The sequence below is a fragment of the Pezoporus flaviventris genome, unplaced genomic scaffold (assembly GCF_033815535.1).
Source record: "Pezoporus flaviventris isolate CSIRO_AGI_PZ_B2104156 unplaced genomic scaffold, CSIRO_AGI_Pfla_v1 ptg000023l, whole genome shotgun sequence".
In the NCBI taxonomy this organism is placed as follows: Eukaryota; Metazoa; Chordata; class Aves; order Psittaciformes; family Psittacidae; genus Pezoporus; species Pezoporus flaviventris.
Window position 1 is genome coordinate 11530065 of NW_026892571.1, and position 68689 is coordinate 11598753.

A 68689-nucleotide genomic window follows, 5' to 3' on the forward strand; every position below is an offset into this window, starting at 1 on the left:
CAAAGTCACCAGTTTGGTCCTGGTTAGCTCTTTTGGTGGATGTGAAAGTTTTCTGCCTTTGAGCTACGATGAAACAAGTAAATTCTTGAATGTTATTTATGCAGCCTGGGAATGATGAATATCAGATAGTAAAAATGTTCTATGATGATTTCTGCTCGCTGATTCCAGCTAAAATCATGTGCAGGGACAGCTACATGATTTTATCAAAGCAGTGCACAATTTGCGGCTAAATTCTTGCAAATGAAAATCAGCGTACTCAAAGGCTATTATGTTTTGTAGTGATTTCAAGCATTTAAGTTTTGAAATAATCACTCATAAACCCTGCGTTACCGTGCTCCAAAAGCAATGAGCTGATGAAGAAGGTTCCTCACTAGCCTTTTGTACCAGTATTTGATCACCTTCTGAGTTTCTCCTGCTGCCAGCAGAAATTATCTTCCACAAAAATCACAGCTGGTGATAAGGGATCATTAATCAGATTCCAAACCTGTCTGCTGAGGTGGTGCAGGACCCTGATTACCTAAAACCGCTGTTGTTCATGGCTCTACTAGAGGTAACAATGCTGACTCCTTCCTGCTCTCAGCAGCCTGCCTGATCAGTCCCTTCTTGCTTCCAACCTCCTTTTGCAGATGGCTCTAAGGGCTCACCAATAATGTCTGTCCTGAGCAGCACTGTGTGCGGTGGAGCAATGCGTGAGTGATGCCGCATGTTATTTCTATGAGGTTCCTGGGGAGGAGGAGGCAAAAGCTCAAGGTGTGTTGGGGATTTATTCCCTTTTCTTTTCCGTTTGCTCTTGGTTACCCTTTGTGTTGCCTTCTAATACAATGATGAGGCCAAAACAGTCCTCTACAAAACTGGAAAGGTACCAACACTCTGGGGATTCTTTAGTTTGCTGTAAATTATGCTTTATTAAGGGCGTCTTTTGCCAGTAACTACAGACCCCATGCGGCTCACAGAAGTTTCTGAGGTTTTGCAGAACTGGCATTATGACTCAAGAGCTTTGGTCTCCAGGCCTCTCTGCATGCTTGGGTTTTGAACTAAATTGTTCTCTGCAGGGACCTTGAGTCTCCTGCCTTTGATTTTTGCTTACTTTTCTCTCTCCCATAAAAAGTGTTGGCTATTTATGCAATTCTTCAGGACGTGCAAATGCTGCTTATGGTGTATAGGGAAGGTTGTTGACTCTGGCAGGTGCCTCAGCAGACCTTGAACTCACTGTGGTGTTTCTCAGTCCTCTGCAGCCCTGTCGATTTGGAGCCTTGTGATTCTGCCCACCACATCCCTGCTGGTCTAACAGCCAAGGTGGAGGGAGAGCCTGTGAGTGGCAGCACGGTGTGCTCTGGCCAGGGGAGCTCTTGTGATCTGCTATAGTACACAGTGCCAGGCATCCTGCAGTTGGGAGGCATTTGCTTTAAGAACTGAGCTGTGACATGAGAGCCTGATGGCATTTGCTCTGTAAAGCAACTCTGGGACTGCTGCAGAGCTCTTTTCTGGCTCTCCCTACATCCCTATGATGTTCAATCCCACTAAATAATTGCTGTGTAAGAGTACCTGGGGGTTTTAGCATTATTTGCCTTGATTATCACAACTTCTGCTCTATGGCCCATCTGCTTTTACCCTGGGGACCAGTGAATGGGTGTCTCTCTCTCCTCTATGGCTCCTGTTTGGCATCTGTTAGCACCTCTGTCTTTTCCTGCAAGGCTGTTCCTGCTACAGGAAGCTTGTGTCCGGTCCCTTTCCTTGGGATCTTCCTGCTCCAGTCTGCTGGCAGGAGCCCTCCCATTGCACAGCCCTTCCACTGCTACTGCAACAAAACAGTGTTCAATGCTTTCCACTGCACAATGGTATGAGCAACTCCACTCAAATTATCCACTGCAAATAGACATAAATGTAACTACTTGGAAGTTACAAATCCTGATCCTTGATATTGAAGGTCCCTAAACAGACAGTTTAGTGTTAGGGCTAGTAACAAAAACACACTTGGTTTGAGGATGGGAAGCATGGACAATTTCTGCATATATTCCTGAGAACCCAGGTGAGTTGGCTTTACCACCTTCTGGCCTCGAAGGGGTCGCTCCCTTTCTTGGCCAGTGCCAGTAAAATCCTGCAGAAATAGTGACAGATGATTCACTAGAGGGTACCAGAGGTAACCTGGAGAGGCAGCAGAAGAAGGGAGCAGAGTGCTCGTGCCCAGGGCTGCTTGGCCAGATGATAGGCTTTGCAGAGCCTCCTTCTCCTGGCATGGCTGGTGAGGGGTAAATAGGTAGATGTTAACACAGCGTGACTGCAGGAGGGGTTGCACAAACACAAAGGTGTAAACATATGGGGACAACCAAAGGTGTTCCTCTCCTGCAGCTCCCTGTCCTGCCTGGGAGGGACATGCTGCACCTTGTGCTCTGGTCCCGAAAGGCTCTGTCCTGATGGATAAACAGCTGGTGGGGAAAACTGCTGAATTGCTGTTTGTGAAGCAGGTGACTTGCTTGTAGGGTCACAGCATTGATCTTCCTTGTGCACAGGGCAGAAGCCCAAAACTGAGCCTTGGCTGACATGGAGGACAGCAGGCACATTCTATAGCTGTGGTGATATAGTCTAGATCCCAGTTCTCACTCTAGATCCTTGATAGGTGTTTGCTCTTCCGTCCCTTTAATCTGTCTTCTATTGCAAACTATTCCCCAAATTTAATAACATAGCCGGAAGAGAATGACTTTGATCTTGACAGAACATACTGAGTCGATCTATTTTAACTGCAGATTTGGTTTGCAAATAACATCTCCTTTCTGATAAGGTTCAGGTGTCATCTCTGTGGACACTGGCAGGAATTTGCTTGACCATGACAGCTTTTACAGAGTTTGGCAATTAAGTTGTCAAGATACATTTTCCTCAGCCAGGAAGCATTAATGGATGGTAGTCTTGGCAGGAATAAGTCCTTAGAGATGGATATTGTAATCAGGATGAAAAGAGGTCTTTATAGGTGAGGCCTGCATTGGTCCAAAAGTCTGGAGTCCTTGACACTTGGTGGAAATGAAATAAGGGACAGGGCAGGAGGCACTGGGGCTGAATATCAGGGAGAAGAAATGAAAACAAGATAGATGAAGAGAGATCTTTGTAATGTCACTAGAGATTAACATAGCTGGAAATGTTGGTATATGGGGATACTTCAGTTTTGCAGATGCACACTGCAAATTACTAATATTAGCAGAGCTCCTGGGTATGAAAGCAAATCAAATTTTCCACTAGGTAATCCCCAAAATCATGTTATTGTGGATTTATTTTTCAAGTAAGAAAGATGTTGGAAATGCCTTTCTCCTAGAAAATAAAACTGGGATGATTCAACATGAACTGACTGTGTTTAAGTTATGTCAAAAATAGACCTGTAAGTAAGGATTTTGATTAGCAAGTACAGAATTTGAAAGGTTAAAAGTTAGTGAGAAATTTGGAGAATTTAGGATTTGGATTAAGAAGCCTGGGATTGAGACCAATCCAAAGAATTGTCAAAAATCTCCTTAAATAAAGGCCAAAAAAAAAATAAGTGTCAAGGACCAATCTAAGTTCCATTACTTTAATAGTGGGCAAACCTTCAGGAGAAGTTTGAAGAAAACTGAAGATGTAAAGCATAAAGGGATAATGTACACAATGAATTTTCACGAAGGAAACCATGCGTGGGCTAATATCAATCCTTGCAAAGCTGGCTGACTTCCTAGATAAAGGAAATACAGTACATCTAGTCTATGCAAACATCAAAAGCATTTGGCCTGCTGCCCTGTGGGATGGCGTCACTTAAGCTTGGCAAGGTGGGTCAGGAACTGGCCATGGGGGAGATGGCAGTAGATGAGCAGAGGGTACCATGACAATTAGCAGGGAACAGCCAAAAAAGATGGATTTTAGAAGCAAACTTAGTATTCTTGCTCCTTGCTGTATTACAGAGAAAGCTGGCAGAGCACTGCTGAGATTTTTAAAACAGGAGAAGAGCAGGATTTCTCCCACAGAGCACAGGGTGACCTTCTGGGCTGAAATTGCCTGGGCTCAAACTGGGATGAAATACTGCAACGAAGAGTACAAAATCATGCTCTGAGGTTAAGTAATGAGGGGTTTGGCTATTGGCTGGCAGCTCAGTTGAAAACTATAGAGGAGGAGAATTGCATTTACCCAGTTGCAGGTTTGATGTGAGCTTGCCATGTGCTGCAGCTGTGCAAGGGGCAGCCTAGGGATGGGGCAGACCTGTTCAGGAGGAGAGGCATCCTGGCACGTTCCACACTCCCCTCAAGTCACACAAAAGGCCCCTTCCTGGTATATGTGCTTGTGTCAATCATTAGCTAGAAATCTAGGGCTGGGTAAATATATTTTTTGGCTTTGACTGATGATGACAGGCTTGGAGCATTACCTAATAAGGTGGGACCACTTGGTATCGTGGCATGCTATATATTCCTGTTCCTACCTGCAATCTTCCTCTCCCACACAAAGAGCTAGCAGGCTGCAGTGGAGAGGTATCTCTGTCTGCCATGAAGATATCAGGGGTTTTCGTGAAGGCTGCTTTAGCCCTTTGTTGCTGCTTAGGTGAGTATTTGCTGGGATATTGCAGAGATCGATATAGCTGAATCAGAGCTGAATTTTAATTTCTGTAAAAGCATTTGGGGCTTGTAATGTGGAGGAGAACCTTTATTTCATGGAGAAATATTCTTCCTGAGAGACTGTAGCAAAAAGTTAGACTTCAAGAATGAGGTTTCAGCAAACTTCATACAGATGACTGTTCATCTTCTTGGTTTGCAGGAGCAAATTGCTGATAAGCAGTCCTAGTGCAGGGCAGCAGCTTGTACATGGGAGTACTGCGTATAAGGGCAAAGTAAAACTGTTAAAAATGGCATTGTTATCCAATACAAATGCAAACTGTAATCTCTAGGATTGCTCTCTAAGTTTACTATGCCCACTCCTGGCAACTGAGAAGGATGTGTTTGGAGATGAACAGTGCCAGTGGTCAGCAGTCATCTTAAATACAAATGCCCAAACTTTTTGAAGTTAAATATAAAAAAATCCCTTAGAAAGGATTAAAAATCCAAGAGTACTGAACTTAGAGTACCTGTATAGCTTTCCGGTAGCATCTTGGGGATGGATTAATATGTGTGCTTTCCCCTGTTTTTTTTTCCCTTTGAAAGTACAATGGAACTTTATTTAGTAACTCTTAAAGCATGCTGTGACTGTTTAGTGGCATAATGTAAACCTTCATATTTTACTAAACCCAATAAATTAGACAGAAACAGTCACTGAATTTAGCAGTTTAATTAAAAGATTTGCATAGACCTTCTCTGCATATCAATAACTTGATTATTTTTTTTCCCATTATTTTCATTCAGAGATTGCCTTTGGAGTTCAGGTGAGCTACAGATTTATTTATTCTCTTCTATTGCAGGTTTCTGGCAAAACAGAAACAGTATGTAAATACCTGATGAGCAAGTGGATTAAATCTAATGCAAATTTGATTGTTCAAATAATATTTGCCATGATTGGATGCTATTGGCAATTTCATGAGAAAAATTCCCTCCTTTCTTTTTTTTTTTCCCCAGTGTTTTCAGTTCATTAAATAAAATGAAGAAAGTGGGAAGTAATTATACAATCCTATTATATTAACTCTTAGACATAATGTAATTACTCCAAGCCAAAGGCGGTAGGTTACCTCCTCATGAGGAATACTGCCTTAAGATGATGTGCTTGAAAGCATCAAACACTGATTCTGATCATTTTTTCTATACAGTAAGACCTGCAGAACTGTATTCCCTGCATAGGTTTCCTGTACCTGCGTCACAGAGAGGAAAACAGCAGGGTCTGTGCGATGGATTTATCTGTAGGTTCTTCCCACGCAGTTACAAGGCTCCTGTAACTCACCAGGGAGTGCAGCAAGATTTGAAGTGATCAGAGTCTGAGCTGAGGGGCTCTGGCATACAGCTGGGCTCCCAGTTATCACCTGCCTTCGTTAGGCACTGTCTCACGCACAGCAATCCTTCCTCCATGTCCAGACCTGGCAGGAAAGCTTAATCAGAAACTTCCTTAGATTCACTCCTCCTGACTGCCTGAGCACTTTCAAAATAACATCTCTTACTTACCCTGTGTCAGGAGCTGCGGGTGCTGTGGCTGCGGGGTGGGAGGCTGAGGGAGTCAGCACTGGGGCTGATTCTGTGCTGCTTCCCCAGGTTGATTGCAGCCAGTTTCCTAATGGCGTTGGTGAGGATGGGACAGTCTGGGTAGCTTGCCCAAGGAACATAAACCCAGTCTGTGGCACTGATGATACCACATACAGCAACGAGTGTGGGATCTGCTTCCACAACCAGTGAGTATTGCTGGAAACCTAGCAGAAGCCTCAGGGCAAGGGGCTCATGGTAAAGATGGCAGCTTCACCCACCACAGGGGGACTGGGCAGAGAGTGTGAGTTAGAAGCTGGGTGGCTGACACTACCAGCCTCAAGATGATGCTCGGTAATCCCTGACACAGGTCTGCTTTCTTCTAGTAAACACAATGACAGTGTGGAGAAGGCATATGATGGAGAATGTGAGCAGAAACCTATTACGGTAAGATAAAGTCCATGGAAGTCTTCAGCTGGTTGTAAAAGGGGACATTTCAAACATGACACAAAAGGAAAACAGAACATGCACACCTAGTCTGTATAGCCCAACAGGAATCTGATGATCAAAGCTGAGAGGGTTTTTTATGGGGTATCTGGTACCGTGTCTCTGTGCTTTTCTAACTCGGACTTCTAGCCTCTGTAACTGGGAATGAAACAAAAATGTGTTGTCTGAAGGCTGGATCTCACCACCTGAATAGCTCTAGCAGTATCTTATGTAGGGCCTCACAAAACCCAAATCACAGTGCTTGCTGTGCCTTTTTTTTTTTTGTCAGCAGGATAGCATTCCTGACTTCTGCTTCCATGCATCCATGACTCTGGCTTCTGCTTTTGTTAGTGGAATTAGTTTGATGCTGGATTGGTTCCCAAAGGCAGAGGGAGAGTAAGCAGACTTTGTAGGAGTGTTATATCTTTATATCAAAAATGTGTACTTGTTTTTTCTCTATTCCTGCTCTTTTTACAGATTGATTGCAGTAAGTACCAAAGCAGTGTAGTTGATGGTCAAGTCCTGATAGCATGCTCAAGGATACTGACACCAGTCTGTGGCTCAGATAGCCTCACTTATGACAACGAATGTGGGATCTGCGCCTATAATGCGTAAGTTTTGTGCATAGAATGTCCTTGTGGATAATCAGTGATAGTTAAGGCTCTCAGAAACAGTTCTGTAAGACACTGGCCTGTCTTAAGGCAAGTGTCTCTGTAGGTTTCCTTGGAGCTGGCTGCTTGTAATTCTCCAGCCAGCCTGAGTTTTCTTCTACATTTGCTGTCTGTGCTCATGAGGGGAATCACAAAAGAAGCAGAGAACAGCCAGCAAAGCTAGGAACAGATCAAAGTGTTACTTGTAACACCTAATTACTCCTAGCACTTGATTACTGTGTGATATGGAAATACTGTGCATTTACTGATACCATCTGTGCGGTGCATTCAGACAAGTCAAGCAGTTGTAGTGACCCACAAGGCAGGTGGGACCTTCCTTTCTTGTCCCAGTGCCTAGAGTGTTATGGGGAAAGTTATTCTCAAGGCTTCCTAACCAAAGCATTCCTTTCTTTCAGAGAGCATCAGACCAACCTTACCAAACTGTATGATGGAGAATGCAAGCCTCAGATTGTAAGTGCAATAGAAGTCATCTCTTAAGGCTGCTGATAGAATTCTGATAACCCCACAGATTTCCCTAGGAAGAAAGAGGACCATACGACAAGGCTTACGAGGGTCCCAATCCAAGCTTTTGTTTTCTGCACAGTGAGGGTGGATTTTGCACCCTCCCTGCTCCAAGGAGAGCATCACCCCATATATATCAGCCCCAAAATGATGGAGGATAAAGGAGATGGGTATGAAATGAGAAGCTGCAGTGCTGCAGAACACACTTCCTTTTTACTAAACTGGCTTTTGTGCCCAGCAGAAGGGGAGGCCCAAGATTTCACTTGCCAAAATGCTGTGCAGGTTGTCAGTTTTCTCTCTGGAGATTACAGGAATTGCAACAGGGAATCAGAACTCCCATGCTGGGTGCTTTCACAGCCATAATGAGACTCACAAGAGCACTAAGTATACATATTTATAGAGTATAGTTTATTGTATATTCATACGAGACCCACAGTCTGGTACCTCAGGAAGAGAAGCTTCTATATCAGCACCAAAATTCTGGGATGTAGAAAGTTCACTCTCCAACTTAGAAATAATCATATTTTATATATACTTCCAAACTTTGTGCTTAACTACAAGGAATCCAAAATAATAAGTAATTCTAGAGCTGGAGAACTGGGGAGAAACCCAGCACAAACCAAAACAGTATTAGTAAAATTTCCAGCTGGTGAAAAACATTTCCCTCTAAATCCAAGACAGCTTTTTTTTTTTTTCATGAGAATGGGCCTGAAATTTTGTACATGTTTGTCTCCCTGAAGGATCCTTTCTCCAACTTAGTCCTTCTTCTTGGCTGCTAGAGAACTAGGGTAACATAGAATGCTCCTTTCTGATTGAAGATTTAGCTTCACTGTATCAGGGCTTTGTCCTGTTGCAGAAACAATGGTGGCTATGATATGGAATGAAAAGGTCAAAGGTTAAAGTTTAGCATCAACTTTTCTTGCATAGTAAGGGCTCAAGCAGAGCTAATTCTCCTTATTTTGACAGGTTGATTGCAGTAAGTACCCAACAATAATCAGTGAAGATGGCAGTGTATTAGTATCCTGCCCAAAGATCCTGAGTCCAGTCTGTGGCACAGATGGTGTTACATATGATAATGAATGTGGAATCTGTGCCCACAATGGGTAAGTGCAATATGCAGAGCACTCCTCCTAAGTAGCCAGCAATGCCTTGCAGTCCTGAGACCATTCATCTGTATTTCTGCTTATCCCTATTTCTTCAGGTCTTTTAGAAACTGGATTGGGTCTGGATTTACCTTTAGTTTCCTTATGGTACCTTCTTTGCTCTCATGAGGGGAAACCTTCAAGAGTCAGACAGCAGCTCCTTGGATTAGTCTTTGGGCTTGGCAGTGACTGAGTTGAGGAAGGAATAATTCAGTATATTGCTTTAAATTGCATGTTATGAGAAGATGTGATAAGCTTGTTAATGATTAAAGTAATGAAGCTATTACGATACACTCCTAAAGAGCTAGAAGCTGTGGTTTGCTTCATTTTGTACATGACTTTGAACAAGAGGTTAAGTATTTAGCTCCTCAACTTTATTGCTTCCCTCTTCCAGAGAACACAGCACCAATGTTAGCAAGAAGCATAATGGAAAATGCAGACAGGAGACTTCTGAGGTAAGTATTCAATATAAAGCATATTTCTCCTTTTGGCTCTATCAACTGAAAGGTTCCCTGAGGCTACATCTACTCTGAAAGTGAGCTGGCCTGAAGTCTGGCTTTCTCCCTTTATATTAAATCTTGTCAGCACCTTGTGTTGAGGATGCCTACAGATCCCATCTGTCCTGGGGCAGGTGTCCTTTGGGCCCTCCTTGTCTGCACAGCCCTGGCAAATGAGCTGCATGGGAGCTATGCACAGAGTTTTCATTACAAGTTCATATCTACAACCTTTGGGGTGGGGATATATTCTGGTACATGGAGCACACCTGAAGTTTTGATCCGAGTGTATATAACAGAGAAGTTCCAGAGCTGGTGTCTAGAACATGGCACCACATACATGTGGAAGTTGGTCACTCTGGGCTTAGATCTTCCTTTGAGGATGCTCTTCAATTGCATTGTCAGCAAAGTTCAAATTCCTTCACTATTTTGGTGTTTTGTTTCTATCTATAGTGTGGAATGAAAAGGGGACTTTTTCTCTTTGCTTTTCTGGCACATCTTGCATGTGGGATTGACTGAGATACCCACTCTAGTGATTTCACATCTCCCGAACTATGCAGTGCTGTGTGGTCCCCTCTGTGCATGAGAGGATTCATGCAGAACTGACTCAGCCTGCGTTTGAGAGAACTGAGTTGTAGCACTAGTGTTGTCTCAGCATCCCAGCTTGAAAGACCTGGCAGGAGGTTACGTGGTGGTTTTTCTCAGAGAACAAAGACTTCCCTGGGTTTGACACTCCTGCTTGTTGTAGATCAATTGCAGTCAGTACCCATCAAGAATATATGAGGATGGTAAAGCCCGGATACGCTGTCCAAGGATCCTGCTCCCAGTCTGCGGCACAGACGGATTCACTTATGACAATGAATGTGGCGTCTGTGCCCATAACCTGTGAGTACTGTACATAGGACTCTATTTTGGAGTCACTAGGCATGATTAGGGCTCAGGTGGCTTTTCTTTTGATACCAACATAGCTATATGTATGTTTCTGTTTCTCTTTCACCTCATGAAGACCCTGTCACCCTGGTTTTTTTCCCCTGATGCTGTTTGTGCTCCTTGTGAAAGCTGTGGGCTAGCCATCTCTCAGTCTGGGTACACTATGAAGGCTGTGGTATTTGGGTGGAGAAAAGAGTGGATGGGGCTACTACATAGCACACAGTGAGAAGACCGCTTCGGATTGTGCATACTAATGAGCGGGAGAGGTTGCTTCATTAGGCAATCAGATGCTTCCTTTATCATATATATTTGATCATGAGTTTGGTTTGCTTTCTGTGGCACAAGGCTTAGCTGATGAGCGCACTAACGTCAACTTCTCCCTTTCAGAGAACATGGGACTAACATTAAGAAAAGCCATGAGGGAAGGTGCACGGCAGAAGGTACTCCTGTAAGTGTAACTGCTGTAAAATACACATCATCTCCCACTCCCTCTCCAGCCTGCGAAAGACCCTGGCTGGGCTCAGGGCAGCCGCAGAGCTCCTGGATGCACCTAACGATGATGCACAGGGCTCATGATGGCGCTGCGGCTCTCCCGGACCACTCACAGTGCCTGCTGCCAATGCGCTGCACATGAGGGGAAGAGAGAATGGGAACAGGCCAGGACTTCAGAAACAAAATGTCCCAGTGCTGCAGATCCCTGCACTGAAATCATCAGAGGCAGCCCTTTTTAGCACAGTAAGAAAGGAAGACAGAAGGTTGTGCTGGATGTCAGTGTATTCATTTGGTGCTAGGATTCCCATTGCACTAGACAGGCAGGTTAAAATATTCCTCTTGCCCTGGTTGGCCAGGAAAAATCTGCTCTCAGGTATGGATGCAAAAATAGCTTTATTATCCTGCACAGTAACAATATGTGCTGATAATATCTCAACACACTTATTCTGCTTATGCAGAGCAGCTCTAAAGCACCAAAAATAATTTCATGCATCCTGAGGGACTGCAATATATTTTCTATACTAAAGACACATTTTTAAGATGCTGTCTTTAATTTGCTCTTGGACCACATGGGAAATATGGGTAATAAAAGACACTGCACTGGAGAAACTAGGCAAAATGACAGTGAAGTGTCATTGATGCTTAGCTCATGTAGACTGACTTCCAATGAGTTTGTCTGTTTATCCTCAGATATTTAAAACGTTAGACTTTATATACCATAAATTAGATATTTCAGCAGGTGCTGGTGAAAGAGTTCTTGCTGCTGCTATGAAAAAGCTGAAACAAAATCTCAGATTTAGTTAACTGTGACTTAATGTCAAACATTTTAAATCAGATTCTTTGGGTTAAATGATTGTTTTAAAACTTGCATGTGAACTACTGGAGGGAAAAGAATCTTTTTGGCCAGCTGTTCCTTTCCTCCCTCTGCTAGCAGACAATACCAACCCCAGCTACAATTACTTAACTCATTTATAATGGAAGACTGAACTTAAAACCCCTCTGATTTTCTGGCAGAAGCCTTTAAAATCTGGATGAGCAGGGTGGACAGACTGCAGATGAGGAACTCTTCCATCTCCCAGCATTGTTACTTTCTCTCTCCAGGTTGATTGCAGCACATACCTGCGCAGTGCCGAAAGCGGGGGAGCCATTGCAGCCTGCCCCTTAATCCTGCGTGAGATCTGTGGGACAGACGGTGTCACCTACACCAATGACTGTTTGCTGTGTGCCCACAATGCGTAAGCCTGGAGGTCACCCCTGAGATCTCAACAGAGTGACTTGCTGAGCATTTCTAACTCTGCTTTCTTTTCCAGCGCATTTTCAGCTAATGTTGCAAAGAAGCATGATGGAAGGTGCTTAGAAGAAGTTCCCCAAGTAAGTAAAATGTAAAGAAAGCCAAGAATAACACAATGATTTGAGTTGGAAGGGACCTTAAAGATCATCAAATTCCAACCCGTTCCACTAGACCAGGTTGCTCCAAGCCCCATCCAGCCTGGCCTTGAACACTGCCAGTGTTGGGGCAGCCACAGCTTCTCTGGGCACCCTCTGCCACTGCCTTACCACCCTCATAGTGAAAATTTCTTCCTAATATCTAATATAAATCTCCCCTCTTTCAATTTAAAGCTGTTCCCCCTGTGTCCTGTCACTACATGCCCTTGTCAAAAGTCCCTCTCCATATTTCTTGAGGCCCCTTTTAGGCATTTATGTACCCGCGTACCCCTTTAGATACTTCAGGTGTAGCCCTTTAGGTACTAAGAGCTTGAGTGGAGGCTGATTGCATAACTTCAATAAATGCTTGCTGGTTTTGGTGGTGTAGCCTTCACCCAGCGTCGCAGCTTCTGCTGTCCTTCCTTCTGAGGGTGAATATCACTCTCCCAGCAGTAGGAACATTGTGTGCTTCCTACACGCAGTCAAGAACAGAAAGGGGAGAGGACAGGTGAGGAATGACTTATGAGACAGGTAGCATAAATGATTTAAGGCTTTACAAGAAGAAATCCTTCTCCCACAGCAGTCATAGCTGCCGCTGGGACTGAGCAGTCTGTTTTGGCAATACAGGAGGGGGATGCAGAGGGCCCAGGGTAGCTGGTGCCTTCTGGAAGCTTGCGTTTTACAAAAGGATGTTCTGCAAAGATTAGAAAATTGCCTGTGTTTTGCATGCTGATACCTAATGTACCAGGGCATTCAAACCACTTTCTGGTTTTTTATTGTAAATGCAATGTAATCTAATGTATACCAACAATGAATCTTGTAAAAATACCAGTTTAGCTATATTTGGCCAGCTCTAAACTATCTACGCTCTCTGGGGAACTGAAGAACAAAGCCATCTCATTAGCATGTGTTTGAAAGAGTCAACAGCCCGAGTCAGATATTTCATTTCTATACAAACAAACTATGAAATGTCGTTCCTTTGTTTCCTGAGTGTGCTCTGTGCTCAGACTGGGTGAGATACATAAATCAGGGAGGAAGAGCTCACACTGGAGAAACTGGGAGTGCTAAATACAAGGCCAGTTCTGCAACTGGTGTAAATCAGCTTCTGCTGCTGTCAGTTCTGTTGGCAGATTTCAGCACTCGGAGCCATCCTGTTGCAACAAAAGGCCTGTCAGCACATCTGATCCATTCTTGTGGGCCATGAAAAACACCTTGGTCACAGTCGGCCCTCTTGCAGGATGTACATAAATCATGCCATTTTGATTTGCAGATTATTTTTGAGCTGCATTTTGCAATATCCTATTATGTCTGTTCAGCAAAGTATAGGGACATCGAGATAAATACAAAGCTGAATGAGTAATGTCTACCTCCAAGCCTTGATTCAGTCTTCTCCAGCATAAGACTATGAAAGGAAATTGCTAGTTTTCCATGAAGAACGACTTAATGTATAACCATAATTTGTCCTGTGGCAGACACCAAAGGGCAGAAGCATGAGCATGGGGGTTACGCAGAGCTGAGCCTGTGTCTTTGTTCCCCAGCCTGACTGCAGCCAGTACCCAGTTTCCACGCTGGATGATGGCAGACAGCTGATGGCCTGCACCATGATCTATGATCCCATCTGTGGCACTGATGGTGTCACTTACGCCAGCGAGTGTACACTGTGTGCCAACAACCTGTAAGTAGTCATTCTCCCTGGGGGATTCACAGCGGTGGTGCTTGGATCTGTAATGTCAAGTAGTGTGCAAGGGCTCCCCCTAAAGCCCTGTGCTGAATTGGTCCTGCCTGTCTACCCCCATTTTCCTGCTCCCCCGGTTGGTGTTTGACATGGGTGTTCAACCCCAGAGCCCCGCAAAGGGAGACACGTCAGCTGGGAAGAATGTTATTCCAGAAGACACATGCCTGGTCCATAAGCGCATATTCTTGTTAGTGATGTGTGGGCAGTGCCAAGCAAATTTATCTGAAAATCTCCTGTGTGCACTGTGTAGGAGTGAGGTTTGTTCTTGCACTGTGGTTGTAATGGGGAGGGTTGTGGCAACAATGGTTTCTCTTTCCTCCAGGGAGCGTCAGGCCATTGTTGGCAAAAGAAAGAATGGACGCTGTGAAGAGGATATTACGAAAGTGAGTGGGAAAGGATGGGAACTAAGAGTGAGGTCCAGTGCCTGCTACACTCATGGGGGACTGTCCTCTGCTCTGGGTTAGGAATTGGGATAGCGGTGGTGTGCTTACTGGTCATAATCAATATCTATCCCATTGCTCTGTAACAGTGCAGAAAAAGATGTGGCACTGAGAAGGAATAGTAAAAGATCGCATCTGCCACCAGGAGGAAACTGAGTTTGCTATTATGATGTTACAATTTAATTTCTCAGTGGGGTGTCATTCCTTATGCTGGGGGGGACGGGATGGGATGTGGTTTCCTCGCAGGTAGACTCACGTCTATTTTCTGTGTGCAGGAGCATTGCAAGGACTTCCAACAGCCCTCTGCTCTGTGTACCATGGAATATATGGCCCACTGTGGCTCTGATGGCAAAACATATAGCAACAGATGTTTCTTCTGCAATGCCTACCTGTATGTACAAGAGTAAAACTCTTCCTCCCATGATCAATTCCTATATCTGCTATGAGCGCAGGGCTGTTTTCATAATGGGTTTTTGACTAACTGCTTATGGGCATATACTGAATATTTCTGATGCACCATGACTTGTTCAAGGACGTGGGTGTTTTTGCATTTTAAGGGAAAACACAAAGGGCCCATTTCTGTGATCTGTATGTGGCTTCCCGTTTGTTAACTTGAAAGATATTTTACTCATTTTCATCAGCATGTAATCTTCCCCACAAGCTTATCAGGGCATGTGGAAAGTACTTCACCAAACCAATTGGATTGTATCAAATGTGTGAAACTATTCATCTTTCCTTTAATGATAATAATGAAAAGGCTTTTGAGACTGTTCTTTATCTACAGTCAATGCTAAGCTAACACTTGAGGCAGCGAGTGAGGAACAGGGTTTCTTCACTGAATATCCTCTGTCTAATCCTTCTCTTTCCTTTTCTCACCAGGGAAAGCAACAGGACTCTGAACCTCATGAGTATGACTGAATGCTAAGTGTGTGCTGAAGTCCAGCCCAGGAAGACAAACTCCCTTACATGTGGCTTCCTACAGGCTGATCTTCCCCAACAGCTTTCCTTCAGTTTGTCTCGTTTCCTTAGCTCCTGAAACACTTCTTCAATAAACTCACTTTGCAACATTTCTCCATGTTAATTCCATGTCTCATTCCTTTTGCCCCTTTGCTTCCCTGACATGGTACTTCTAGAGGTGCGTATGTATTTTTCTATTGATATCCTGCTCTATCAAACATTGTGGGTAAATATTTTCCTGCCATGTGACAGTGTAATCCCTGCTCTGGATAAGGCCTGACCTTTCTTGGAGCTCCCAGGCACTTCTTTACTCTTCAGAGTCTCTTTGTCAGTATTAGTTTTATCCAGACATTAATATTTCTCCCTGACCTGATCATGGACTTCACAGTGCAAGGAGGTGTTTAACTCAAGGGCATGGTCCACATTCTCCACAGGGCAATGTCTAGGATGCAGGTGGTGGTTTGCTCTCAAGAAAAGCCCTTTCTTGCTGCGGGCTAGAAAGGGAACCTGGCTGGTCCTGGCTTCCACTGCTTGTGGAGCCTGTCTCATGGAAGAGGCAGCAGCCTCTCTCCACTGAATTTGTCCTCAGTGTCAAGTGCTGTTATAGGATATAAACTACAGGAGGGGAATGTCAAGATTCCTCCAGGGTCACAGACAGAAGTGTCTACTCACAAAATGTCTTGATTTATTAATGCAACGGAATACCTTCAGGACTGGTGGGCAGAAAACACACCTGGAGTGGGGGACAGCCCTGGTACATCACTGCAGCTGCCTGACTTCTAAAGCCATTCAGGAAGGAAAAAGGTGCAGAGGTTCACTGGTGACCAGTTTTAAATCAATATATAACAAGTCATAGGAAAGTGGTTCTGCCTGATAGTCATGTTTTGTCTACTTTTTTAAGGCCAAGGAGCTCAGGACCTGGTGATATAATTGATGTCACTTTGGTGTCTGTATTGATGTCAGGGAGTTAGGGGGAATATATGGGCTGCCCTTCATCTGTTGGCAGCATAGCTACATCTACTACCAGTAGCTTTACACCAGGTCATCAAAGCTATTACAAATCCAGTATTTCAGGATTAAAAGATTTCTTCTGGACTACAGCTAATGGTTTCCTGATTCAATGTCCATTGTAGTTTACTAGAGAATAACACAATTATTTGGATTGGTTTGGAAAGGCACTCTTTGAATTGTCGGGCTAGAAGAATAGGCTGAAGGCAAGTGTTCCTGAGTTGGAGATACTGTGGGTACTGTACCAGGGAATGAGGCCATAGTACCTCTGTGCCATTAGTGTCTGTGGCTGGCATGTACTTTTTGAGACGATTTGCAGCTAACAATGGCTTATTGTACTTCTCTTGGGTCTATGTCCTAATGCAAACACTCCTTTGGTTTATATAACCTTTTTGCCATTTTCAGTCAAGTTGTTTTTGCAGAACATGCTGCTTTAGTCTTGTTTGAGTGTTACTTGGTTACCCTCAGGGATAAGACCTGAGTAATTTTTTTTCTTGTGGACTTTGGCAGACTTTCACTTGGACTTAGTGCTGACTGCTGGCTTTTGCAAGCCTTTGCAGTAAAGCTGTCAAGATCCAACTGAATAACATTAGCTGGGCACAGCCATGGCAAAGCCTCCTCTGTGGAGCTCATTGTCTGATGACACCAAAGGCAAACACGGACTCAGGGAGGTATAATGTTGAGACCAAGTCAGAGCAACCCAGGGAAGAGGCCAAAGTAGTCATTAGACAGAGGTTTCCATGCAGTACTCACCAGTAGGTTTCGGGTAAAAGTACATAATGGAATAATCACTAAAACTGGGCCAGAAAATGAGAAAAGCCTGACACTGGAGTTTAAATATCCCTCAGGCTCAGGGGGTGTTTTATGAAGCAACATAACTCTAGAAAAGTAGAGCAGTCTTCTTCTCAGGGACAGAGCTGTTTTCTGTGCCTTGGAGTTGTTTTTCAGCTGTTGCAGGGTTACTTACTGCGTGTGTGCTAATTACATGATTTCTTTCTTCTTTGTGTTGGAACTGGCCTCAAGTTGCACCAAGGGAGGTTTAGATTGTATATTAGGAAAAATTTCTTCACTGAAAGGGGTGTCAACCATCGGAACAGACTGCCCAGGGAAGTGGTTGAGTCCCCACCCCTGGAGGTATTTAAAAGACTTGTAGATGTGGCACTTGGGAACACAATTTAGTGGTGGACTTGGCAGTGCTGGGTTAATGGTTGAACTCAATGATCTTAAAGGTCTTTTCCAATGAAATGGATTCTGTGACAAAGAAGCAAGGGTCAGGCAAAGACAAGCACATTCAAGAGGAAGCGCTGAATTTTTGTGGTTTAGGAGACAGGTAGGACAATGCCAGGTTCAAAGTGCCACTAGGAGACTTGAAAGGTGCTTTTGAGGTATGGTTGAGTGAGTTGGATGCCTGTTTGTTCATAGCTAGAGGAATGGCTGGATAGATGGACAAATAGAGCACCAAGAGATCATCTCATGAGTTCAGTGCTTGCCAGACTGCAAATATATTCAGTAACTGTCTCCACTACAATGCCGACAGATGCTTTGGTGCTGCTTAGCCTATTGCTCCGTTGCTTCTTGGGTGCACAGTGCTGCAAAATGCCAAGGCTGACTTTCTTAGTCACCTCACACAAAAGCCTGAGCAGCTTCGAAATGGTCAGGTTACTCTCAAAACTCATTCACTTCTCATGATAAGAAAGCCTGTATTTTAACTTGGAAAGAGGCACTAAAAGGATCAGACACAAGCATGGATTTAGTCCTGCTTCAGTGAACTCTTCTTTCTGCACTCTTTTCATGAACAGAACTAGCTGTAGGTGCAGCCTTATATCCTCAGTCAAGGCTGCAGGGAAGGATCCAGCCCCACACACTGCCTTGCAGCCGCTACTGCAGCTCTGGATATCAGTGACCAAGCTCCTAAGCCATGTCAAGGGCTGATGAACTTTGCTGTATTTTCATCCAAGGTCTGACCTCAGGATTCGTGACCTGTGAATGCACTGGTACATATTACAAAGGCAATACTTTAAAAATATAAATGTTCTCTCTCCTTCCTTGTTTGTCTTGGTTACCTTTATAGCCTTATCAATGTCTTTTTGAATCTGCAGTCATTTTTCTTGCAGCACAAAGAGGAGGAAGAATGAGGTGAATCACTGAAATCTTGATTGATAAGTGGGATTTAGAAAACAATACTTAGTCTTTTCATATGGAGCCAAACATTTTTTTCCATTATTTATCAGCACTCACCTATCTGTGACTTGAAAAAGAACCCAACAGACAACAACTTTTTCTTGATAGTGTCTGTACCTAAACTTCAGTCAAACACTTTAGCAAAAATTCTATGCCTTTCAAAACTATGTCTGCTGATTTACCTTGTTTTAGCTTTTTTTTTTAGTATGCTGCTTTTTCTAGCGAGGCATGCAGATGGGCCTGGATACTCTGTCAATCTCTCTTGAGTGGTGCTTGAGAGTGACAAGGCTCATCCCACTGATTTTTTAATGTTCTTTTTTTTCAGAAGAATATCTAAATGGGATGGTTTTTACGACTTTTAGAACTCCATGTTCCTCAAAACAAAAGAAATACAGAAATAATTATACGAACTCACTGTGTCAGTTGCACAGGTCTATTTAACTGTCTGATAGCAAAGAAAATACTCTGGGAACTGGAAAGATTTCCCCAGACCTCTATATTTAAAGAAATATAATCCTGGTATCCACTTGTTTCATCCGTCAATACATTCACACTCAGAAATGTCCATTCTCTTGCTGTAATTTAATGTTTGATACAATTTTATTTGATTCTTTGCCATGCTCTGGGTTCCGGTTGTGTGCTCTCTGCTGATCAATGAGTAGATACAAGAAAAGCAGACAGCAGCCGTGGAAAGCAGCCTGTCTCCAACTGGCAGACATCCACTCTGCTTAGGAGGGTTTTCCAGAATCTCACCAGCTGAGGTGCAGCCCCATAAGTTTAAATATACTGTGAATTTGCAAACAAAGAGCATTCGCATAGCGTGGTGCTTCCTGCCTATTTTTCTTTCATAGAAGTAAAACCTGAATTTCATTCAAGCCCCCTGAATAATGAGGAACGTTTGGAAATGTATTGCTTTAAGCTCTTCTACTCTGCTCCCTTTAAAGCGCAGCCCCGGGGGCACTGCTGAGGATGGCCGGCTTGGGCCCCCTGGCCAGGCGCTGGAGCAGATCTGTGGCACAGATGGTCTCACTTACACCAGTGAATGTGGGATATGTGCCCATAATGTGTCAGTCTGATGGAAAGAACGTGCTTTCCGAGTGACAGTCCCCTAGCCCCTGGCCTCTCCCTGTTCTTTTCCAATTTATCCTCTTTTTCTCCCTTTTCACTCGCTGTTTGTGCTTGGAGGGAAATCATGAAGATTTAGTGGAGAAAACAGTCAAAGAAAATAGCTGGAGTGGAAATCCAGATGATGCAGTATATTCAGATGGCACAGGTTTGTTGACTGGTAGGAATATAATAGCCAGAGACAGTATAACCACTTCATTGCTGGTGGTTAACTCAGATGAACTCTCCTTCACTTGCACTATTTGGGAGTTTTATTTACATTCCCAGCACCCAACCCCCTTTGGGAAAATGGTCATACTGTCTCTAATATCAGACTTTTCCTTCTTCAGGGAAGATGGTACACCCAGAGTCTCAGGAACAGCAGTCATCCCAGTGACTAAGAAGGCAGGCAAACTAAGAAGCAGTCTGATCTCCCATTGCTCTCTGTGGCATCATCCCAAATAATGTCAGTCGGATGCTGAGCAGGCAGCATACGATTGGACGTAAGTGATGCATATACCTTCTGTTGACATTTTCTTTGGCAGGGATTTAACGCTAGCTTTCTAATAATGCCATTCTCCACAGGCTTCATTCAAATGTATGAAGAGAAGGATGGCAAAAAAGACACAAAATATGAGTCAAGTAGGAGAAATATTTCTTTGCTATGCAAGCATGCACAAGCAACCTTCACTGACAGCATCAGGACAGTGCAGCATAACCTGTTTCAAGACCAGAAAAGGAGATACACAAAACATTTGCAGGTATCAGTGCGTTCTGCTCTCCTGAGATAAGAATTTTTGTCAGGTTGCAAATGGGGCATGGTGCACAAGCCAGGGGATGTAGAAGCCATATGATCATGTATTAAGTAAATAACTGCATTACTTTGCTAGTGTAATAGTTCACAGGTGGTAGAAGTCCTGCTATTTACCTCAATTTCTCTGAAATAGTAAAATCCTGTAATTTGGCAGCATGCTGCTTTCTGTCAGAACCAACTCTGCTTCACCCATGTCCAGCTGCAAAGAATCAGCCAGTGGTCTCATTAAAGCTCAACTCTGCAAAATAAATGAAACTTTTGCCCTTTATTTTGATGTTAATAATGAAGGAAAAAGTGCTCAGTGGTTATGATGCTAATAGTCCTTCAGCTGTAGAAACTCTTTCCATCCAATACCTCCTATTCCAGCCAAGTTTTCAAGTTACGGCACCATTATGCATTCCGTCTCTTACCCTTTTTCTCCCTTTCCCATAGGGGAGAGCAGTGGATTTTCATTCTTAGCCTATTGCACACCTATCCCTTAGAAATAAAATCCCTTCTTGCTGCTTTATTTGCAAGATCTGTCTTAAAAAGCAAACCACCGTTCCTCCCAAATCCCAGAGTTGCTCTTGGTGTTTTCTCCCCATAAATGAAAGCAACCACCTTCATTTGTCTTTTCCAAACATTGTTTCTTGTATGAATTTTTGCTAGTTTGTTGGTTGATGAGATCTGGGAACATGTTTTTGTTTGATGCTCTACTTGCTCCTTTTCTTCATTGCCTTGTCCCTTGGTGTCACATGGAAAGAAAACTTTGCCTAGGGATGCAATGCATTGATGTTTCTTGGGGCAGTCAATAGGCAGTGATGCCTCCAGGTTACTGTTGCAGCAGTGGATTAGCACCTCCAGGAACAGCTTTGCTGTCCCTGTTGTTTCCTCCCATATGAGGTTTGTTTAGGGGGAGACACTCTTGGAATATTTATCTAACTTAAAAACCACTTTAGAATAATTCCTCTCTCATACATGTCATTAGCTGTGTATAGATTTCTTCCCCTTTAGCTCCCTCAAGTTGGACAGAGCCTCAGCTCACCCTGTCCTGAGCTTGCATGAAAAAGGTTCCAGATCCTGGCCCAAACTGTTGTGGAGCTACAGCCTCATGGGGATCTTATTCAAAGACCTGGGGCTGTGAAAAGGGTACAAAAACCCTGAGTCCAAGGCTTTGGACATTTACTCAAGGAAATTCTTCCTCTGTTACTTACTATTTCAGATAGAGCTCAGAAATAATTGCTATTCTAGTCCTCCTGACCTCTGATCAAGAGCATAAAAGGAAACTATGACTTGTTTACAGCCAGACCTCCTCGAAATGAACAACTTGGTGTTTTACTTACCAAGAGGAGGGAGATGTAAACATCGAAGGTTAATTACCCTCTTGCCAAGAACACTTTGTGGTCTTTAGACATGTCTGTCAATCTTAGGAAACAGAACTGAGGGGAGCGAGCACTGAAGGCATGTTCCTATGATAAATTAATGAGGCTTGGCAGCTCACTGTGAAGAGGTGATTCCTGTGCTCGATAGGAGACTATAACCTGTCTCCCCAGCCAGCCTTACCACAGCATTCGTACTGCAGTTGCATCTGGGATGCTTATCCCTCTGTAAACAAGCTCTTGATTGCAGCTGTCCAGGAATCAAGTGATCTTCCCTGAAGCCTTCATATTCCTCCTTGCTGCTCAGTGCATGCAGCAACTGCTCATCCCAACCATACTGAATTAGTTTTTCCAGCCCTGATAGTTAGTCAATTAAAATACCTTCTGCCTATAAGCTTCTCATGGCAATGACACTGTTTGGTGGCTTGTATAGCTGTCTGGAATCCAAAAGACACAGCCACGATCCCCCTGTCGCGTGCTATTCTGATGATGTGCGTGTTGCTAGATGTCTGGTAGCTTGAAAATGCCTCATCTGCTGTCCTTTAGGGACGTGTTCAACTATTCCCCTGGTTTATATAACCTCAAAGTAATTTGCTTTCATGGCAGAAATGCTTATTCATTCTATTTTAACTGTGCATTGAGTTATAAATAATGTCTCCTTGCAGATAAGAATTTATTGACCTTTTATTTTTTTTCCTGCCTTTGGAAGATTTTCTCCTGACCCCAGCTACTGAAGGAGGCCTTCCCAGCCTTAGCAATGAAGTTGCCAGATTAACTTTCTCCTGCCAGGCAGCCATGAATGGTGTCAATCCCAGGTTGACTGTAACTTCCCACAGCCACCTCCTCATTGCTTCTGCTTGGGCTGTGGCAAAGATGAAACGAGCACTCACTGAGGCACAGCTGAGATCACTGAAGTGTCAGGAAAACTGAATAAACCAATGATTTCCTCTTCTTCTGACCAGCTGCAGAATAACGTCTCCTGCATTACCTCCAAAACACCTTCTCTGCAGTATGTTCACTTCAAAGAGCCGTAGGCTGGGCCACTGTCCGGCCAAATGTTTTGCTCCTTAGTGCCTCCTTTTTCTGCTGCTTATTCTAGCGTTTTCCTGCTTTCATGTGAGTAACTCTTGCCCTGTGCAACTGAGACCTGACCTGACATCCTTATCATCCAGAAACCACCCAGGGCTGAAGCACAGCATGAGCTGGTGTGGCGAGAATTGAAGGTATGTGCTCAGAGCTGATGCTACAGCACAGCAGTGAAGTAGCTGCTATTTTGGCAGCTGATCTTCTGTGGTGCAGGTAACTCTCTGTAGGTTCAAATGCTGATGCCCTTCTGAGGAAGCATTGTGATGGCAGGGGGCCCGGGCTGTTGCAGAAATGAAGAGACTTTAAATCATTGCAAGCTAATAACATTCTCATATTTGAATAGTGTGTTTGTGTTTTAATGATAATTACAATCTACTCTTTTCGTTGTACATGTTACTGGTCATCCCTATAAAAGTGTCTGGGAGCTCTTATCTGTGACCCTTTAGGCGGCAGGAAAACTTTGAAGCTGCTCTCCTGGATCGTGGAGAAATATTATGATCATTAATAAAATCTGTCCGTAGGAGAGAGCATTATATGAGTACCATTTACCTAAAATAACTCAAGTTGGAAGAGCTCTCTAGAGGTCTAAAACAAGGCCAAAGTCCAAGTCAGCCCAGGGTCCTCAAGATTTTCCTTATTCAGCTGGGTTTTCAGTATCACCTAGGAAGGACATGCATGGCCTTCTCTGATTCCTGTGCCACCGCTTGATCAACCTCATGGCAAAGAATAACTCCTCACATTTGTCTGAATGTAATCCTTTTGCTGTGCAGCTCTGAGAAGATTGGCTCTGTCTTCTCTAGAACCCCATCAGACCTCAGCGGTGATCCCCCACAGCCGTCTCTTCTCCAGCTCCTTCAGCTTACCCAAATGCCCTGTGCTATGGTCCCTGACCAGCCTGGTGGCCCCGGCTGGACTTGTTCCTATGTGTCAACATCTGTCCTTGCAGTGGGGCCAAGTACATTTAATTCATTGCATAAGTAATGTGACACCATGTTAGCCTTCACCTACAGGGTACAAAGTTCCACGCATGGTCTTATTAGCTCAGAAAAATATTCACCGGCATTACCTGAATCAAGCTCTATTTAATAAGCGCATCAACACCTGGATATGTTTCCATATTGATATGTTTTAATCCTATCAGTGACTTTGCTTTATTTATTAGTTCAAACAACACCTTTGGGCAGTAGGTGAGAGGCAGATCTTCCATTTGTTCTGTATTGGTTTCTCTGGGCACGTGGTTCAGTGCGAGCAGTTATTGACCATACTGTGGCCAAGAGAAAGACAAAGATGGAAACTGCAATCTGTATTGTATTTAGCAGGCATTTTGGAGTGATTAGAGGCAATTTCATGAAACAGCTACAACTAATTATTATTATTTCCCACTTTTACAACAGCAATTTGTTAATTAAATAACGTGACAAAACCCAGGAATGTTTGGAAAAGTGTATTGAGTAATTTGTCATTCATTTATCAGGGTATTACTGTTTACTATTACTGAGAAGTCACATATCGCCTAAGAAAATTTCCCACATTGGTTTTTATTCTTCCAGAGAATATGAAATCGATACTGGCAAAAACTTCAATGGAAAATGTAGACCAAGGAAGTCTTTGTGTAAGTGAGAGAGGATGTTGTATAATGGCCAAATCCTGCCCTGGTGTCTGCCAGCAGACCCCCTGGTGCCCTGAAGCACTAGCACATGGTACCCTGAGATGTGGTACTGCCTTTGCTTGCTAGCAGACCTCTGCCCTTGTGCCCTGAAGCACTAACACATGGTACCCTGAGATGTGGTACTGCCTTTGCTTGCTAGCAGACCTCTGCCCTTGTGCTGGCTTCTGCATGGATGAGGATTTTCCATTAGCAAAATGGTCATCAGCCATACAGTACGTCTGAATTTGAGGATTAGAAGACTGTAATGAAGTAGATTACAGCGTGAGATCAGTGGCAGGATTGCAGACCAATCCTCTTTTTAACTGTTCTTCCAAGAGTAGCTACGAGCTGAGCAACCTGTCCCACAGCATGAGCTGAGCCAGCTGTGGGATTTTTCCGTGCCCTTACCAGAGGCAGGATAATCTAGAGCTATGGATGTTGGCTGGCTGAGTCTGAAACCTGGTGATTTCTGGGTGTTGTTTTTGTGGCTTGCCTGAGGGGGCACCTGAGCAGCTCAGGGGAGACTCGTGACTTAACTGTCACATACCTGAGTCTCCCTAGAACATCTGCAGGTGAGATAGTGAAGGAATGGATCTGCTGAACATCAGACAAGTGTTGTGGTGATTGAGATGAATCTGGGTTGCCTGGGGCAAGTGCCAGACCCAGTGCTGAGCCTGGCATTTGCAGTGGAAAATCTTATTCTGGTGTATACAGGCCACACTCACCAGCCTTTTTCAGGAAGGCGCTCTCCACCCACCCGAGGAGAGGCCCATCTTGCCTAGAGAACTGCACCATCTGAGGCAGGGAGCAGCAGCACTGTGGGCACCGGGCAGGAGACAACCTGTCCAAAGCTGTCAGGTCAGGGCTGGTGAGGATGATTTAGAGTGGACTTGCTGCCTGGCTGGAGAAGGTAGTACCAAAGTTCATGTTTGACCCAGAAAGATGTACCTTCCTCCAACTGTGCAGAGACTGTATGTCTCTTCATCAGAGAACCGATAAAGGCAACAGGCATGGCATGTGACAGCAGCCTCAGCATGATTCTGTGCACGCTTAGAGAAAGTACTTGGCTTCCAGGGACACCATCCACAAGGCACGTTAGGGCAATATATCTTGAAGGTGTGCTCAATCCTTCTAAAATATTCATGCATCTCTCTGTAATTTATAGAAATAAATCCAGCAGCATAATTATTTTAATGCTTCTCCCTGTGAAGAAACCCATCTCTTCCAGGTAAAAATGTACCTATATATCCATACAGCCATGCTGCTGCCTTCATAGCTCACCATTGCCCAGAATAGATGACTCCATGCATACAATGCATGAATACAATACATGCAATATATACTTTAAAGGGTCAAAGCATATCCTGTAGACCACTGCGACATATCAGACACCAATAAAATTTCTTGGGCTAATTTTCAATGATTTCAACTGAATTTCATTTGATTAATGGGTGGTGCCTTGTTTGTTCAAGGGAGCATCGGTAAAAGATCTTTTGCTCTGCAGCTCCAATAATGCTGAAGTCTATCCTAAGCACAGTGCTCAGCTCCCATGGCAGAAAACCCTGGGTATTCTTGCCATTTCAGACCTGTGAAAGGGATCACGGTGAGAAACTGAGGTTAAAGGGAGAACCCACTTCTGCAAAATTACTCCTACTAAAGCTGCAGAGGCTCAGACCTCCTCTTAGGAAGGAGACACTTGGAGATCGCATGAATGCTGGAGGTGTGAGACGGACAGGAAAATTGGGACAGGATCTATGTTTTAAGTATAATGTTCTAAAATATCTGTAGGGGGAAAGGACTTGCTGTACTTGCAAACATAGCTGGTGCTATGTAAATAGGCTCCCAAACCTTCACTGTGTTTTGTTCTCAAGATGACTTGGCGGAACACTTTGAATTGGTTGGTGTGTTTCACTGTGGCTAGGTCTGTAAATAACTGCTCCCTCATGATAAGGTCCAAGTGACATTTTTGGTGTCATTTGACAGAATATAACCTGCTTTCAAGTCTGCTGAAGTGAAACTGTCAAGAAACCCTTTTACTTATCAAATCAATGCTAAATACCTTTAGCTGCACAGGTTAGACACAGTCCTGCTGGACTCACCTGGCAAAGCTTAACCAGTTCTGCTGACGGCAAAGCCACACCTGATGCATGTTCATACCTAGAGGGGGATATCTGGGAATGCAGGGAAAAAAACCCACCCAAAGCAAAAGAAAGCAAGCAGAGAGTCTTAGCCTGATCTGCATCAGGATAGTACTGCATGCTCTGCATGAGCTGCTCTCTGATGGGAGATGTTGTTCTGAAGAGACACATGAAGGACCTGCTGTTTACTCCCCTCGGTATTTTGTGCTTCTTCATTTCTACTTGAATCCTAAAGAGGTTTCTTTTGTCTAAAAGGCTGTTTGTTTGGTTTTGATCACTGAGGACATGTGATAATTGTCTCAAGCTATTAACCAGATGTCCAGCCAAAATCAATTGCGTAGCAGATGCTGACCGTTACCTGAAAGTCAAGACCTCAATAAATATTACCAGCCTCATTGTGCTGGTGACAGATTCTACAGGTTGTTTTATGTTACAGTTGAACAGTTTAGACATTGCATTTGTATATATTTGCAGTCAGCCTTTGAGAGGCCATCTCATGATCAGAGCAGGAGCAGGCAGCCTGCAGACTCAAGACATACTTCCAACATGACCACAGCGGGTGTTTTTGTGCTCCTCTCCTTTGTGCTTTGCTGTTTCCCAGGTAAGTAACTCTTATGGCGTCACAGAGGCTTCACATCTGAGTCCTGGCTGTCTCGAAAAAGGTAAGAGAGTGGCTTCAAGGAGAGAAAATCTTCTCCTACAAAGAGCTAGGATGCCCTGGTGCTTTGGCATCACGTAAGATGCGGGAGCAGATTTCAGGACAGGCTTAAATGGATCACTGTTGTAGCTGGTTGTCTGTCATAAATATAAATAACTGCAAATGGAGTTCTGTGCTGGTATCTAGTGCTTTTATGCTTTTTACACTGTTGCTTTAACACTGCTACACTGCTTACACTTGTTCTACAATTACAGAAAGTGGATAAATGCTTGAAACAAGGCTGTAACAAGGTAGTCAGACCTTCAGTAACTGATCACAAAAATGTTGCAATAGCACCAGCAAGTTCTTTTCAGGAGTCTGGCAACTTTTGTGCAATTCTTTTTCTGTTAATGGAGAAACAAGAGATGAAAACAAGCCAGGGTCTGATGTTGTCATTGCATATTTCCATCTGATGAAATGATAAAGTCAAAGACAATTTTTTATTTCACACTTAGCTTCTTTAAAATGCATAAGCTTGACAAGAGATGCTGTATGTATTTGCTTATCCTGTAGGTGACTATTTGCATTTACATTTGTATTGATTCAAGTTTCTTTTCAGATATCTAACAGTAGCTCTTTAGGGTCAAAATGGGTGTGTAGAAAGATAAGGAAGGAAAAGTTATTCTACTTTCAACTAATATGTCTACTTATCTTGAAATACAAAAGAACAAAGCTGTTCAAAAACGTGTTCCATCGCAGCCAGCAACAAGCAATGTTATTATACTTATCAACACAGAAAAGAAAAAAAATCATACATAGTTTATTTAGTTCAGGAAACCAATCACTGGAAATCAGTTTGGTCCTGCATATAGGAATTTTACATCCAGAATTCCAGCTTTAACTGAGGTCTTATCATATTGGCTTTGTTTCACACTTTCTGCCTCTCTCTTCTTTTCCAGATGCTGCCTTTGGGGTTGAGGTGAGTGGAAGATTTCTTTCTGTCACTTTTCTCAGGTATGCGGCTTGGTAAAGACATAACTGAAGGAACAGGAAAAACCTCAGGACTGCAGATGCTTATCTGTTTTTCAGTTAGCGTGAAATTAGTGTCATTGTAATCAGATTCCAAAGTATAAAACATTAAATTATACTGTCCTTGGCTCTACATCTATGCTGTATGTTAATAGTGTAGTAGCCGTAGTAACAATATAAAATTTTTATTAATTCATTTTTCACCAACTTTAAACTTGTTTAAGCTGTAAGTTGGGTCATATCTGACTGGCTTTAAAAGGACAGGAATAAGCTGTGGTATCAGAAACTACCTGAAAGCAGCCTGCTGGAAGAACAAAATACTACCAAGGTACTCCAGATTCCATGCACCATGTCATTAGCCTTGCTCCTCTGAATAAAAAACATAATGAGTGTTTTGATAATGAAAGAGTAATAACAGAAGTGCACTGGAGGTGCCACAAGAATATAAAAACGGGAGAGCAACAGATAGCCTTTATAAAAGAATTTCAGGTAAGCATGAGAGACCACCACTGATTTACCCTATCTGAGGAGCTGTATGGCTGTAGCCCTCTCCTCCTCCTCCTTTTCTGCTGTGTGGGGAGGTCTCTGCAGGAAGGATTTGCCTGTTACCACATTGACCCACCAGCACAAGTGTGTGCAGTGGCAGTGAAAAACCCACTGCAGGTTGTACCTGGTCACTGTCTCGTGCCAAATGAGAGTGGTGAATGTAAAATGTCTTCTCCACCCTGTTGCTGTACATTCCTTTGGCAGGTGGACTGCAGTACATACCCCAACACTACAAATGAGGAAGGCAAAGAGGTGTTGGTCTGTGCCAAGATCCTCAGCCCCATCTGCGGTACCGATGGAGTCACCTACAGCAATGAGTGCCTGCTCTGTGCCCACAACATGTATGTACTTCATAGGCAGCAATTCTTAGGATTTCTGGAAGCACCACTTTTTGACAAATAGTGATCTGACATATGTCAGTAATGTCAATTCCTTCAAAATGAGCTTGGATATCACTGCATGGCACTCCATCGCCTAGATATTGCCTTAGCCACTGTGTCTCTCTCTTGCTGGTGTAATTCATCCTTATTTTTCTTCTCCAGCTCAAGGATCAGCCAGATGATAACCCCTAGGGCATCATCTCATCACAGCAAAGCAGAGCAAAAGGATGGAGAGATGCCCTGCTCTGATCTGCCCCAAATGGTCCCAAAGCCCCTTCTCAAAAAATAGCTATATATAAGCCTGACTGATAGTCAGCTTTCCCTTGTATTGGTTACATATTTCCAGAACCTAGGATGTAGGAAGGCTTCTTTTTGAACTTCCTAATATTTGTCTTTCACTTTCCAGAGAAAACGGAACCAATGTTGGCAAAGATCACGATGGAAAATGCAAGGAAGCTGTCCCTGTAAGTGAAACCAAGGGGAAACTAAGAGGCATGTCCTGCTTCTCAGTGGCCAGAGCTGCTTGACTCCCCCAAGAAAGAATTCAAACACTAAATAAGAGGACATATGAGATGTCAAAATCTTGCATTGGTCATCTTCAAGTGAATTGCCATCATAGTGACACAGAGAAAACAATTTTTCCTGCCGTGGTAGTATCCTAGGCGGCCAGACACACTCGCCAGATCTACTTGCTTCTTATAAGTAAGCCTTCACCAGTGCTTTGTTGTGTGTTCCTTCAGCAGGTGGACTGCAGTGGGTATCCCAACACAACAGATGAAGAAGGTAAAGTGGTGTTGCTCTGCAACAAAGATGTCAGCCCCGTCTGTGGTACTGATGGGGTCACCTATGACAACGAGTGCCTGCTGTGTGCCCATAATCTGTGAGTACTGCATATGCAGAGCTATCCTATGAGGGACAGCAAGTGCTTAGCGCTCCTGGCAACTTCTTTTCTGAATATCAGGACTTCCACCAAGGTCTTTTTTCTAAGGTGCTTGGACTTTGACCCTCCTCTTTCCCTGGTAACCAGACCTTGTTTTCCTTTGTGAATAGAAAGAAAACTGCCTTTGATCTAGAGAGAGAAGTAGAGGGCTGGGTGGAGATCTAACACAGGACAGAACGCTTCTCTTTACGAAGTTAAAAGGGTCTATGTGGCAGATGCTGCCTTGCAACTGACCTAAGGTGCATCAACATTGTCACACAACCTACCCTGTCGTTCACCCTAACACCCTGGATGCTCCCTTTTCCTTCACATCATGCTATAAACCAGCACTGGCAGGCTGTGACACCATCTGCACTGCAATCTAGAGCCATGTGGACACAACCTAAGTCGCATGTCTCCTGTATTCTGTCTGTTATACCTGAGGCTGATTAGCAATCCTGGGACATGCTTTGGAGCAGAGCAGGTTTCTCACAGAACTCCCTAATGTGGGTCTCTTCCTTTCCCAGAGAGGCTGGAACCAGTGTTGACAAGAAGTATGACGGTGAATGTAAGAAGGAAGACACTACAGTAAGTGAACTCTGTGATGAGGGACCATGTTTCAGTCCTGCTGATGTCAGGTTAAGTACTGTCAGTGTCTGCAGCAGCCCCGAGACCAGTAGCATCCCACAGAAGTGTAGCTGCTGCTGTGCTTCAGCACAGGGAAGATTTTCTTCTTCCACACATAATACATCCACACTAATTACAGGAAAGGAAGAGGGTAACTGCACAGAAAAGGATGAGTGAAAGAGTAGTAGCAGAAATAATTCATCAGGGCAGAAGTGAGAAGAACAGATAATGCCTTTTGGGGTCAGACCAATAGTCCAGCATGCCCCGATGGCTTGATGCAGAGCCCACTCTTAGCAGGGGTTGTAAGGACTGTGTAGGAGAGAGTAAGGGTAGAGTGGGTATGTATGATGTATGGGACTTCTCCTCTTTCAACCTCCAGCTATTTTTTGGGTGATGGACCTCAGCTAGCTGCAGTTTCTGTGTAGCCAATAAGCATTGATATATTTCTTCTCCATTAATTTCCTCAGCCTCTTCCAGGACCCATATGCATTTCTGCATTACAATACTCAGCAACTGTAGCACTCATAGCATAAGAAACAAAATCCCTCTCTCACCGTGCTTCTGTTGATCTTCCCGTTTTAAGAATATAGGAGTGATACTGGACCCTTACACAGGCATCAGTGCATCAGCACTTACAGTTCTCCAGACAGCAGGGTTTTTCCATTTAATTTCCTGGCCTGGTTGGGAACACAGTACAATGTGATTATGAGCATGGCACATTCACAGAGTGAATTGCTGCTGCTTGGAAATGCTATGGCCAGGGTATCGTACACATCTCTTCAAACAGGAAATTATGATCTATTTTTGTATTATAAAATTCTCTGGCATAGGAGGAACCGACACGTCCGCTTATATCAGATTGTGCAAGGAAGTTAATTACTTTCAGTTAGATTCTTATCATTAGCACTGCAGCTGTAGTGAGGGGTTCAAGCCCTTCTGCTGGTGACTCCTTCATAATCCTTCATATTAGACTTTTTCTTTTCCAGGTTGACTGCAGTGACTACCCTAAACCCGCCTGCACACTTGAGTACTTGCCTCTCTGTGGCTCTGACAGCAAAACATACAGCAACAGCTGTAGCTTCTGCAACGCAGTCGTGTATGTACAAACATGTATCCCATTCCTGTTACCAGTTGCCTTCTATAAGCGCAAGTTCGCACAGTTTTGCCACTTTCTTGTTTGCTGACCAGTGTTGAGTAGGAATATGGGGCAGGAGAGAACACCAGCCATCATGCCAACCATTCATTTTTGTTTCCATTGGAGCATACAAAGAGCTGTGTCCGGTTTGTCAGTGTGAATTGTTTGAACACCATTAATCTTCATGGAATTTTTCTTGCATGTTGCAAAGAAATGAAATTCAGAGTTTCATCACAGTTTCCCAAAAAATATTTTCAGTCTTAAGAACGGGTTAAATCATCTCACTCATTTCTTAGTTAATGGGACTATGAGTCTGCAAGTTCTTTGTCTTTGGGGCAGGATCCTATCTGCCTTCTCTAGGAGCCAAGGAAACGGACAGATTATAGCAGACAGGACTCTGTCTAATCCATTTTTTCCTCTCCTCTCTTCCAGGGACAGCAATGGGACTCTCACTTTAAGCCATTTTGGAAAATGCTGAGTATCAGTGCTGAGAGAATTCACCACAGGATGCCCACTGGCAAATCCCAACTAAAAATCTCACCTCAGTTCATCTTGCCCTCTGGGGAACTCAGCTCACTCCTGATTTTCTTTCTCAATAAACTAAATCAGCAACATTTCTTTGTCTTGTTTCATGTGTTTCATGAAACATTTTCTTCTGGTTTGTTGAATGATGATGCCAGGCTGAATAGGTTATGTGCTGATAGCTCTGGGATATAACAAAAACTGCATTTTGCTCCCTTCCCTCTCATAAAAAGCACAAAATTAAATACAGATGCACAAACCTCGGAGCTGTGTGACTTTTCACATCAATGATAGTCAGCCTACATTAGTGTTCAGGCCCTTTCAGACGTTCGACATTGTAAAGAGCTGAAATGCTGCTCTCAAGTGATGACACCAGCTGATCTCCCCTAAGGCATTGCTGGTGCACTTTCCCTGCGCAAAACCCACTCAGGCTGTGGTGGGGTCTGCACCAGGAGCTGAACACAGCCCTCACCTGAAGTGTAGCACCCTGCAAGGGCAGTCTGTTAGCAAAGCCTGTATTTTTCAGACACTGCCTATGTCTGTGGGTCCTACAAGTGACTTATTTCCTTTAACAACCTTCAAGTGCTTTAAGGACGGTTCCTACTCCTGCCTACTTGTCTCCTCTCCTAGTCTTTAATAACATCATACTCTTTGCCAGCCCAAGGAGTATCTCAGCAATGTTTCACAATCCAAGGACAAAATATCCTGTTTTGTGAGAGTGTGACCTGTCACTGGCGTATTGTTCATGACATTTATTTTGCTTTTGTCCACTGTTCGGGTATTGAATTGGTGGGGGTTTGATCCACACAAGAGAAACGTAAATAAATTGGGCATATTCCGTCTAAAAAGTAGTGTCTCCCACATGCATTTCTTCTGGGAGCCGAAGGGAGGAGGATGCTTGTTTTCCTTGATGGAATGAGGTCATCCAAAAAAGCGATGCTTTGGTGGTAAAACGAAGGATTTATATTGAGATGGGCAGGTGGATGAAGCAGCCACTTCCAGATTGGGTTCAAGTTTTCCAGGATCCAGGCTAGGGTCTCACACCATTCTGCCATCATTGGTCTATCAGTACATTAGGGTAAATCTAACCCACAATTCTCATGGTTTTTAGGGGAAATAACAATTGTAAATTCTTTGCATATGCCTATAAAAGTTGCTTCATCTCTTGTTCAGTCCAAGGACTCCCTTCATTGTTGGGAAACCCTCTTGCTTGCCCTCCCAGTTCATTGCTTTCCTAGTTTCACTATAGCTTCATGATGCTTTACTGGGATGAAGCATGAAAATACAAGTAGAGACTTTCCACTCTGGAAGCTGTTCATTCAATGTTTTGCTCCTGAAAAAGCACCACACATGAATAGGCGCTGATAGGTGCACACAGAGGAAATCTGACAGCAGCTGCTGCTGCGGTTTGTACAGTTGCTTTTTTGCCTGCAGGAGTTTTCTATGGTCCTTCAGAAGGAACTTGTCCTGTATTTCACTTAAAATAACAACACAGAGGGTGTATCAAACATATCTAAACTTCTTGTGACTCCTGTTGATGAAGAAGCATTCTTCCTGGCTTACAGCAGAGCTTAACCTCTGTCGAGACTGCCACCCTGACAAACAACCAGGAATGTTACTTCAGAATAAGGGTGGAAGAGCCAAATCCGAATGCGCAGAGACTCATGTGCATACATGAGCACATATAGCATGGTTACCACCTGAGGGCAGAATTAAGGTGATGTTTACTGAGCAAAACACAGGCTCCGCTGCACGCAGACACTTCAGCCACCATGAAGACAGCAGGCGTGTTGCTGCTGTTTGCTCTAGCCCTTTGCTGCATCCCAGGTGAGTAGCTTTACTGCCTCCTGCTCTGCTTTTGAGTAAGTGCTGGCTGTCTTTAAAACCACAAAAACATCCTCAGACTGGAAAGAGCTTCATTCTACAAGGACTTATTTACTCCTAGAAAGATAGTGTTGAAAAGACTTGACATCAAAGACTATCACTTATGGGGTAATATTTTAGCAACAGAACTGAGTGGGTAAGAACAACTGTGGGAACAGCTCTACTCTCAGCGCTAGTTTATGCATAATGAAAGAAGTGACATGTACGTGGTATAACCCAGAGACTCAGACATCCAGTATTTAACCTCTGAAATGTTGCAGAAACACAAATTATTTTACTGAATGAGAGAGAACATTTCTTGTAGTCATCCTGAGCTGAGATGCAAACCAAGAGCCTGAACAGTTGTAGAAGCTTCATAAAAGTTACATCGCACTAAATACTCCTTGTACTTAAGAACTACTGTGGCAATGCATATAAGATGCTACCTCCAAGTACTTGCCATCTTTATGACCCTGTTAGCCTCAATAACTTTCTGAGCTTTGAGTGCATGTCCTGCTCCATCCTTTGAACCATGAAAAATGTTTTTCTCTTCTTCCATCTTGTACACCCTTTTCCATTTTGGCTATAACTCTCATTAAAAAACATTATTCTACAGAATCAATGTTGCAAACCTATAATAAACCACTGCATTTTGTCTGACATTCTTTTTGCTAAGAAGTAATTTGCTAACAGTGAGTTGAAAGTAGCATATTCAGGGCACACATTCACAGATTTTAACTCTAACAGAACCCATGAATTGCATTTGTATCATATTTCCTTCTTTTTTTTTTTTTTTTTTACAGATTTTGGTGCACTGCAGGTAAGGAATGGATCTTCCTATTTTCCATCATTTCTTTACTTAAAGCAGTTTCTGTTTAAATCCTCACTAATCACACTGTGATAAGCATTTGAAAATCCTGAGCCATTCAGCTGTCTGAGCAATATTTGCCACAGGTATTATTGGGTGAAACTGCTATTTTCACCTGATGGTAGTTTTAACAAGTAGTGCAGTATTCAGTTCATGTCTGAGTTATTGTCTAAGTTACTGCAGCAGCATTTACGATGGTTACACAGGCTCCACATTGCTGGAGGCAATGCACCACTGTACTCCTGCCCTGTTCCTGGGCTTTTTCTCAGCATCTACTTCTGGCCAGTACTGGAGGGAGCTGGGGGTGCGTGTGGGATCTCCTAATGTCACCTTTCTTCCATATCTGTTGTTGAGAACTTTTTTCGTAAACATAGATTGCACCTATCTACAGGGCTACTGCAGAAACTACGTGGTACCCAGCAATGTCTGCACTATGGAATATGTCCCACACTGTGGGTCTGATGGTGTAACATATGGCAATAAATGCTTATTCTGCAATGCATTCCTGTAAGTATGAATATAAGTCTCTTCACTAACTAAATAACAAATTAGCTTAAACTTAACTAATCAGTCTTGGAGACTGGTTGGAGAGCTGAAGTTCTCTTACTTCATGTTTATCTGTTCTCTTAAAAGCAAGGGTAAGTTTTTATTGGGAGAATTTGCCAGAATTTAGTATAGTTCTGCATTTCCCTCTTAGGTAATTTGCTGAAGAACTTTCTTTCAGCAAACAAAGTCTATTTCATGCAGACTATTTGTTCTTCCTTTAAATTAAGTCTTCATCTTGTCTTTGAATGTTAGTAATAAAAGGAAATAGCTGGAATGGCATTCAGAAGTTTTCTATTTTGTTTAAGCCTCTGTATGATATATCTTTCACCAGAGGGAGAGGCAAACAGTAAAAGCCCAGATGTTCTGTCTCTGAGGTACTGATTTCTTTCTCCGCAGGAGAAGCCGTCGGACTCTTCGCTTGAGATCTCTTCGAAAGTGTTAATTTCTCGACAGGCTTCAGCTCATAAAGAGGAATCCTCCCTGGCGCCATTCCCCATGGCAGATGCTCCCCTAAAGCCTTGCCCTGAACCTTGAAAGCTCCTGTTGAATCCTAAAAACCTCTGCTTAATAAAAAAGCCATCAGCATTTATGTTTTGCTTTAATAATATGTCTCATTCTGTTTTTACCTAAGATGTTGCATGATTACATCACTGCAACAATCCTGGGGTGCGGATATTAACAGGCAAATTACAGGGAAGAGGTTTCTGTAAAGAAATAGACAAAACCACAAAGGCAGTGGGTAGATCTTGAGGGCATCTGCCGTCATCCAGCTTTCCAAAAGAAAACCGGGGCTGAAGATGATTCCTAGTGCAATAGTCCAAATGATTTATTCCACTAAGGGCATCTCAGACAGACACTCTCTGGGTTAGGAGAACTGGCTGCTTCCCTAACCACTGCTGTCAAATACCTGCTGCCTCTCCCTTGCATTACTGTGTGGCAGACTTGGGGAGCATGAAGACACCCTAAGCAAGCCTGAACACACACGTAGTTAGAGGCAGTCTCAAGATTGTTACGGTTGGGGGTGTTTTGTGGCTGCTTTGCAAAAGCTATGCAGGCACAGAAGATCTTGCTGTCACCAAGAGCTGCTCAAGCCTGTTTCAGTTTCAGGTGTTACCCCTAATTTCTTAAGTGAAGAAGGGCAGTTTCCCAGCTGCATCTGTTCCTCTTGCAAGCAGGATTGGAAAACCACCTTTTGGTGAGAGAAGCTCTTTTGCAATCCGCTCAGCTTCCCAAAGCAATGGGACAAGATGTTTTCTCTGGGCAGGCAGATACCTGGCTGCCCACGTTCGTGTTTGCAGTGTTCATCACTGTGGGGGATTGCAGAAAACTAGTGGGCAGTCAGTCCTAACAGACCTGATGTTCAGAGGACTGCTAGCAATTGCTATTGCAGCCCATTTTTGCACCTCACCCACCACTTAGCTGCTGCTTGTAGGTAATTACGTCGACTGTCCTTGTTTGTAGAGGATCCTTTGAGATCCTCCGGCCTCCAGAAACCTTGGCTGACGAAAGGAAAGGCTCAGAGTCGTAGCGTTAATTTATTATTCATTAACAGCAAAGCGCTGCCAGTGAGGGATGCTGTACAGCAGCAGTCTCCCAGTCAAATAGTTAATGATCTTAAGTGACAACGTGTCACTTCCCAGAGACTGGAGAGAGCAGCTATCTGAAGGGAGGCAATTTATTTCCAAAAGACATGACTCTCTACAACCATTTAGTGCCAAGTCCCTTCCCAGGGCTGGAAAGTGCCTCCTGTGAGAGGGAGGTCTGTGTATGGGAAGGCATTTCATTGTTGGATGCCATTTCTTAGGACCAAGACAAATCGAGGCTCTGGGAGGGTGTGCAGCTCGGGGGCGTCATGCACCTTCTTGCCCCACTCATCTGGGTGAAGGAGTCGGGTGTAAGAGAACTCCAGCACCTATCTTCTTTTCGGGAGAGCAGCAGAAAGGATGAGGATGGCTCCAGGAGCCATGATGCCTTGGAGACAAGCAGATCTGATCACACTCAAGATCCCAGTGCTCCTCAGAGGGCATCTTCCGGGGGTCCACTCCCATGTCCACTAAATGGGAAAGTCCACCAGGCAATTGAAGGGAAACTGCGAGTAGAAATGTATGGGAACAAAGCCTCCACCCAGATGCAGAGTTATGCAGTATCCTACCCCAGAGTAACCGAAGGCAGAGCAGGACCCCAGCCGCATGCCCAGCTCCCTGCCCCGGGGGGCAGCTATTTAGGGTGGAGAGGAAGGCAGTCCTCTTTTATGGCCACCTCTTTGGAAATAATTTTTTTGTTGCTGCTCAATAAAATCTTGCCACAACAACACAAAATCCTCTCACCATTACTAATCTAACTCTCCCTCCAGGAAATGCAAGGCAGGAAACATTGTCTGCCTGCCGAGGTATTTTATGGTACAATTCTTTAAGCAGTGCCTCGGCACTTTATGTCATTATCTGATGTTTGTGAATTTAGGAAGTGCCATTCAATTACCCCACAATCTGATTAACACATTGCATGTAGTTATTTTGTTCTGCTCTATTTTATATCAATGCTTCTGTTTTAGTGTATTGTTCTACTTGTTGCTGGCCAAAATATACCTCAGGCCAGTCTAGACCTTTCTGTTAATGCAGTTTCTTTCTGAGGCTTCAGTCAAGATAATCGGTTTGTTACTACGTTCTTTCTCGATGCAGAGAAAAATAAAATGATGTTTTAAAAGAAAATTACTTGGAGACATCGTTTCTGGGGGCTGTCTATGTCAGAGCTATTGCAGTGAGGCAGAGCTGAGATTTACTGAGCGTTTGGGATGCGCAGGGCCAGATCCTCAGCCTTCTGCTGTTAGTACGTGGCTCCCAGATAGTCAAATTATTCCAGACACCCTTGCCTGTGATATCATCTCTGCTTAAGAGACTGGTGATATGCAGACAGCAATCAGATAGCTGAACTACAACGAGAAATATTAGATGAGTGCGGCTTAGAGCTGGGGCTTTGCTTGCTGTAAATTGAATTCATGTTGTCATAGAAGATCCAGTTCTGCCCCCCTGTGCAGAGGTCTGGGAACAGCAACCTGTTTTGGAGCTCTTGCAGTGTGCCACATTGCTAGTCAACAGCAAAGAAATGCATTTTACATTTGTCCCTACAGTAGCATAGAGTGGAGCATAAAACCACTTTATTCTTGATTACAGTGTGGTGTGTAACAGCAGGATACAGGAACAAGGACAATGGTAATTCTGGAATAACAACATGTAGTCTTGCATGCACACATTCACCTTTTTTATTAACCCCCCCCCCCCCCCCCAAAAGCATAATTTCTCTTTGTAGCCACATGAAGCCTGTGATAAGTTTTTAACTAAACCAAGGATAAATGAAGAATTTTTTAGGTCTTGGTAGATTACAGACTCACTTGAGATAGGGACTCTCAAAGCCAGAGGAAAAGATTCACAGGAAAATATTACTGCTATGGGAAGAAACAATGCTGGATTAGAAACTGGGTAGATTTTCCAGACTTATTGAAAAATTATCTTAATACTAAACGATCCATCACATGACTACCAATGTTTATCGCATCCACGTGGCCATAACCTCCCTGAATGTTTGCCCTCTAAGAACTTGAAATAGCAGGAAGACTTTTATTTAAACTTCTATGTGGAGCACATATCTGTAGAAATGATAAAATATTCCTATGCCCAAAGTCACTTTACTGAGCCCACCATAAAGATACTCTTGAATACCACAGAGGGTGTTTGCCAGGTGCGTTCACTCTGCCCTTCCCATTTGCAACATGTGTCTGACATTTCCCGAAGCTCACCCTTCCAAATGCATGAAGACAAGTTGTTTTTGATTGCTCCTAATGCCTGTTTTCAACCCACCTGCTTCCACACAATTACTGTTGTCCCATTCCCTCTATTTCTTATTAACGGAGCTCCTTGTGCAATCCTACATCACATCTAGCACAACAGCTCTCACTGCTCTGCCTGCTGCCAGTTATCTCCTGGTCTTTCTCATGGACCCTATAGCAGGACTCTTTCCTCGTTTCTCTTTTTCTCCCTGCTGCCCTATGGAGTAGCAGGGATTACTGGAAGAAAAGAGCTGCTTTTGGAGCAGTCCTGGCTGGCTACCCAGGCCCTCAGAAACAGCACATGGATCAGAGGGAGATCTCCCCAGTGGACCTATCAAAGGGTAGGTGTTGGTCAGACATGGGAACAAAGCTGCTTGCTAACAGATACCTTGCCATTCACAACTCCTGAGTGACCAGGATGATTTCAGCCAGGCAGGAGAGGCAAACTGAAGAAGCAGCACAATTTTTGGTAACTGGGGATTTCAGATGTGGAGGTGGATAGGGAGAGCCTTGGGTTGCAGGGCTCAAGAGGGGACAAACTATGTTCCTGTAGCCTCGCTAACCACTGCAGAGCTGGCAAATGCCATCTCTATCAGTGGCTGGTGCAAGTTCTGAGGAAGCCTTGTTTTCAGGCTTTGTCATTCTTGTCACCTGGAGAATAATTAATATTAATCCTTCTGTGATTATTGCTTCCCTTCCAAATAAGCTCACAATCAGTTCAAGGAATCTGAAAGTCAAGTTACTCAGGATGTTAAGAATACAACAGGAACCACTTTCAAAGGAACCCTTCAACTTGTGGTATTTGTGAATGAGATCCAAATAGCATTATTCATTTATTTTTCAGGAAAATGATTTCATTGATATAAACAGGCCAAATCCCGCAAGCTCCATTCCGTGACTACAGTTCCCTTACACTTTCAGTTACATTTTTATGATTTATCTGCCCACCAAGTCTTGAACATCTCCCAGGATAATAAGAAAAACAATTCTATTTTCTATTTAAAACTCAGGCTGCCTTTAAGCCACATGTATGAATCAGGCTTCTTTTAAAGCACAAACATGTTCTGTCCCACAGTTTCTTCCGTGACTGCCTTAAATCAAAAGTGTATTCTTTTATGCAATATTCCTTATTTGTTTTTCCATATGCTTGTGATAGAGTTGAACCACTTAACAGTGCCTAGTACATTATTCTTCACCTGTTTTCCGTAATAATGGCTTTCAGCTGACTCTCTAAATGTTATGCCATGTAACAGAGCAGGGAGGAGAAAGCCTAAGGACTCACTCCTGTTTGCAGTTGCTGCAAGTTTTTCTTGAATGTCTTTGGTATTAAGAAGCCTATTTTACCTGCACAGAATACCACTTGCTTGCCATTAAGGGGAAACATTACACTAGTCCAGATTTAAGGCTACTTATTCTCATGATTTCTTAATAATACCCACAGCCAGTGGATGAATAACTCTTGGTCCTACATAGAAAAGTCTTTTAAACTTCAGAAGTTTTAGGTAATGTTGTCCTGTTGGTGAGAAATCCAGTGCACCAGGAAACTACAGGAGAGAGTAGGGAGAGATTCATTGAGGCCTCAGTATCTGTAAAGTATGTTGATGTTTGCCAAAACCCAGATTTATGTCACTAAAAGTTTAGAGTGTCCCAGCTCTCCTGTAGCATGCATGTATCCTGGAACCCAAATACCATCTGTGGTGGGCATAAATTCAAATGCTTTCAATAAATGGAGGTTTTTTTCTTCCATATGTAATTTCACAGCATCTACTATTGAGAGAGTGCTCTTGTTTGGAAAGTACAAATCACTCATTGTACAGCAGGGCGCCTTTGTTAACAAGCTTGGTGTAGCTTTTGTTTAATTCCTCTGGGCATCTCTATCAAACAAGTATTCTTTAAATCTCAACTCAATAATCGATACATTTTTCTTAGTTTACAGAGCAAATAATTACTTTCTGGGCTGACTTCACGAGGCCAGGGAATGTATATATATATATAGTGCAGAGAGAGAAAGCTGAGAATCATCCACTGAACTCAACAGCGACAGATTTGCAAGTAAGAGACGATACAACCGTCTCCGCTATGAAGACAACAAGAAGTGTTGCCCTTCTTGGGCTTGCGCTTCTCAGCTGCCTTTCTGGTAAGCCAGTTTTGCTATGCTTGTATCTCCAGTCCTCCTGAGCCTTTGCCTTTACATATACATCCTAAAGGAGAGTTCAGCCTTTTGGAGATGTGATGATAAACATTCTCATTTAATGAACTTAATTAATTAATCCTTCTGCCAATAGATAGGTAGGATGCATTTGTCTGATTTAAGCTTATGTACCTTAGTGGGGATAATAATGCTGCAAAAATAGAAAAGTTTACATCCTATTTCTTCTTTAGCGAGTCAAAACTTCTGGTTTCACAAATAATAGATTTTTTTTAATCTTAGTTTATAACATCTTGTTTATTTGGAATCGATAAAACTTGGGCAAACAATCACTTCTCAGGAATGAGAAAGTCTATTTGGTTACTCTGTTGGGAAACTGATGATTCCAAGGGAATTTTATTCAAGGACATTGTGCAGTATTTATATTTTATAATCTCTGTTTTTATTGTAGATATTGTTACTGCTCAACAACTGGTGAGTAGTAGATTTTCTTTGTCATTTAGCCTTGATGTCTAAGCCTAGATGAATAATTCATACTTCTACTGTATCCCAGGAAAGGCTGAAGGGGAACAAAAACGGAGAGTGAGACCAAAAGGAAGAAGAAAAGTGCCCTTAAGTATTATGCCACCTCTTTTCCCCAAAATAAGAAATGACCTTTGTCAGAGAAGGATAACTTCCCATGTTGGTGACAAAAAAGACAGCGATTAATAATGCAGAGTGAGAGCCAGCACAGCACAGGGTGCCAGCAGAAAATCTATACAGCTATTGAATAACTGCCTAAATATCTTCCCTGTCTTGATTCCCCAGGGAATGATCATTTTTGGCTGCAATTCTTGCAGAAAGTACTTTAAGTCTTAATAGCAAAAAGGTGCTTTTATATGCTGTAAGAAACACGCTACATTTTATTCCTTCTCTTTTTCACTATGGAAGAAAGATAGAGGAAAAAAAAAAGATTGACAGTAGTCTCCCAAAGCAGAGAAAACAGGATCCACGTAAGAACACCGTTCTCTCCATTTGGAGACATCACAAATGCTCTTTGACAGGCCTCCTGCGACATGTACCCGTTCTCTGGAGAAACAGAGTTTAACTGTCCCACTGCTTACGAACCCATCTGCGGGACTGACGGTGTGACCTACCCCAATGAGTGCTCCCTCTGCAGAGAAATCTTGTGAGTATAAGGTCTCCTGATTGCCTACAATGCCAATTCAAGCAGCAGACAAAAGCCTTTGGGGTTGGGACTAATCGGGGGTGGACTAGATTTTTTGTAAGTTTCAGTCTGCCTTAATGCCCGCGATCTTCCGTGTCAGAGCTCCTGAATCTGATTAATTACTGGGGCTTTATGAGCGGAGAGATTTAGTGAGTGAGATGACTGCATGGTATGAGCAGAATAATTCTTCCTTTCCTTCTCTCTCTCTCTCCCTCTAGCCGTAACCAAGCCATCGACAAGAGGCATGATGGAAGATGTGTTAAGGTATGGTCTGAGATCAGCTCCTTCTCCTGGTGCACTGAGCAGTGCTGGGTGAAACAGTGGCAGAGAGCTAGACAAAAAAGTTGCCCAGGATTAATTCTGTATTAAACCCACACAATTTCAAACTGTCAGAAGTTGAATGAAAAACAAGAATTACAGATTTACAAAAATTCCTTTTACGTTTTGTATGAACTGTTAAACTCAGTGAGTTTTAAAACATTATCTTCTCTGTAAAACCAGACTTCAGAATGGAAGCTTTTGTTTTCAATAACACTTCAGCATTATCCAACCAGTTTTCTTCAGACTTAGAGGCTCGTTGAAGCCAAGAAATTCCCAGAGAAAGTTTGGAATTTGATTAAATGGTAATTTTGTAACAGAAAAAACCAACTCTATCAAAACATTTAACATAAACTTTGTTTATCAATGTATGGAGCTACTGTGAAGTGCAGAAGCATCTCTATTTTTAGTTAGAGAGAGGAAGTAAAGAAACACTCCGGCTGTGCAATTTAACATAATACAATGACTTCCATTTCAGTACACTCAGAGTAATTGCAGAAACACCGGGGTGAGCGTAAATTCCATTTTCAAGTGGCATTGACATTTCGCAGCAAAAGTTGCTGCTGCAGGAGGCATTTTAGGCAAAGATCCTTCATGGTGGCATTCACGGTGAAAACAGACAAGATGATAGGGATGCAGCCCACTTCAGGACAATAAAAAACCAGATCCTCCAGCATTCTGCTGTACCCCTGTGCAGGATTTCAATGGTTTAGGCTCCTTTGACTCCTCCAGTCACTCTGGGGCTGCTCTCCCCTTGCAGCTCTGGGGAGAGGGGAAGATGTCTCTTGCACTTTGCTCCATTATTAATGCAAAAGGGAGCAGAGATTAAAATGCTGTTCTGTGACTGTTTCAGTTCGACTGTAGTGGCTACCTGAGACCAATCAGGGGTCGTATGAGCCCATGCACCATGGAGTACATGCCCATGTGTGGCACCAACGGGATTACCTACAGAAACAAGTGCCACTTCTGCAATGCTGTGATGTAAGTGGAGGGCCTGGGTTATGGGAGCGGGGTCTGGATCAGTAGGTGCTCCTGTTGGTATTTAAAGTGTAACGAGGTAGTTTGACTCACGAAGCAGCTACACTGTGCTCATTCATTCTTAACTTGCTTTCTTCCCCAAGGAGCGGACTGGACATGGACCTGAACAATCTTGGAGAATGCGCCAGGGTAAAGAGCAGGAATCTGCACACTGCTGTTACAATACATTTTACAACACAAACTCAATGAATCTTAACTAATTAATAGAAATGCCCACACTGGCCTTGTGCATTTGGCCTGGGAAAAGGATTCGAGGAAAAGAGTTAAAGTATGCCAGTGTCAAAGGGCTTTGAATCAAATCCATGGCTCAGATATGCAGCTGCCCCTCTGACCTAGGAATACAGCAGTCAGTGGGTGCTGACACCTACATTTATCAGGAAACAGGATGAGCAAGAGGTGCTGTCTCATCCTTTCTGCAGGAGAGCAGGAGGGCTGTGTACTGCCAGCACTATTAGTAGTGGTGATTTCTCAGGTGGGAATGCTTTCTGCAGTGTGGCTTGTGACCGTCCACTTTCCGTACACTTGCTTCTGCTAGCCTGCTGAACCAGAGCAGCCAGTGAGAGGGCTGGCTTGGGAACATCAGCATGGTTATCTCACCATTTCATAGAATGGTGTTATTTATAATAGTATTTATTAGATTCTTTGGCCCCTGCCTTCTCCCTGCTTCAGGATGCTCCATGCAAGCATGTTCTCTGCCTCTGAGCTAGCAAAATTGCTAGAACAACAGAGCCCTGCACCTGAAAAGTGCTTTCATGCTTTACCATACCATAAACATTAAATAAACATAAAGCATCATGTAGGAAAAGACAGGGAACAAAAGCTTTAAAACCTGGTTTTGTTCCATTGTTGCTCCATTATTAGGAGGAGATTGACTGCAGCGAACAGAACGGCGGCAATCTCGTCTGCACCCCTGAATATAGCCCCCTTTGTGGCTCTGATGGCAGAACTTACGGAAACCAGTGCCATTTCTGCAATGCAGTTTCGTAAGTATGGAGCTCACCATATAGCCATGAAACCAGAGGAGCTGGAGCACACACACAACAGCAGCAGCTGGTGTGGAAGGTCTGGAGCTCCTGTTAACCCCTCGGTAAATCCATCCCTGCTCCATGCTCCTCTCACTCCTCTGTCATCCCCCAGGCACTGCACATCTAAAGCCTGAGTGAGTCTTCTACTTCCCTTGCAATTAAATCCAGATCCCCATTTGCAGGCTCATAGCACTGCTGACTCCCTCCCTGACAAAGTGATTTAAATTGTAACTGTAAAAGGTGTCTGAAATTATGGGGTTTTTTTTTCCTAATCTCTTTAATGTGAGAAAGCATGTAACCTGGGGAATCAGGAAATATTAAGTGAAGTACTTCATAAGTCGGAGAGCATTGGCTTATTTGGGTAAAGTTAGACTATAAAACTGAGATCCACGTCTGTAATTTTGCTCTCCCTCTTTCTCTTCAGATTGAGCCAGGAAGGTCTGTTCCTCAGGCACCGTGGCGAATGCTGAGCGCTGGAGCTGTGCCCTTCACCCTGATTTTTCCCTTACAAATCCTGAGAACACACACCATCCTCCCTGCTCCTTTGACTGTTGCTCATTGGTCTCTGCTTTGATTGATCAATAAATTAAACGCAACTACTCTCTTTGCCACAGACTGGTTTTTGGTTTGGTGGTTTGCTGTTTGTTTTTTCCAGGGCAGGGGTAATGGTCTTCAGGCTTTTAGGTACTTATCTGTCAGTCAGGAGCAGTTGTGAAACAAACCACAATAAAGAGCAAAGCGTAACACCCATCACACACCAGCCCAAGCTGTCATGGGTGTACGTCACTCCATACCAAACCATCGGAAGAGAAACCAAGCTGCTATAAATTACTGCCACTTTCCCAGTTTCCATGTCTTATAAAGTGAAAATGGTTTTGTCTTTGTATCAGCACTGAGTCTTGGGGGAACTGGTTCTTTTAGGGTCCCTGGCACAGGTGATGTCCCTGGGGAAGAGTGAAGGGGAAAGGTGGCTGTAGTCAGCCCTATCTGTCAGACCTGGGCAAGAGACAGGTCTGGCAGTGTGTTATAGAAAGGAGGCTTATGGCAAAGGGAGGAGGCTATCTCATAGGAAAGAAAATTAGGAACTGCTGCTTCCTTGAAGGGTGTGCCCATTGAGACTGTGTTGATCAGCACAAAATTGCAGCAAGCTGGGTAAGGCTGTAATGAGCCTAATGAGAACTTGAGGAGAAATTAGACTGGGCTCAGGCTTTCAGCTTCTTGGGGAGAGAGATGTGAAAAGTTGTGCTGGGGGTATGTGAGGCAGGGGGGGTAGGATAAAGCACCCTTCAAGAAAAGGTCTTGGATTTACTAACCCTTGAAAAGAAGGGCCAGAAGATGTGCTGGTAGCTCCAAAATGCTTTCTATCTTGGGAAAAGAGCTATGGAGATAACATCTCTGTGAAGCCTAAAGGGTGCACTGGAGGAGCAATGATATATGTGAATGTTCATGATGATGTGCCATCTTTTTGGGTGACTCAAGCTGTTAATAGGCAAACATCCCAGGCAAAAAGTCTCAAGAGCCACAGCTCACACACTCCCTTTCTCCACCTCCCATTCTCTTGATATTTAGCAAGAATATCTGCTGCTAAAGCTGATATTTAGGGCAAAATCTGTGATTTCTAAGCCTTTTCTTTAGCTCTTGTTTCCTGAAGTAAGAAACAATCTAAGTATCCAATGGAGGTGAACACAGAGATGGCAAGACATCTCTCATCATTTCTTGTTGGCCATGAGGTTTATAAAGTGGCCACAGACTAGTGGAGTTCTGGTTATAGCACGATACTTTTTTCAACAGCAAGATTCTATGATGAACCTCCTCTGCAGTGGTAGCTTTTGCCTGAGGAAGACAGATACTGGCTTAGGAGCTCAGAAGACTTTGGAAAAGCCCACACAAGAGCTGCTCATCTACTGGACAGGGAGGACAAATGGGTAGGTACTGGGTATGTGGCTGTATCCAAGATGCTTTGAGAGCCTCTAAGCAAGAACTCTTTGGAAGATGGAAAGGTTGTACCACATAATACTTGCCCAGCACAGTAAGTGCTTGGCTTGACACCAGCAAGACTGCCCAGCTACACCCCTTGGCCTGCAAAAGAAGGTACATATGCCCTTGTCCGTTCCTGATTTCCACAGGAGTCAGAGGAACAGAAAGAGGCCCTCACCCATGCCAGCAAGTAGCCTGTTTCAAGTGCTGTAAAGAAGTGGAAAGGGGTAATAACAATAATCACCTGGTTGGTAATTTAGTCTCTTCCTTTCCTTAGCATGGAAGGGATTGGTCCCTATGGTGCGTATGCTGAGGCTTTAGCCACTTGATTACACTGCAGCAACTGAAACGCTTGGGTAGATAAAGGACTGAGGTACTAAGGCTGTGGTCGTGAGCAGTGACGTATGAAACGAGAAAAGGCAAACAAGTAGTGCTGCGAGCGGCAGAACTGAGCGTGGTTTTGAACGGCGCTGCGGCTGACTGCCTTGATAACTAAATTATATGAGAGGCTGGGTCGTGAGCTCACCCTTAATAGACATCTGAGAATTCACCTGTCAGTCACGGTTTCTCTGCTGTGTGGGTTTTAAGATGTCTAGCAAGCTGCAAAGTGTAATGCTTCCCCAGGTGTAGACATTCATAACATTGATCTCACTCAGAATCTCTCTCCTTTGCTGGCTGAGGATGTTACTAGCATCTTTCCTCTGTTGTTAGAAAAATGTCTTAGAATGTACTTTTTATTTATTTTCTTTTTTACTCCTATGGTTAGAATTAGTTGCAGATTCAAAATTCACTGGGGAAACTAATAATCAGATATATCTAGACTCATTGCTCTCCTAAGCCTTGTCTCCTTAGGCAAATATATTAAAATTTAAAGCTTATTCTGATCTGGACATATATTTTGCAAATAGTGGAGCTGAACACAAATCCTCAAGCAGATTCAGCTGGAAATAGATCTTCAATCTCCCAATTCCCCATCAAATTCCCTGCATTGCTACTTGCTGTGGGAGAGGAGCCCTAACATATGTTTGTGAATGCGAAAAGCTGGAAAACACTGACAGCTAGAGTTTAAATAGTTCAGGGGGGAGAGTCAGCAGTCCTATCTGGGACTGTGCACACAGCTATGAGAGCATGTCACACTGGAGAGCTTCTCCACCCCAACCCAACAAATTTAGATCCATCCTCAAAAATAGCCAGGGAACAACGTATAATTGGTTTCACAGACAACACATTCTCATGGTGTGATTTATTTCGTAACGTCTAGTGAGTGTCATCACGCCGCACTCAAAGCCTCAGAGCTGGCATTCAGTGAGGGCCCAGAGAATGAAAATTACCAGCTTCCCCGATGAATCACTGCTTTGAAAATTCACCCTTGTGAGAATCCTGTGACTATTTAGATAAAAAAAAAAAAAAAAGATATTACAAGCCCATCTATCACTCATATAATTATCCCTTTCTAGGTTTGATGTGGACAGGGCAGCATTCCTAAAGCACCATAAACAAGGCCAGGACCAATAATGGCTTTAGAAATGAAGTGGAGAAGTTCTCACAATTAAGGTGGAGAACGAGGACAGCTACGGATGGGAGCATAAATACACAGAAAGGCAGGTCTGTGTGTGCACTGTGGCCTCCAGTGCTGAGACGACACCTCCTGCATACATTGCTTGGCTTGGACTAAACAGCTACCTGCAGCATGAAGGCAACAGGTGCCTTAGTGCTTCTCAGCCTGCTGCTGCTCTCTTTCTTCTCGGGTAAGTGATGTTTTCCCTAGCCTAGAAAAGAAAAACAGATCCCAAACCTTTCCTGACAACATAAAATTTGAGAGAGCCTTCATCACCGGATGACAGGCTTGAAGATAAAGCTGAGCAAGTAGAAAATATCTGCGGGACTTGCTCACTCGTATGACATATTTCCGCTCCTCATGTGCCTCCGCAGTGAATAACGCAGTGGAGGTGTCACTGGGAGACACAGCGAGCAAATCCTAAGCTGCTCTTTCAACAAATGTACTGAAGCAGAGCGTAATGATGAGGGGTTTTTTTTGGTGCAAATGTTCACTGGAGAGTTTTGCTGAACCAGTTAGAGAAGAAACTCACTCACCTCAGGGTCATCAGCTCTTGTTTTGATCCTAAGCATCTTGGTACTGGTGTTTTCCTTGGAGATGTGAAAACGTAATTAGATGAAAGTTTCAGCTTTTGCTTATGTGGCAGAGAAAAGCTTTAAAATTAAATTTGAATGTCCTCAAGGAGTCAGAGCAAAGAGGGCAAATTAAAAGGAGCCAGCATTTATTTATCTGGAGATTTACACATCTCTCTGATGATCTGGGGAAGCTGAGTGATGGTTTTTGAACCTATAGGTCACGTCAGTGTTAACAATTACTTATGTCCAGCTGACCCAGCTCTGCAAAGTTTGTGGTGACAGTTATTGAAGAGCGTGCAGAACAAGAATTATTCCTACTTGTTTTTCTGTGAATAATTTGAATAAAGAATTCACTTGAGAAAATGGCAAGCTGTGCATGGAGAAAAGAGATGAATTACTTTGTACACATTATTCATTATGAAATATTCATCTGTCTCTAATTGAGTTTTAATTGGGTCTGGGTTCTGTCAGAGTGCTAAAGCTTCCTTCCAAGGCCAGGCAGAATAGCAGCAAATTCTGTGATCTCCTACAAAATAAACAGATGTCAAGAGACATCATCACAAAGTCTTCTGTAGCCACATGTAATATTTATAAAAACTATCTAATGAGCTATTTTGTAAATAATATGCAGATAGCCATAACAGTGACTTTACAATTAAGCCAGCCCAGCCTAACCTGGGGACATGATAAACACACCAGCACCAGGGATAAAACATCAAAGATCAATACAATCAGCAGAAGTCAGGTGGGTTGATGGGTGATGATGTTCTAGCTGACTGGGTTGGATGCGATTTCCAGTCTGTGGGAGCCCAACTGCAGGACAGCTTCCTCCCATCTCCTGCCCAGAGCACCAACACGGGGCAGTGACCTCACTACTGAATCTCTACTCCTGTGTGAGATGCTGGCTATTTGTTCCCCAGTGTTGTGACCCAAATTCTGCAAATCTGCATTCAACCCACCCTTGAGCATCAGGCTTCCCCTTAGAGACATGGCAGGGTTGCTCAGTCTCACAACAAGGACTCAACATATGCATCTGGCTGCAGTCTTTGCAGTGCAGAAATATACAAAGGATGAACTGATTGGCTTCAAGCCCAGAGTCTTAGAGTGTGTATTTTTGCACTCTTACTGATCAGCAGTCCCTGTTCTGCTCTGTATCACCCCATGACATCTCTTTGTATCTTGCCCAGGATGGACTTGTTTCTGGGAGAGTCTCTGGGTTGTGCTATGCTGAGGATGGCTGGAAAGCTGAGCATGGGAGGGGGTCTCCTGCACAGTACCCTCTCATTAGCAGTACCAGCCATTTTCATTGTTCAGAGGTGCAGGAGCTTAAAAGCCTTAAAAGTCAATACAGCTTTAAAATCTCTGTTGAGTGCGGCTCCAGATCCGATATGGCAGCTCACTTTCCCGGGAGTGGCTGCCTTCCAGGAGATTGGGTTATGTGTCTGAGGTGCAGTTAGCAGCTGAATGACTGATTACATGGTATTTTAGTAACATTTTTCAAAAAAGCAAAATACTGAAAAGCAATTCAGATAATGCATTTCCTGCCCCCTCCTCCGCCGCACCAAATGACAGAGTAGGAAAAACCTGGTGTGTGTTTCACTGTTTGCATAAAGGGTTTGTGGCTTTAGTTCAGCCTCCATTAGAAAATAATGCTGAAATGGAAAATGTCTGTTTTTCTCTTTTTCTTTTTTTTTTTGTTATTGCAGATGTTGCAGGTCAAGACATTGAAGAGGTTAGCGCAGTTCTCTGCTTACTGAATCTGCACTGTCTGGAGGAATGGGTTTGTAAGATCTTGGTGCATGGTAAAGAGGTTTTAATATCTGCTGGGAGCAGGTGGGTGCTTCCAAGAAGTTCCAACAGTTTGGGGAGTCCACCATTGTACCAGAGATGTTATGTGTGGCCACATTAGCAAGTAGGTGAAGGAAACAGATGGTTGGTTTAGCAAATGCTTCTCATGATTAGGTCTAGGGTGCTTGCTTGCACAGGGTTGTGTTTATACACAGCACCACTTTTGTCTGCTTTGCTCCAACCTTCTCATGAAACAAATGGACCGTTGAGAGTGTTCTACCCCTCCAAACAAGGTCCAGACACAAAGTACCTGTACATTTCATGGACACCAGTTTTGATTTCAAATAGACTATGGTTTTATTCTCCTTTCACTGGGAAGGCAGAAAGCTCAGCAAGCACCACGCTGAGTGATGGTTTCGCAAGGTGCATGAAGCCATACAGCATTGAGCTAACTTGGCGCCAAACGCCCGAAAGAGCATCTGTGCTGACTCTTCTCCTACATGCCTAGGCTAATCCACTCCTGTCTTCAGGAGATCAAGACTTCTCCCAGGTGACTGCAGTTTCCCTCCTTAAATACGGGGCAAAAGTTCCCCTGAAACACTGCTTCTGCTCCTTTCTGACAGGGCTTTTTCCCTCAGTAAATAGGTAGTGTCATCACTGATGCTTTAGTCCTTTTGGCAGAAAAGGCATTGTACTAGTGACCTTTATCCAATGTGGAAAGTGAAAGAAAGACTATGCGAGTCCTGCAAGGGTGCTTTGTTATTCCTTTTGCAGATTTGTAGAGAGTTTGTAAACAGAAGCGTGTACTGCACAAGGGAGTCCAACCCTCACTGTGGCACGGATGGCATCACATACGGAAACAAGTGTGCCTTCTGCAAGGCCGTGCTGTAAGTGGAAGTAGAGGGGATTGAAATAACAGAGAATTAGCTCCTTCCGTGTCTGTAATGATATTCTTTATGGAGGGGATGCCCTGCATCCAGGCTGCTCCTCTTGTAGGGATCAGCCCCTGCATCGTGCAAGTGGAATATTTCCTCCTTGGAATGAAGCTGTGTGAATGCAAGTTAATTTAAATTCATTTCTAGGCTTTGCACGCTGCTGGTTGCCATGCTGAGAGGCAGCACGGGGCCTGGGAGGCAATTGCATCCTGCCTGTACCTTCTGCACACACTAATTTGATGCACATTTCCCACTATATGCCACAGGCTGCAACTCTCACTGCCCACTCTTCTGGATACTGAGAAGTGTTGGGAGGAATGCGGGAGCTGAGCTGTGCCAAATTATTCCAAGAAAGTCTGAATGGACTTTGTGGAACAAGACATAAAATCTCAGTGGAGGAACCTGAGTTCCTCCTTTTGCTGAGCTCTGCCACCTTCTAAAGAAGATGCAATCGGAGCCACATGCTTGGACTGAATGTGCTTGAAAAATATTGAGTTTTCCTTAGAAGTCCTTAACTTTTGGTGCACACTCAAGGCTGCCTTATCCTAGGGGAAATCTGAGAGGAGTAAGAAGAGGAGAAAATGTCTTAATGTTGCCTGTGAGGCACCAGGGTACACTAGCATGAGTCAGGCAAATGGTCCTGTTCAGAGGGATGAGCTCCTCGTCCCACACTGCTGCATCTGTCCTACACTGCTTTGTCTAAGACTGTCTTGCTCCTTTACAGGAGAAGCGGAGGGAAAATAAGATTGAAGCACCTGGGGAAATGCTGAGTCCTCACTGTCACCGAGCAGCAAGAGTTGACCCCCCATCAGCAACAGCCACAGACACCTGTTCACGGGCAGGAGAGCAGCTTGCCCTCATCTCCGCCATCTCTGCTCAATAAAATAAAGCTCAGCGCAATTCTTTGGCTGGATTCCTTTTTCTGCAATTCCCAGGAAAGTGCTTTGATAGAGCCATGCTGGAGCCTAATGCGTGGCTTTGCTATACCATGGTATTACATCACCCTCCTCCTGGGAAGCAAGGCGCTCCCTGTGCCGGAGCGGCGATTCCCACGGCTCCCATGGGCTGTGTCCTCCTGTCCACAGCAGTTCTTCTGTCCCATCCTGCCTGGCAAATTGGTACACGCTTGCTGGACAGCCAAGCAGTGCAATCACCTCAGGGGTTCCTGCCCAGCTCTCCCCATCCCAGCGGGTGGGTGACAGCGGGTGCCTTTCTTCTTTACCCAGCCTCCATAGACATGTTCTTTCCTCTCTCAGAGGTTATTGTGGGAGGGTGACAGGAGAGCTGGTAAACAGCGTGACTGCATATGCCTCATCTCCTTTGGAAACCAGAGACAAGCAAGCTGAGACTAGGGAATATTGCTCCATTTAAGCCTGCAACAAGAAGATGGCAGGTGGAGGCTGGTTTTAGGCAGAAGCTGCAAGGCTCTTCTTTCCAAATCGGTCTCTTTCTTCTTCCTTCTAAGAGAATGCTTTGTCTTGGAAGCTGAACTCACCAGCATTAATTTCCTGCAGCCATTGGCTTCTCATGCTAATAAAATTGTATTTACAAGAGCACTAGATTGCATGCAGTGTCAATGATTAAAAACCCCCAAACATATTCCCTGGAGAAGAGCTGTGGGCTTCCTTCCCCACCTCTGGAATAAACTCCCCCTTCATTGTACACAGACCCTGATTTTCCAGGCACCAGTATTTGTATTTATTTACAGTTTTTAATGCAAGTAGGCTTTATTCCTTTCTTTACATTTTACCATGCTGCCCTCTCTCTTCTTGGTGCTGGCTGGAAATTCCTCCTTTGTGCAAACATGAGAGAATGAATTCTATAGTCTCTCCCCATTCACTGAGCAAAATTCACACAGGGAAATAGTTGTGGCATCCCCTTGTTAAAACATTGGCAGCAGATCAATGGGACACCAGCTCCTTCATGTTAAACACTTAACTTTCAAAGGGAGCTTTAGATTTTATCATGAGCCTCAGGGGTCAACATCTTTTGCAAGCACCTAAATGCTGAGCATCTAAACCTCTGGACCTTGTTTGGACAGAGCTGGAGTGTTTGCCTATCATGCCACAATCCAGGCTTTGAACTCAATTGGTGCACAATGCCTAAAAAGAGAGATCTTAGCAGTGCTCTCAGCACACCTAATGCTGGCTTCTCTTCTGATAATTCACATTTGTGATGCCAATTCTGGCAAATCCTTTGTCATTTGGTAACTTTACAGGCAGGATGCAGGCGGCAGCGGTTAAACCACGCAGGCAGAATTCCATGCTGGCTGGTTTGGAGCTTCTTTCGGACCAGCTATCTTTGATCCTGATGTTTTTTCCCATCCCAACCTACTGGATTCTTGCAAAATCTTCCATGCTCTCTTGGAAGCAGACTTACCATCTCTGTATCGCAGTTGGTACAGCCAGGGGAAGTACACCTGCTTGGTTTCACATTCAGACGTTACAGTCGTAAATTCAACAGCAAGACATCTGGAACATGGATGAGATCGAGGGAAGCAAGCAGCATCTCCTGCACAAGGACAAATGGCTGTGAAGGACATGTTGGGAAAGAGGAAGGGCCTTCCTCTTCCCGCTTGGATCAGGATGACCTCCGCATGTCCTCTCCTTACTGACCTATCCTTAGGTGATCCTACTATGTTGCATGGCTCTGGATCAGCACCATATTCAGTGTACAGGAGCAAACCCACCCCGTTTTTAAGATGAAAAGTGACATTTTAATGAGTGAGGGGGTATGGAACATCTTTATGTCTGAGTGGCTCACAGCATATTCCTGTATCTAATCCATTTTAATCTGGAGGAGGCTGAGATAACAAGGACAGATCACAAGAGAACACAAACTCCAGGAGTTCACTACTTGACAACCATCCTGCATTTTGCTTTTCAAAGCAAATAGCAAATAATGTACCTCTACAGACCCAACTGCTATCTCCTGCATCTGTGCCAGGGAAGTGGAGAATGGGAGTAGTCTTCTTTGAGGAAATTAATTCCCCCAGTTGGGAAAAAATTCCCAGACTTCCTCCTCAGGAGAGGCCAAGAGATTTCCGTCCTTCACCTTTTAAGTTGTATTGGGTTTTGTTGGGGGTTCTGACAGCTTTGAAAGGTGAGTGAAAGATAACTGGATAACAGGAGAACAGGAGCATCTTCACAGCTTGTTCTCTGCCTAGGGAGGAAGGGGCAGAGGCTGGGGTGGGACCTGCCCCAGCACCTCAGCCACTGTCCCTTGCAGCAGAATGAGGGCCCTGCATTCCCTGCGGCTCACTCAGTCCCTCTTGGCAGTTAAAATAATGGAAGAATTCAATTTGTGCATGGTTGCCCCTACTGAAAGAAGCCATTGCTCACAGCTGAGCACCCTCCTGTGACCGGGCTATGCACATGGCAGAAGGGGAAGGATGTATTGCCATCTCACAGCTTCGCTCTGCCGGTGATGCAGCTGATAGATTACTGTGTCCAGGCTCTTGGCCCATTTAACTTGTGTGCTCCACCACTTCCTCCTCCTCCCCCAGCACAGGCACGTGTCACTGTCACAACTCAGTTGAGTCCTTTGTCCTACTTTTTTCCCTTGACATTCACAGTGTTTGACAAGGTTTTTCTAGCTGCCATGGGATGATCCTAGGGTGGTGGTGCTGAATGCAGGGCTCCCACAGCCCTGCTGAAAAGGAAGCTCTGGACTTGGTTATCATTTTGCTTCACCCCATTTTCCCTAAGAGAAGGCATGCTGGGTCAGGTTGGGAGGCACTTTGGTACAACCTCCTGCTCACGCAGGGTCGGTTGTGAGGTCGCATCAGGCTGCTCAGGGCTTTATCCAGTGTAGAACTGAAAACCTCCCAGGGTGGGGCATGCACCATCTCCTTGGGTTACCTGTCCCAGGGTTTCACTGTCATCATGGTACAGAAATTTTTCCTTGTATCTGGTTTCAATCTCTGTCCTTTCAACTGTCTCATCTCCACCATGAGAGCCTGGATCTGTGTGCTCTCTAACCTGCTTGTTAACTGGCAGGCTCCTCCTATGCCCCCTGCAGCCGCCTTCTCACCAGGCTGAACAAGCCCACCTCCCCCTGCCTCTTCTTGCAGAGCTCCAGTCCCCAGCTCTTTTGGTGGCTTTTCACTGAACTTAGTCCAGTTTTTCATTGCCTTTCTCGTACTGTGGTAGGGCCCAAAACTGAGTACAGAAGGGAAGGCTGAGCTATGGGGACATGTAAAAGGACTGCTCAGAGAGTAGCTGGGAGAACTGCAGAGTATTGCAAGGGACTGAAAAGATGTAGATGGTGACAGCTTCAGGGAGCAGCAAGACAGTGTCAGGTGTATTGGGTCCTTTAAGGATTAGGAAGCAGCTGAGCCTGCTCTGGGGTGAAATGGCTCCCAGATGCTGGGAATCTGCCAACAGTTCCCCCACCCCATTGCTGCTGAAGTGCTTAAGTAGGAGCCCAGGAGAAGCATTTGGCTGTTAGGCTGACTTCAGAGCACAGAAGGTGAGGGGTTTGCTTGTGTTGTGAGAGTTTTGAGAGTTTTGGTGTTGGTTTTTTTTTTTTTTTTTTTTGGGTGGGGTGGGGGTGGCAAGGGTTTTTTTTTTTTGCTTTGTTTAGTTGGGTTTTGTGTGTGGATTGTTTTGGGTTTGTTTTGTTGATTCCTTTCCCCATGCCCCCTGCTGAAACTAGCAGTGTGTTTTAGGAACTCCTCATATGAGTAGCTGCAGTAATTGTGGCTGATGATGGTGTCTTATAAACCTGCTCTAAAAATGCTGTGGAAGGCTTATAAAAGCACATGGAAGACAAGAGCTACCACAATACATAAAGGGAAAATGGGGGGAAGCACAATAAATATCCCTGTAGAAAGGCAGGTGCCTTTAAAACAAGAGTTGCTTGTTTTAAAGCTTTGACATTCATTGTGTATGAGTGATAAAAGCTTCAACAAGGTCAGCAGAAACTTTATCAGAGCAGGGCTTTGGAAGAGCCTCAATCAGAACTTAAAAGATAAGGTTAAAACTGAGCTTTTGCTGGGCCTGGAGGGTTGCTCTGACCAACCTGAGGCTGGTCCCAAGCAGTGGCTGCAGTGCTTGCGGTAGGGTTGGACCTAGTACCCAGCTTGTGGAGCAAGGGTTGTGGGGAGCAGTGGTGCTGTTCACATTTCCGACCTAAAATTGCTCAATAAACTAGGAGTGAACAGGAGCATTGGTATGGTGGCCAGGGCTGGCTGTGACACTTGTGGCCTTCTTCCCAAAGAATGCCGTGCTTTTGGGAGGGTGGTTTCGTGGAGTCACCCGTGATAAAGCCATCAGCTTCCCGGGCCCTGCCCTGTGACCCGTTCTCCTGTCATCCCCTGCTCCCAGACGTACCCTTAACCCCTATTCACAGTTACTGCAGCCGCCGAACGCTCCCGCGGTGCCGATGACGATGATGCAGGCGCTGGGCGGGGCCGCGGGAGGTCACGCCATCCCTGGGGCGGGGGTACCGCCCGGAGCTGCCGCTGGTTCCCGGGCGCCGAGCGCCCTCTTGCGGCCGCTCTGGCGGCGGAGGGCGCTCGGGTCCCGGAGCGGGGCCCAAAGCCCCCCGGGCCAAGCCTCGGGAGCAGGTCAGCTCCGCTGGATGAGTAACCCGCCGTCCTGTGGTCCCCGCCCTCTGCGGAGGCATCACCCGGCCACAGAGCATCTTCGACCTGTTGGAATTTAGGTTGAGGTGCCCATAACAGGGCTGGGCCCAAATAGTGACAGTTGTTCACCCTCACAGACTCAGAAGTTCCTTGTATTGCAGCACCCATCCTCTTTTCAGGTTGGGTGTCTGCATTAGCCTATTTTTGCTGAGCACAACGGCTGCTCTTGCAATGAGTTACACCAAGAGATCCATGCAGGGAGGCACTGGCACTCTGAACTTCCTTGTAAACTGTTTCTGTCTGTTCTCTGCCCCTTAGCCTTCCCTCCTGGCAGTAGTTCTCCCCATCTCCTTTGGCTGCTGTTGGTCAGGGTGCTCTGAATGAGTTTCCTGTAGTCCTGCACGGCCCATTACCTCTCATGAAAGAGCTCGGGCACAGGGTGAAGTCCTAACATGTCCCTTCACCATAACAGATAAAAGGTGTCTCTAATCAATGACTTCTTTGCCCTGAGACCACTCAACTTCCTGTCTTCCCCAGGGGATTGCTCACCTCCCTTGCAGACACCAGAAGGAGAAGTCTGGGGGCAGAGAAATGCAGCTGAGCTGGGCTTTGTATCTCCAGGATTTGGGAAGAACTTTTCAGCTATGCTGTAGCTGGATGCAAACATTGAGATTTAGCAGCAGCTGAGGCTTGGACTCTGCCTCTGGGAAGCTCTTCCCCTCTGTTAACTCTGTGACAAAGGAGAAAGCCATTGCCCACCCCTGTGTTCAAGCCGCTATGGCATGCCATGGCACAGCCATAGAATTAGTGCAAGCACCCTTTACCCTGAGAGGGTCTCAGAGGAATTTTTGCTCCTGAGGGTGCTCTCCTGTTTGCTCTTGTGTCTTGGTGGCCTGTCCAGATCCTGATAATCCTCTGGAATGGTCCAGGCTTCAGCGTTATCTCTCTAAGGGTTAGCGGGGAAAGGCTATTGCTCTTGTGAGCAGAGCAGGGAGATGGAGGGGAGAGAGTGCAGTACCTGTGGTGGACACTGGATGCTGCCACAGACCGGGTGGTTTTAGCAGTGGTACCGTGTCCGGCGCAGATCAGCTTTGAGCCCTTCTGGCAGCGGGCCGCGGTTCTTGCTGTTGGCTTTTCTGCAAAGCCTCAGCTTCTGGAGTATAATGATTAGGTGATACCTAAACTTCTACCTTCCTGAATATATATATATACATATATATATATAGCCACTCTAAGCATTATTTATGCTTATTTATGAGGTAAGATAAGGTCGCTCTGCTGTCTCCAACCGCTGTAAAGCCGGTGCAATCCAGCAGTTGCACATTAATTGGCTCTGGCAGAAGCTTTGGCTCGAAAGCTCCTGGCTGGTTTCCTTCCCAGCCTTCTGCTACACTGCTTGTCCCATGCCTGGCCCAAGGTTTCTGCTCAACCCTCTGGAAAGGCAAGGCATTGGGCGGGAATAAAGTTCAACAGATTCTTGTGGAAGATGGACCAGTACTGGAAACTCTGCCCACAAGTCTCCATTTGCCCTCTTACTGCCTAAATAGTCTGATAACTTAGTAATGGTGTTGGTCTCTGGCTTGATTCAAATTTCTTTGACAGTAATACTGCAGCTCTTCTCCTTTCACAGTTTCTGGAGCTGTGCCCTGTGTTTGACTGAGTCATGCTCTGTGGATCTGTAATTATCTCTGTTACCTGCAAATCCATTAAGGGATTTGATGCATTAATCTCACAAGATCGACTGCTCATTTTGATGTTTTCATCTTGCCGGCTGCCCATACCCTCTGCCTGCAATGTGCAGGGTTAACTGCACGGTGAGCAGGGATACAGGCAAGCATTTCTACCGGCCTGTCTCACCCTAACTTGCTCTTATCTCTGACCCCCAGTTGTGCAGTCGGGCTCCCAGCACCCAGCTGAAGCTTCAGGACCAGCATCAAGCTGTCGGGTTCTCAGTGTACATGCTTCAGCACATCTTCCCATGCATCGGAGAGTAATGAGAGGTCTGCATCAGTGACGTGAGTTTAACTGGACAACTGTTTTATAGCATCTGTAAGCTGAAAACCAGACAAACTGTTGTGTAACTTGTCCAGGGATTGCTGTAATGAGTGAGTGAAGAGCCATGAATTCGGTGTTGTCAGTGACAATAGTTCCATCTCAATGGTGCATGTGTGCAGTTCAGTTCCATATAACCAGTTATTACCTAGTTTTCTAGTTTCACAACTAAATCTACCTAAATTTACTCAGTTTTGGTCTGTCTATCTAAAGAAAATATCTTTTTAGGGGGGTGTTTGGGATTTTTCAGTAAACCAACAAAACCAATCATTTCAGAAGAAAAAAATCACTTTAGGTTACTTAAATTCTTAAAATTTAAGAGTACTTGAAAGTAGAAATGCACATACAAAATGCAATATTTTGATTCTTATTAAAAGAGTTAATTTTCAATTAATTGCCTGCTTTCTTCCAGCTGCAGCTACTCACTAGATCCAAAGCAGCCCAGTTTAATAGCTTCTGAATATGTTTATCTCAACTAATTTCCTATTGATGGGAATATTGCTCAGATGTAATTACAAAGCCACATGCATCTGCAGCTCAGAATTTCCTTCTTTCCAAGTGTCAGACACAAATAATTTCTTTTAATTTGTTACTCTTTTACAGGAGAAGGCTTTACAATGTTCCTGTTTAGTCACATCTGTAAGGGACTAATCAGATTTAAAAAAACCCACATCACTTTATCATTTTTATCTCTGACACAGTTTAATACACTTAACTTTTCCAAAAACATGCTCATTTTGGTCCTGATTCAAGGAATAGCCATCATTAGGACAGCAGAGGGACCCAAAAGTGCATCAGTTGCACTTCAAGCATGTGTTTCAAACTCTGCTCATGCTCACCTACAAAACTGCTGCTGCAGTTTTGACTAATCACAGATGAGATGTTACATACCCATATATGTCAGGAAACATGGACTGAATCTAGAAAGCAGGGTAAGGAATTGGTAAGCTTTGCTAAATACAATTCTAGAGCCATCTCGGCTTGCTCTAGGAAGTCAAAATCTTCTGGGGTGTTGCAAGGGAAGGAGGGGACATGGCTCAGCATCAGTGACCATGGAGGCTCTGCTCCAGCCAACCCTGGCCCCTGGTATGGTGAAAATGATAAGAGCTGCTCTTTCCTGATATATAAACACCTTGGGCGAAAACGGTGGGTGTGTAATTTCAACTACATAGTTGAAAGAAAACACAGTTTTAAATCAAGTGTTAGTGGTGCACTTCTCTTTGCTGTGCCCACCACCCCACCCATAGCACCAAGAGCTTTATGCAATTTGAGAACAAAGCTCCACTTGACTTGTACCCACCGTTCTCAACAGAAATGAGTTGGTGGGAAAACTACTTGCTAGGAGAGACAAAGAAATTAATGGCATGGCATTGTATGTGTCTGTGCAGCAAGGAAACATGACGAGCTCCACACAGACTACTGAGAGCTAAATGAGCATCAAAATGCTTGTGATGTCAAAGGAGCATCACAGGATCTCCAGAAATGAGGAGACTTCATAAGTAAGCATAAATAATGCTCAGGGATGTATGAGAAAGCTCATAGGTATATAAAAAGTTCATTTTGAAATCCTCTGTTATAAAACACCAACAGGAAAGGGCTGACATATCAATGGTGAGGTTGAGGCCTTGTGTGATTATTGGGGAATCTAAGAGATGAGGGAAAATACAGCTGGGCTGGGAAATAAAGGTCCAGCAGATAAAGTCAGAGTCACACTTAGCACTGTACGCCATCAGAGCCACTTTTCTCCATTCTCTAGGAAAACCTAACTGAACAGAAATTGTTCATCTCTCGCCATGAGGCAATCCCTTTAGACCTTGAGTCTTTTGAGTCGTTTATATATAAAACATGTCCTGATTAGTGAGAAGCCATTTCAGAGCACAGATGTCAGTATAGTACTCGGATAACTTTTGGCTGTCACAAGATATTGCTAATATTACTTACACAAGAAACTCATAACACTTGAAAGATGTACCTTGTCTTCTCCAGGACGGGTCAGTATTTTTCTCTTCTAGTCCTGTAATTCTCTCTTTCAACATTTCCTTCTCACTGAAATCTTTCTCCATCAATCCCCCAGCCAAAGCACTTCATCAGCCACCCTATGCTGGGATGTAGTGGTCGTCAGTGCTAATACTGGCTGGCATCCACTACGAGGGTTGCAATGTCAATAGTGAAATGTCAGGGGGTTCTGCCCTCCGACACCTCTTTATTCAGCATTTCTTGTTTTAATCGGCTTTAATGACTCAGAAGAACTGTGTACTTTACCCTCTGGAACACAGTTTTTACCACGGCTTCATCTTCTTGATAGAAAGTATTCAGCACTTCTTCCGTCAGTCTTAAATGCATCCTGAACAGACGGAGTGGAAAATTGTCTTAAACCCTTTGGCATCCACTTGCTGTCAGTCGGATGTCAAGTCAGGAATAAAAATTGGCAACTAGCTGTAGATTTCACAGTCATGCAGGAGGATTTGTGGAGCTGAATGTGCAGTTCAGTTCTTGGCTTCAGCTGTCACTCCATGTACCTCCAGTGATGAGTATTCATGCCACAGTGAGACATTAGAGTTGTCAGATATCCAGAGCTTACAGAAATAACTTCATTTTAAAATGGACTGTCTCTTTTGACACGAATAATCAGACAGAACAATATACAAAATGCTTGACATGTACTGGGAGCCCAGTACAGTCTCTGACACATGAAAATATTTGGAATATTTCAGACTCCATTTAATGCTTCTCCAGAGTTTTTCAGAACAGTAAATTACAAACTCTAAGCCACACGCTCCCCCTGATTATGCTTGAATCTTGTTTCTTTTAACAAAGATTGTGAAAGCCACTGATCAAATGCTTCTAGGGGACCTCAACAGAATCTAAAAGAAAACTACATGTTATCAGGGAATGAGGCTTTAAACTTTGCTGTTGATAGTTATTCCCAAGGATCAGCTACACTTTGGAAATACAAGTAGGTCAAAACTGCCTTCCATATCAGAAAGCAGGAACAGAAAATCAGCAGAGGTGCTTTCTACCTTCCTGTGCACCTGCAATTCTTGTATTACAGATATTGGGCCTTCTGAGTGCGCTCCCTTTAGCACCTGATGATGTACTCATTCATGAAGCTGTTTAACTCCTTTCTGAACCTGCTGATGCCACCTGCCTCCACAACAAACCATGGAAACAAATTCCAGGAGACTGCGACCTGCTGCTCTTAAGCCACTCTCCTGTTTGTCTGAGTGACCCCTCACCCTAGTATTGTGGGATTTGATGAACATAAGTTTTGCACTTGCCTTATACACAGCTTCATGATTTTATACATCTCGATCATAGAATCCCAGACTGGTTTGGGTTGGAAGGGATTGTAAAGCTCATCTAGCTCCAACCCTCTGTGGTGGGCAGAGACACCTTCCATTAGACTGGGTTGCTCAAAGCTCCGTCATGTCTCAGCCAAGTAAATCACTGCAGTGTTTTTAGAAGATAGCCAGTAAAATATATGTTTCCTTTTATTTTTTTTTGTTGTGGGAAAAAAAAATCAGATTGCAAGACTAGTCTTCAAACATACAATCTGGTAAGGGAAACAACATTAGTCATAAAAGACATAATGACTTGTCAGCAACAGCTATGTGTTACCATCACATTGAGATCCCACTCTCACGTATTCCAGCTCAGCTTATAAAATATTTGAAAGGGGAGTGCACATCTACTTGTACTTTGAAATTCTGGGATGAAATCCCAGTGTCAATTAAATTAAAATCTTTTTTAAAATGTTCCTTGTATAAAGCAAAAGAAAGGAGTATCACTCATTCACTGTGAAATTCTCCTTGTATGCCAACTTTGAGCGAAAAGATATGGGCACATGTTGAAATACATTTCCTTGGTTCAGTCTGCTCTATCTGACTAACACAACAAACTCTGTAGGTGATCCAAGTGCAATGCCTTGATTTCTTTCAGTTGCTTAAATTTAAAGGTGTTCCGTCTGCCACATATGAGTCCTGTATCCCAGCATCTATGCTACTGCTGCTTTCCTAGGTAAAGGATCAATGTTCTAACCTCAGTGACTGATCTGCCCTGTTGCATACATGAGTGAGCCAGCCTTACAGTCCAAAAAACAGCTCTAGGAGACAAAACTTTGGATATTCACTTTCCATGCTTACCTAAAACTAAGACTTTTATGCATCAGGTTTCTGGTTTACTAGTTTAAAACAGTTTGGGATGACACTGAATCACAAAGAGCAGCAGAAAAGAAACTATACTTTCTGACAGGTCATTGAGCTGAAGCCTAACCTGCTCCCCTCATTTGTGTCTGCTGTGCTGGCATTCTGACATTTGCTGTCAAGGTTTCTTTCCTGGGAGGCGGAGGCGCTTCAGTGTTTGACACCACTGCTCTAATCTGCAGTGGCACATACCAGTCTCTTACTTAACTGCAAAATCGGTGTCTCTGGAATCCAAAGAAACCCCCTCAATCCCCCTGCCCAAAATCATCAAAAGCTTCTCTACTATGCAAACCAGATATCTAAGACAGCACAAGACACATGTTATGAAAAAGGTATTTATTATTTACACAACTGCTATAGTTCCTTAAGAACAATATATACCATTTTTATTTGAAAGGGTCAGTCTTCTTTCAAATACATGAACTGCATAATGCACAAGTGTTGGTAATGCCAAACAGCAGTCACATCACACTTCTATAGTGCAGGCATAAGCAGCGCAAGTAAATGATATTTTAAGAACAGTATGGCTGAATATTGTATTTAAACACAGTGTTTGCACTTTGACAAGATTTAGCTAGAAGAGAACAAGGGTTTTGTTCATGCTTTGTTAGGAATGTGACTTTCCCATCTGAGGTTTAAACCCTTTATCTGACGTATGAGAGTTTTTCAGGCAGACTGCTTTTCACTTACCAAATAAGAGTGGGTTTCTCTCCCTCAAACTTCAGTCTTTTGTTTTCCAGTAAACACTGCTTTATAGTACAAGTTCACACACTGGGGTAAATTGGCCACAGAGGTGGTATTTTCCCATCTTACTGTCTTGCACAGAGAAACACTGACATACTAATACATACCAAACTTAGACAACTTGTAATTTATAGACTTAAATACTGGAATGGGAGAGGGAGGCTGTTTCTAAAGATGGAGGGAATAGAGGGCTTATACAATTCATACACCACCAAGGTTGGCTCCTTACTCAACTTTTTTGGTCTAAATATTTGTTTTTCTAGTTTCAGAATGGTTTTGGTCTTTAATGGTTATGGCTGTATTTTCGGCAGCAAAGGAGAGGAAAGTATTTTAAGTAGTAACACCAGAACTGAATGCAAGGAAAAGTAACTGATTTGTTTCTCCCACTTTGAGCTTATTGCTGTGATCTTTAAAAAAAAACAAAACAAAACAACCCATAACCAACCAACTGGAAGACCAAGTATAGCAGTCATTCTGGCATTGGATCCAGTGTCCAGCACTATTATACTCTAGCGTAAAAGCAAGGAAAAGTCCAATGATCTTAGTTATGTTCCCTTCAATTCAGTGCCACACAATTTTATTAATGTTATTGTCCTTGCTTCTTTGAAAGATACCTGAAAGAAACAAAAGTACAGTTTTTCATAGGCACAAATATATCTAGTATGTCTTATAAGTTCCAAGTATGAACCTGCTTGCTTTTCTCACTAGGAAACCCCCTATTGATAACAAAATAATAGAAACGTGATCAATACTACTTCTGATTTTATTTTATTTCAAAGTTCTTGAAACAGAGTTAGGCTCTATTAAGGGTTTTTGGGGGGTTTGTTTGTTTTTTAGCAAAAGGGAGGAAGGAAATGAAAACATTTTATTCTAAGAGGCTGAAAATTACATCAGTTGGAAAAACAGCTATTATCCTTGAAGATAAAAAGACCCATTAGATATGGCACTCCTTCAAATACACTCAAGACCTGAATGAACAGTCATTTGGAATAACCTGAAAAGAATGGCCTTCCACTAGCTTCTTTAGAGGATCTGAGTTACTCTAAAATGCTTGTTTTCTGATCTCATAGTTCTGCTACCACTATAGCTGGAGCAATTGGTTTATGTGGTGACACTGAAGTCTTTGCAAGTACTCCAGAACAAAAAATCCAACCAATTCAACTGACAGTGTGAAACATCCAGTGAATTTCACGGCTTTTAAAGTGTAACAATTGACTTTCTGTTTTAATCAGAAACAAGAAAGAAAATTGTATGAAGTTTGCAAGGCTGCTCTTTTAAGGAGTGAATGAGCATTTTTTGAATAGCATATTGCACTCGTTTTTCTTGCATGTGTTGTAACTTCAGGCTGTTGCATGAAACCATCAACAATTTTGCACAAACACTTTAGCTAATCATTCTCTAGCAAGAATTAGGATGCAAAAAGCTCCATTCTGTCAAAATCTTATCATTTTAGGGAAGCAGCCCAAACACTATAGCCTTATTAAAATCCCACTCAAAGTAAAGGATCTTCATAACTGTAAGCGATGTCAAAGTTCATCAGCTCAGATGTTTCTGATCATTGTACAGACAATCTCAAGCAAAACACAGTAGGGTCAGGGACAGAAGGAAGAAATTATTTTGACTTTATTCTTACCTTTCCCAGTGTTTGTGATTCAGCTCCAAGAAGTCATCTAATTTAGCTATTTCTTTGAGGTATTGAGTGAGCTTTAGAAGCTCCTTGTCTTTATCCCGATTTAAATGTGCTTTCATAAAAGGTCTTATCTATACAAAATAAATAAACTGGGTAGAACCATTTGCTCAAAGTAAGAAAAATGCTTTCAATTCTCTTTCATTTACCAACTAATTAAAATACATTTTCAGTACTATTCTAAATTAGAACTTCTCTTGGGTAAGAGGAAGAAAAAAACCTTTTCCACTAGTGGCCATATCCGATTTGTCTTGTTATTCATGCAAACTGGACTGTAGAGACATGCCCACAAGGAAGACATTTCTTTTGTCTTGCACTTCAAGCCTTCCCCTCCCAGTCAGACAGAAAGATAAAATGATCTGGAAGGGACTGCCACACTTTGTGATATGATTTCATAGTTATTTTTGCAGGAGACATGAGGGGCTTTCAGCTCTGCTTTGAGTTCTATGGCATCACTGGAACCAGATGTGCTTTTTTCAACAAAAAGCCTTTGACTACAATCATAGCTTCTGTGAAAAGAGATGTCAGAAATAAAGCTTATCTGACAACTGTTTTCAGCTTAGAATACATTATACCTGTGCCTTGTTTTAGTGATTCAATGTTCTTGTCTGAAGCTCTGTTAACATTTTGACAAACATCTTTCAAATCTGAGCTAGAGGGAGCATTCTGGATAATCCTCTCCCAGTGAGATATTTATTTTCTGACTATAACCACTATTGAGATTGACCATTACGTATTTCAATGGTGCCTGTCAGCAATGCCCAGCTTGATTATAGCTCACAGGTGTAATTTAAGCAGAAATCATGTTTTTCTTGATTTTCAACAGTCTCTTCAAAGCTCAGTTAATAGTGAGACAAAGCTTGTTTAATACTAATGTCAGGGAAATATTAGTCCAGACAAATGGCAATCTAAATAAAAAAAAAACCCAACATGCATCTTTGCTAGTTAAGAACAGCCTTTCTTTATGATAAAGTATGAGAAAGTGCCACTTGAAGTATAAGAAAAAGAAGTAAATTAAAATCCCAGTTAAAAATTACCTTGAGTCCATTTTGTGGGTTCATTAGGAAGTTTCGGCCAATATCATCAAACATTATAGTATTTTTTTTGCTGTAATACTCTGAAAATTTTCCCCAGATAACACCAAGAGGCTTCACCTGAAAAAAATAAGACAACCAAGGTACCTGAGGTAAATTAGAACTGCAGGTGATGACAATACCAGTCTACAGGAACTTGAGTGCAGACTTGAATGGACACTTATACTCTTTCACTGAAAAATTATCAGGTAGTTTGGCTTTAATAAGAGATGTGAAATAGTATAACATAGTAAATACACCCCCCACCCCTCAAAGAAAACTTTCTATTGGTACTAAATCTCCTTGCAACAGTTATTTGATTTGAAAGCAGTGTCATCCAAATGTGCTACTCAAAACATCAAGAATTTCAGTAGAAAAATACCCAAATGTATGCTTCCAAGATTCTTAGTTTTCTTGCATGAAAACTCCAGCACAACTTTACTGTTGAATTATTCAAACTGGCATGATAATGTGTTGGTTGAATGTAGAAGATCAGGAAAAAATAGGCACTTACATCTATAAGTCCTCTTCTAGGAGTGTGCACTGTTATCATGGCAGCACTGTCCAACATGAAAGTTATCTTGTAGTTTGCATTGGTACTCACTCCAAGCTCCTGCATCACAAAGATTTATTATTAAAGCTTCTAATTATGACAGTTTTACTGCAGTGCAACTGGAACTACAATTATAACACATTGTTTGTCAAAGCCTGAGTTGATGGGGATCACCAGAGACACACTAAAAATAGGCATCTGGGAGGTTTTAAATGTTTTTACCTAATGAGAATCATAAAAGTACGGCATTCTATCATGAGAAAAAAACTAATAGGAATTTTTTCAGGGTTTACTATCATAAACTTATCAACTGTCAGCATAAATCAAAGCGATTTTGCAGAAAAGGCAAACAGAGAGGTCTTGCCTGTACCTTCATGCATAATCTTTCACAAGTTCTGCATGCCTCAACTTCACTAAATATACATAGCAAAGACAGCACCTGAGTACTGTCTGCTATTTTTTCCTGTTGTGGTTTGAGGTCAGAGAGCAACAAAGTACAATGCAGCTGCTTGCTCACTCTCCCCACTTCCCCTAGCAGGATGGGGAGGAGAATCAAAAAAGGTAAAAATCTCATGGGTCAAGAACAGTTTAATAACTGAAATAAAACCTAAT

At 43.5% G+C, this 68689-nt stretch overlaps 6 protein-coding genes across 10 annotated transcripts in view; 5 read left to right on the top strand and 1 right to left on the bottom strand.

The window, feature by feature from the left end:
* The first annotated feature begins 4389 nt into the window (after positions 1–4389).
* Positions 4390–15501, top strand: LOC133271043 (ovoinhibitor-like). Its single transcript, XM_061456781.1, has 16 exons — positions 4390–4548; positions 5343–5362; positions 6177–6313; positions 6491–6551; positions 7068–7201; positions 7657–7711; positions 8729–8865; positions 9299–9359; positions 10147–10283; positions 10716–10776; positions 11922–12055; positions 12131–12191; positions 13784–13920; positions 14303–14363; positions 14696–14811; positions 15300–15501. The coding sequence occupies exons 1-16, from the start codon at positions 4407–4409 to the stop codon at positions 15343–15345; spliced, it is 1500 nt and encodes a 499-aa protein (XP_061312765.1). The 5' UTR covers positions 4390–4406; the 3' UTR covers positions 15346–15501.
* Positions 15502–18364: 2863 nt separating this feature from the next.
* Positions 18365–32601, top strand: LOC133271046 (ovomucoid-like). 3 transcript variants are annotated; one of them, XM_061456782.1, is made up of 11 exons: positions 18368–19839; positions 20021–20173; positions 24479–24540; positions 27189–27315; positions 28311–28330; positions 29131–29267; positions 29713–29770; positions 30047–30186; positions 30753–30813; positions 31839–31948; positions 32420–32601. In XM_061456782.1, the coding sequence occupies exons 2-11, from the start codon at positions 20146–20148 to the stop codon at positions 32463–32465; spliced, it is 789 nt and encodes a 262-aa protein (XP_061312766.1). In that variant the 5' UTR covers positions 18368–19839; positions 20021–20145; the 3' UTR covers positions 32466–32601. The 3 variants fall into 3 exon arrangements, with proteins under 3 accessions (XP_061312767.1, XP_061312766.1, XP_061312768.1); XM_061456783.1 differs by having other exon boundaries at positions 18365–20173; positions 30050–30186; XM_061456784.1 differs by lacking the exons at positions 18368–19839; positions 20021–20173 and having other exon boundaries at positions 24118–24540.
* A 1106-nt stretch (positions 32602–33707) lies between these two features.
* Positions 33708–36375, top strand: LOC133271047 (ovomucoid-like). Its single transcript, XM_061456785.1, has 3 exons — positions 33708–34336; positions 35615–35747; positions 36183–36375. The coding sequence occupies exons 1-3, from the start codon at positions 34282–34284 to the stop codon at positions 36226–36228; spliced, it is 234 nt and encodes a 77-aa protein (XP_061312769.1). The 5' UTR covers positions 33708–34281; the 3' UTR covers positions 36229–36375.
* A 3636-nt stretch (positions 36376–40011) lies between these two features.
* Positions 40012–45946, top strand: LOC133271305 (double-headed protease inhibitor, submandibular gland-like). 2 transcript variants are annotated; one of them, XM_061457236.1, is made up of 8 exons: positions 40012–40078; positions 41539–41746; positions 42779–42926; positions 43184–43229; positions 44137–44264; positions 44405–44450; positions 45183–45304; positions 45771–45946. In XM_061457236.1, the coding sequence occupies exons 3-8, from the start codon at positions 42814–42816 to the stop codon at positions 45814–45816; spliced, it is 501 nt and encodes a 166-aa protein (XP_061313220.1). In that variant the 5' UTR covers positions 40012–40078; positions 41539–41746; positions 42779–42813; the 3' UTR covers positions 45817–45946. The 2 variants fall into 2 exon arrangements, with proteins under 2 accessions (XP_061313220.1, XP_061313219.1); XM_061457235.1 differs by lacking the exon at positions 40012–40078 and having other exon boundaries at positions 41427–41746.
* Positions 45947–48784: 2838 nt separating this feature from the next.
* Positions 48785–53063, top strand: LOC133271306 (serine protease inhibitor Kazal-type 6-like). Of its 2 annotated transcripts, none has more exons than XM_061457237.1 (4): positions 48785–49071; positions 51163–51236; positions 52019–52131; positions 52904–53063. In XM_061457237.1, the coding sequence occupies exons 1-4, from the start codon at positions 49014–49016 to the stop codon at positions 52947–52949; spliced, it is 291 nt and encodes a 96-aa protein (XP_061313221.1). In that variant the 5' UTR covers positions 48785–49013; the 3' UTR covers positions 52950–53063. The 2 variants fall into 2 exon arrangements, with proteins under 2 accessions (XP_061313221.1, XP_061313222.1); XM_061457238.1 differs by having other exon boundaries at positions 51163–51188.
* Positions 53064–64341: 11278 nt separating this feature from the next.
* Positions 64342–68689, bottom strand: part of UBLCP1 (ubiquitin like domain containing CTD phosphatase 1) — a 12723-nt gene continuing 8375 nt past the window's right edge. The window contains exons 8-11 of the mRNA XM_061456787.1: positions 68039–68137; positions 67489–67605; positions 66398–66525; positions 64342–65378 (exon numbers count right to left, since the gene is read on the bottom strand). Coding sequence (XP_061312771.1) covers positions 65351–65378; positions 66398–66525; positions 67489–67605; positions 68039–68137 — 372 coding nt within the window. The 3' untranslated portion in view covers positions 64342–65350. The remainder of the gene's footprint in view (positions 65379–66397; positions 66526–67488; positions 67606–68038; positions 68138–68689) is intronic.

Bases quoted from the DNA above. Each gene is read 5' to 3' on its own strand.
- LOC133271047 (XM_061456785.1), top strand. From the start codon at position 34,282: ATGAAGACAGCAGGCGTGTTGCTGCTGTTTGCTCTAGCCCTTTGCTGC. The intron at 34,337-35,614 runs GTGAGTAGCTTT...TCGTAAACATAG, and splicing joins AGCCCTTTGCTGCATCCCAG to ATTGCACCTATCTACAGGGC. The intron at 35,748-36,182 runs GTAAGTATGAAT...CTTTCTCCGCAG, and splicing joins TTATTCTGCAATGCATTCCT to GAGAAGCCGTCGGACTCTTC.
- LOC133271043 (XM_061456781.1), top strand. From the start codon at position 4,407: ATGCTATATATTCCTGTTCCTACCTGCAATCTTCCTCTCCCACACAAA. The intron at 9,360-10,146 runs GTAAGTATTCAA...TGCTTGTTGTAG, and splicing joins GCAGACAGGAGACTTCTGAG to ATCAATTGCAGTCAGTACCC. The intron at 14,812-15,299 runs GTATGTACAAGA...TTTTCTCACCAG, and splicing joins TTCTTCTGCAATGCCTACCT to GGAAAGCAACAGGACTCTGA.
- LOC133271046 (XM_061456782.1), top strand. From the start codon at position 20,146: ATGCTGAGCAGGCAGCATACGATTGGAC. The intron at 29,268-29,712 runs GTATGTACTTCA...TTCACTTTCCAG, and splicing joins CTGCTCTGTGCCCACAACAT to AGAAAACGGAACCAATGTTG. The intron at 30,187-30,752 runs GTGAGTACTGCA...TTCCTTTCCCAG, and splicing joins CTGCTGTGTGCCCATAATCT to AGAGGCTGGAACCAGTGTTG.
- LOC133271305 (XM_061457236.1), top strand. From the start codon at position 42,814: ATGTACCCGTTCTCTGGAGAAACAGAGTTTAACTGTCCCACTGCTTAC. The intron at 43,230-44,136 runs GTATGGTCTGAG...TGACTGTTTCAG, and splicing joins ATGATGGAAGATGTGTTAAG to TTCGACTGTAGTGGCTACCT. The intron at 45,305-45,770 runs GTAAGTATGGAG...CTTTCTCTTCAG, and splicing joins CATTTCTGCAATGCAGTTTC to ATTGAGCCAGGAAGGTCTGT.
- LOC133271306 (XM_061457237.1), top strand. From the start codon at position 49,014: ATGAAGGCAACAGGTGCCTTAGTGCTTCTCAGCCTGCTGCTGCTCTCT. The intron at 49,072-51,162 runs GTAAGTGATGTT...TTGTTATTGCAG, and splicing joins GCTGCTCTCTTTCTTCTCGG to ATGTTGCAGGTCAAGACATT. The intron at 51,237-52,018 runs GTTTGTAAGATC...TTCCTTTTGCAG, and splicing joins TGCACTGTCTGGAGGAATGG to ATTTGTAGAGAGTTTGTAAA.